This window comes from Schistocerca americana, chromosome 7 (genome assembly GCF_021461395.2).
Source record: "Schistocerca americana isolate TAMUIC-IGC-003095 chromosome 7, iqSchAmer2.1, whole genome shotgun sequence".
NCBI classification, from domain to species: Eukaryota; Metazoa; Arthropoda; class Insecta; order Orthoptera; family Acrididae; genus Schistocerca; species Schistocerca americana.
Window position 1 is genome coordinate 449,040,876 of NC_060125.1, and position 72,089 is coordinate 449,112,964.

The following is a 72,089-nucleotide window of genomic DNA, read 5'->3' on the forward strand; positions in this document are numbered from 1 at the left end:
TTCCAGATGATTGGAGAAGAGCACAGGTAGTCCCAGTCTTCAAGAAGGGTCGTCGAGCAGATGCGCAAAACTATAGACCTATATCTCTGGCATCGATCTGTTGTAGAATTTTAGAACATGTTTTTTGCTCGTGTATCATGTCATTTCTGGAAACCCAGAATCTACTCTGTAGGAATCAACATGGAATCCGGAAACAGCGAACGTGTGAGACCCAACTCGCTTTATTTGTTCATGACACCCAGAAAATATTAGACACAGGCTCCCAGGTAGATGCCATTTTCCTTTACTTCCGGAAGGCGTTCGATACAGTTCCGCACTGTCGCCTGATAAACAAAGTAAGAGCCTACGGAATATCAGACCAGCTGTGTGGCTGGATTGAAGAGTTTTTAGCAAACAGAACACAGCATGTTGTTCTCAATGGAGAGACGTCTACAGACGTTAAGGTAGCCTCTGGCGTGCCACAGGGGAGTGTTATGGGACCATTGCTTTTCACAATATATATAAATGACCTAGTAGATAGTGTCGGAAGTTGCATGCGGCTTTTCGTGGATGATGCTGTAGTATACAGAGAAGTTGCAGCATTAGAAAATTGCAGCGAAATGCAGGAAGATCTGCAGCGGATAGGCACTTGGTGCAGCGAGTGGCAACTGACCCTTAACATAGACAAATGTAATGTATTGCGAATACATAGAAAGAAGGATCCTTTATTGTATGATTGTATGATAGCGGAACAAACATTGGTAGCAGTTATTTCTGTAAAATATCTGGGAGTATGCGTGCGGAACGATTTGAAGTGGAATGATCATATAAAATTAATTGTTGGTAATGCGGGTACCGGGTTGAGATTCATTGGGAGAGTCCTTAGAAAATGTAGTCCATCAACAAGGAAGGTGGCTTACAAAACACCCGTTCGACCTATACTTGAGTATTGCTCATCAGTGTGGGATCCGTACCAGATCGGGTTGACGGAGGAGATAGAGAAGATCCAAAGAAGAGCGGCGCGTTTCGTCACAGGGTTATTTGGTAACCGTGATAGCGTTACGGAGATGTTTAACAAACTCAAGTGGCAGACTCTGCAAGAGAGGCGCTCTGCATCGCGGTGTAGCTTGCTGTCCAGGTTTCGAGAGGGTGCGTTTCGGGATGAGGTATCGAATATATTGCTTCCCCCTAGTTATACCTCCCGAGGAGATCACGAATGTAAAATTAGAGAGATTCGAGCGTGCACGGAGGCTTTCCGGCAGTCGTTCTTCCTGTGAACCATACGCGACTAGAGCAGGAAAGGGAGGTAATGACAGTGGCACTTAAAGTGCCCTACACCACACACCGTTGGGTGGCTTGCGGAGTATAAATTTAGATGTAGATGTAGATATTTTTAAACATATAACCTAATATTTACTGATGTGAAAGAGTCCTACACGCAAATGGTCTAAGAGCCCAAGGCGATGGAGGCATCCTTTGTTGATACATGAGGTAAGGGGAAAGGAGGAGGAAATCATTTTCCTTTAACAGTAATGTGCTGGGGATAGGGGAATCCATTGTCTGTGCCAAGAACTGTGAAAGACAACGGAGATAGTTCTGCTCTCTCTGATTCTCCAGTGACCCTTTGACCTTGAGGACAAAAGGGCTAGGTCCACCATATTAGATAACCAAAGGCCGCCATCTTGTCAAGCTCTGCTGTATCCATTGTGACTCACAAGGGAGTAACAAATTATTCTTTTGTTCAGGATGACAAGGAGGGATAATAAATTATGTAATGCGAGTTGTCTATCTAGCTTGACCCTGGTGCAGAGCATACGCACCTCCCTACTTTTGGATGCGTTCACAGTTGGTCTCCATAGATCAAGCCTTTAAAAACAAAACTTGACATTTATTATTGACTGGCCTGTTTAACGTTCAAGAAAAGGAAGATGAATTTTCATCTGTAAATATTCTATACTTTCTACACTCACCGTTACAATATGCACCGAAAATTCGCCCAACATATGTTCCACTGGCCACTGTATACTGTGTGCTGGATGAAACGTCGTGTATTAGCGTTCTTCTGTTCTACTCCATTGACATACTGAACAAGAGTAAATTACTGTCTATATGACTCTGCTCACGACCCAGTCGCTCTTATATTCTCACTTTCATGATACCTTTGCAAAGTATCTGATGGTATCAGCACTACTGCAATCGCTTCCTTGAAATGAGAAATTTCACAAAATTTGAAACTATAGGACTCTGAGTCAAGTTGTTTTTGCATCTAGAATAATAACCTCTGCTGGCATAAACCGCTTAAATCAGTAAGTAAAGCTACACTCTCAGGAGATATTTGGATTCTGAAAAAACAGAGGAACCAGAGAAGCAATACTAGCTCTAAAATTAGCTATAGATAAACGAGTGAAAAGGAATCTAACTACTTTCATAGTTTTCAGAGACATAGAAAAAGGCTTTGATAATATCACTAGGGCAAAATGTTTAAGATGTTGAAGAAAGCAGGAACAGACTACAAAGACTTCCTAACATTTAAATTTGTATTCGATGCTAACAAATTGCTCTTTTTCAAAATACTTTCCTTGCTGTTGTCAGATTTCGTTTTATATCTTCTGTATTTTGGCAATAGTCAGTTATTATGCTGCCCAAATAAAAAAAACTTGAAAGTTTCTCATCACACGACAACAATCAGCTTTGCTATTTTCTAACTTGTTAGCATATTGTAAACATAATCTTTGCCCATTAATCGATGTCTGAAGTGAGTACAATCTTTGGACAGTCATAAAAAGAAGTCTGGGCCACGTTCTTTGATGAGCAGAATCTTGGAGACTGAGGGCTCAGCATGTTCATGTGCCAGAAAGGCATGGACAGCATTTAAATAGGACAAAGGCAGACGAGCGAGATTTGCTTGAACTTCTTCTTGCACATTGGATGAATGTCTCAGAGTGTGCTGGCCTGTCCTGACAAGTTTTTGGTGGGGACGACTGATGTGTAAACTCGCCATGACAGTGCTTTCTGCATACTCTTGGTATGAGCTATAAGTCAGTATGAGGTAAGTGCTAGGAATACATATCTTAGCGCTTTAATTCAATGCAACGACTTTAGGTTTGCAGAAAACAGTTACGGATGGCAGAATCGAACGTGGTTTATACTGTGAGATACCCAGTCTCGATTCATGTGGGACAGAAATCGATTTCTCAATAGTACAACTGAATCATACGTGAGCTAAGTAGATGATATTCTCATTCACGTAACTATTCTTGAAGAATTTGTAAGGAAATTATTTGTAATATGTTGACATAGAATGCCAAGTGGTTCATTTATGAATAACTCTGTTTTTTCTTATGCCATGAGCTGTGTCTCGAGTTGAAGTAATCATTAACTTGAATACAATCTCTCTTAATTCATCGATATTTTCTTGACATTGTTAAACTGATAGTTGAACCGTAACAATTCCATGTCATACATTATTGCAATTTGCAATTAAACTGTAGTAGATTTTCTGCTAAGGTCATATGTTTTCAGCAAACGTATTTTGTCATAAAAGTTGCTTTCAGACTCCATATCTCAGGCTCCATTCAATTTTTGTTCTAGCACATTATACTCGTAATTTCAGGCTTTATGTGGCAAAGTTGTAGACTGAGCTACGTATGGTCATTGCACGTACCTCTGTCTATAAGACGGTGTGTTTACATGTTACTTAAATCAGGACTTGCTGATAGGAAACTTAATCGTTAAAGTAGTTCATTTAAATGATCATTTATACCTACAGATCAATACATTACGGAATGAAAGCCTTCCCCTTGTGAAGTTATTCTTAAACATAAGCAGACAGTGTTTAATAATAATTTATCAGTCAAAGCTCTCATGTTATAAGAAGGCACTTGAAACAAGGAAACGTTTTGTAGACTTTTTTTCATGTAATCAGACTTTACCAACATGGTGGGAACTAACAAAGTCATCGAGTACTTTGAGCATCACGTCTCCTAATCTAATTATATCACCAGTGCCTAAAAAAAATAGAGATGGGCCCCTCCACGCCCGCACCAACGTGGTGACCAGACCAAAAGTTCTACTGTCACCTCCGTCAACATGTTAGTTATCTAGTAAGTGGATCACATGGATGCTGGGCTGTGATGTTATCCGTGCGTCTGGGTAAGACTACGCATTAACACGGTCCATCAGGTGATAGATAGTGGACAAAACGCGAATGAGGGTAGAAATTTGAAGAGCAGAGGGAAAAAAGTGCCAAGGCTCGTGCCGTGGGAAAAAAAACCTCTGCGACAGTGGGATGTGTAGTAAGAGCAGTAGTGGCTTACTAGCTGCGATAGTTCATGCAAGGTTGGATTTGTTAGTATGGGTATCATGCATCACTACCGTGGCAAGCGATGGCGATGTATCCCAGTTGCTACAGCCGCTGCATTCCTGGAACAGTCAAGATCGTTATAAAGTAGTGGGAGATCGGTCATAGATCATCTCACTGTGTGTGTGGGGGGGGGGGGGGGAAAGGGGGGGGGAGCTTGTCTGCATGCAGTGTACGCTACGGCTTCCCCGCGTGGTGCCAGTTATTCGGCAGTGTGTTCCAGCTGGATATCCAGTAATGGCGTCTGATTAACAGGGGCTCACCTGTATCGTTGTATTTGCGTGTGCTTGGCCATAGATGTTAGGTCCTTACAAGTATGTCTTTTGGTCTTTTGTGTTTCCATCTATGGTTGTGGTCGTAGTTCCCCAGATTCAGAATAAACGGGTTCTGCGAATGTCTGGAGTTTCTGTATAGTCTTGTGGTGAGTTTGAGGATTACCTCCGTGAGAGTCTCAAGTCGGTATTCCTGGTGAAGGTCCGCGATGCGTGTGTATCGTGGAGCATTGCTTATGATTTTGAGTACTTTGTTTTGTATGAGCTGCAGATGGCGCAGGCGTGTGGGCGCAGCGTATCCCTAGACAGGAGCTGCGTACGTCATCAGGGTTCGAGTAAGTGTCATGTACATGGACCTCGACACCCTTCTGTTCAGTGTGCTACGCCTGTTGAGCATCGGGTAGAGCTGTTTGAGCCTCGCGCTTGCTCGGTTGGTCATGTGTTGTATGTGGTCCCCTCCGAGTAATTTCCGGTCCAACCAGACACCGAGGTATTTGACTTTCTCACGGAAATGTATTGGGCGTGCATGTAGAGTTGTTGGTCTGCAGTATCGGTGTTTGCGCAGTTGTTTCGGTCTTCTAGTGAACAGAACGGCTTCGCACTTGTCGACGTTTACTCTAACACGCCGTTTCTCCAACCAAGGCTCAGCCACTCTGAGTGCAGTCTGTAAGCGTGACGTAATGTTTGATGGTTTCAAATCTTGCGAGAGGATGGCAGTGTCATCCGCGTAGATTGCCATAGTTGTGTTGAGTGTGGTTGGGAGATCGTTTATGTAGAGGTTGAACAGTAGGGGCCCTAGGATGATTCCCTGGGGTACACCCGCGTGTATACCGTGTCATGTTGATTGTTTTCCCTGCACATCAGTGTTGAAACTCCTGTCTGTGAGGTATGGGTGTATTAGACGCACCAGCCCGTCGGGGAATCCCGCGTCGCTGAGTTTGTGAATGAGGCCGTTGTGCCATAGACGGTCGAAAGCCTTTTTGATGTCCCGGAACACCGCCCCTGTTGCTTTGTTTGTGTTGAAGCCATGTGTTATATGTTCAACGACCCGTAAGAGTTGTTGTGTTGTGGAGTGGTTATTCCTGAAGCCGAATTGCTCCGGTCTCAGGATGTCATTCGTTATGCAGTGCCTAGTGATGCGTTTGAGAATTATCTTCTCAACAATCTTACTGAGCGAGCTCAGAAGGCTGTTGGGTCGGTAATTTTGTGGGGGGCTTTGGTCTTTCCCCGGCTTCCTGAACATCAGGACCTTGGTCGTCCTCCAAAAGGCGGGGAAGTGTTGGTGTTTTAGTATGGCATTCGTTATGTGTGTTAGGTATTCAGTGGCTTTATCCGTGAACTCCTGGAGGACACGGTTTTGAATGCCATCATGACCAGTGGCTTTCCTAGCAGCGGAATGCATTATAGCTCAGGAGACTTCGGCTGTGCTAGCATGGTTGGGCTAAAATGCGTGTAACCTCCTGGTCAGTAGCAAGTGTGAACACTGGATCTGATGGTACCAGGTTCGGTGTGAATGACGCTGCGAGTGTGTGGGCCATTAGTTCTGCTTTCTCTTCCGCTGAGTATGCAGGTCCGTCAGGCCCTTGAAGCGTTGGGGTGCACATTTTCTCCCTGGTGAAGTGTCAGGCTAGTTGCCACACGCCAGGTCGTGCGGTGTCCAGCCCTTCTAGTTTTTGGTTCCACTGTTATGTTCTATGTGTTTGTATTTTGTCGTGCATGATGCCCTGTACCCGGTTAATGTGCCGTTTGAAGTACTGACGCCTGGTGCGCTGCCATTGTCTCCTGAGGCGATTCCTCATTGAGATTAGGCCCAGGATTTCCTGGGGCAGGGCTGCACTGTGTTGTTGTGAGGTGCGATCAGGTATGGTGCCCGCCATTGCGGCCTGGACGGCGTTAATGAGGATTTCTACTGCCTCGTCAATTTGTGCTGTTTCGTTAATTTCGTGTATGGGTGGGATGTGGCTATCGAGAGTTTCCTTGAACAATGTCCAATTCGCACGCCCGTAGTCCAGCATCCTGCGTTGTTGCATGTGGTGCAGTGTTTCCTCAATGTATAGTACACTCCTGGAAATTGAAATAAGAACACCGTGAACTCATTGTCCCAGGAAGGGGAAACTTTATTGACACATTCCTGGGGTCAGATACATCACATGATCATACTGACAGAACCACAGGCACATAGACACAGGCAACAGAGCATGCACAATGTCGGCACTAGTACAGTGTATATCCACCTTTCACAGCAATGCAGGCTGCTATTCTCTCATGGAGACGATCGTAGAGATGCTGGATGTAGTCCTGTGGAACGGCTTCCCATGCCATTTCCACCTGGCGCCTCAGTTGGACCAGCGTTCGTGCTGAACGTGCAGACCGCGTGAGATGACGCTTCATCCAGTCCCAAACATGCTCAATGGGGGACAGATCCGGAGATCTTGCTGGCCAGGGTAGTTGACTTACACCTTCTACAGCACGTTGGGTGGCACGGGATACATGCGGACGTGCATTGTCCTGTTGGAACAGCGAGTTACCTTGCCGGTCTAGGAATGGTAGAACGATGGGTTCGATGACGGTTTGGATGTACCGTGCACTATTCAGTGTCCCCTCGACGATCACCAGTGGTGTACGGCCAGTGTAGGAGATCGCTCCCCAAACCATGATGCCGGGTGTTGGCCCTGTGTGCCTCGGTCGTATGCAGTCCTGATTGAGGCGCTCACCTGCACGGCGCCAAACACGCATACGACCATCATTGGCACCAAGGCAGAAGCGACTCTCATCGCTGAAGACGACACGTCTCCATTCGTCCCTCCATTCACGCCTGTCGCGACACCACTGGAGGCGGGCTGCACGATGTTGGGGCGTGAGCGGAAGACGGCCTAACGGTGTGCGGGACCGTAGCCCAGCTTCATGGAGACGGTTGCGAATGGTCCTCGCCGATACCCCAGGAGCTACAGTGTCCTTAATTTGCTGGGAAGTGGCAGTGCGGTCCCCTACGGCACTGCGTAGGATCCTACGGTCTTGGCGTGCATCCGTGCGTCGCTGCAGTCCGGCCCCAGGTCGACGGGCACGTGCACCTTCCGCCGACCACTGGCGACAACATCGATGTACTGTGGAGACCTCACGCCCCACGTGTTGAGCAATTCGGCGGTACGTCCACCCGGCCTCCCGCATGCCCACTATACGCCCTCGCTCAAAGTCCGTCAACTGCACATACGGTTCACGTCCACGCTGTCGCGGCATGCTACCAGTGTTAAAGACTGCGATGGAGCTCCGTATGCCACGGCAAACTGGCTGACACTGACGGCGGCGGTGCACAAATGCTGCGCAGCTAGCGCCATTCGACGGCCAACACCGCGGTTCCTGGTGCGTCCGCTGTGCCGTGCGTGTGATCATTGCTTGTACAGCCCTCTCGCAGTGTCCGGAGCAAGTATGGTGGGTCTGACACACCGGTGTCAATGTGTTCTTTTTTCAATTTCCAGGAGTGTATTACAGGTTGGTGGTTTGAGGGCAGATCGTTTTCAACGGCAACGTTGAGTGTCGATGTAATGCCCTTGATGAGGGCCATGTCTATCACGTCTGGCCCGTGTCACCTCTGATAGGGAATGTACGTCGGTTCAGTCGGTGCTAGTATAATGTAGTTTCTGCCTAGTAAATGTTCATACAGTTTTTTACCGTTGGGATTTCGTATGCGTGAATTCCATTCTGGGTGTTTTGCGTTCAGATCTCCAGCGACTATTACTCGCGGTGAGATGTTGACTAGTGTGCTGATATCGCGTGTTGAAATGCCTGCAGCATTGTTGTATACCAATATCAGTGTGGTGTACGCTCCGTTGAACTTGACTCTGACAGCCGTAGCCTCGATTTCTTCCAGTTGAGGTAGCTCTATGTTTGTGTGCTCAATATCTTTGTGTATGACGATTGCAGTCGCCCGGTCGGTCGGTACGATAGACGCAGTAGCCAGGAAAGTTTAATTGTTTCTGCGGTTTAAGCTTAGTCTCGCTCAGTAGCGCGACAAGGATTCCCTTGCGCTCCATGAACGCGGCAAATTCTGCCCTTTTGTTGTGGATCGAGTCTGCATTCCAGAACAGGATCTGTGATGGTGTGTGCGGGTTGCGTTACGGGCCGGGTGTGGTATGTTATTCATGTAAGAGTGTGAAAGAGTCTTGTGATGGCAGTGTGTATGACAGCCCAGTATTGCCCGGGTTCGGCGCTCATGAGCTGAGTGATGAGTGTAGTGACGGCCGTCAACAGCTTAGTAAGGATTTGAACGGCCGCGTGTCGAGGGAATAGTGTTTCCAATATTCCCCCAGGTGATGTGTTGGGTGTGGCAGCCTGAGGTGCTGTTGTAGAGTTAGCGGCCGCTTGTGCTGGTAATGGTGTGTTGTTAGGAGTGGAATTTCTGTTTATGTTTTGTGGCAGAGGTTGTGGCGCCTGTGTTACTTATGTGGTGAGGGGGATGGTAGTGTGGGTTACAGTCTCGATGTCTTGTTGACCGTTTTCCTGTGTGTTATTGGTCTGTTGTTGCTGGGTGGCCTGTTGTGGTGATATGGTGTTCCCCGCCCTGTGTTTACGTGTAAGTCTATTCCTGCTCTGGGCTTGGGGTTCTAGGGGTTCTTGTGTGGGTGTGTTTTCCTGTATAGTGTGCGTTTCTTCGCAGCACGTGACTTCCGGGAGTGGGGTCGTGTTGTTTGGGGGCATAGGTGTGGCACCGATGCTTATTGGTTTTCTGGTGTTGTCTGTGGCTGTTGTGTAGCTGTTGCAGCGGTTGTTCCGCGTGTGTGTGAAGGGCGCTGAGGTTCCGCGGCCTGTGCCGTTCCGCCAGGGCGTGCAACCGTGGCAAACGCTACGCCGTTCCTTACTGGGTTCGGCGCTGGCCTTGGGCGTGGAATGTCGTACTGTGCCCTGTTCTTGTCTTGCTTACGCTTCAGTGCCTGTTTGTATGCAATGCACTGCCTGAAGTTGGCCGCATGGGGCCCACCGCAGTTGGCACAGCGTCGCTGGTGTGGCTGTGTTTGTGTGCAGGTGTTGGATCTGTGACTGCCAGCGCATCCGCGGCAGCGAGTTGCCAGGCCGCAGCGAAGGTCCGAGTGGCCGAACCGCTGGCGGTTGTTGCATTGTTGGCGGACGTTGGGTGGTTCGTAAAGTTATACACGTACGCCCATCCGCAGAAACCTCTTTATTTGCAGGATGGCGCGGGAATCAGCCGTGTCGGCTAACTCAACCATGTAGTGTGGTAGCGGTGCGTGTGTGTGGAACCCCATCATCCGGGAGGCACTTTTTCACTCGAATCCCAGATAACAGAGTTCCGCCTGTACTGTCTCGTTGGGGGTACTGGGATCCACTCCCTTGATCACGTACTGCTGGGCTCTCTCGTCCAGCGTTCTGTACGTGTAGTGTTCGATCTTTGAGGAAGGTCAGAAGATCTTTATATTCGTTGTCTGTGGCAACGTACAGTGAGGCCCTATCCCCCGAGTACTTTGCGTGTAGTGTGCTGTTAATGTTCCTTTCCGCGAATGCAGTGTTAAGGGCACTAAGGTTCCCATAGATTTGTATAATGACTGGGGGGAAAACCACTCTTGTGTTGTGTGGGCACAGCTGCGGCTTTGTGTGCTTTGTTGTTATTCGCCAAAGCCGTGTTTGTGCTTTGTTTCGTGTTATTATTGTTGCTAGCCTGAGATGTGCTAGTAGGTGTGCTTTAATTCAGCTACTCTCCATTACCCCTGTTATACTTTTGTTGATCTTCATCTTATAACCTCTTTTCGACACACTGTCCATTCTATTCAACTGCTCTTTCCAGTCTTTTACAATGTCGAATAAGTTTCGACTACAGTATGTTATGGCACTGTTGCTCACCCTGTTAGTCTTCTTATCAACAGTGTTTTCTTCTAATTTATGTTATGTTGCTGGGTTGACAGTGTGGTGTCACCGCCAGACACCACACTTGCTAGGTGGTAGCTTAAATCGGCCGCGGTCCATTTAGTACATTTCGGACCCGCGTGTCGCCACTGTGTGATCACAGACCGAGCGCCACCACAAGGGAGGTCTCGAGATACGGACGAGCACTCGCCCCAGTTGTAAGGACGACATTGCTAGCGACAATACGGACGAAGCCTTCCTCTCATTTGCCGAGAGACAGTTAGAATAGCCTTCTGCTCAGTCCATGGCTACAACCTAGCAAGGCGCCATTAGCCTTACCTAGTTTGGGGGTTATCGTATAAATGTCTCAAGAAGAACGTTGTAAACCAACAAAGAATAAAGTTAAGTATATTCCAAAGCTACGTATTTTCTTGATAGCAGTCATAACGTATCCTGTTCCAGACTTGACGCCAGTCGGCGTGTGTGTACGCGTGCCTTTCGGCTCCCTTCTCAGTGTGGCGTAACTAGCTTGTTACCCCACAACAGATTGGCGACGAGGATGGGATTAAAGGATCGTGTTCTTTCTACTTGCTTTGCTCTGATTTATTTGTGTCATGGCTTCGCCACATTCTCCAGATGTACTGTCCGAATTTTATCGCTTGCAGAATCAGCAGACGCAGGCGTTATTGGATGCCCTTGGACAGCTCGTCCAGGGCCAACGTGCCATTCAAACCGATGCGGCAGCTGCCGCTTCACCGCTACCGCAGCCACAACTCGCAGTTGCACCGCCTTTTAGGCACTACGATCCAGCGCAAGAATTTGGACTGAGTGGTCCCGACAATTTGGATTTCATCTAGCCGCCTACAGAATTCAAGGTAATGAGCGGCAGCCGTTTTTGCTTTCTTGTGTCGGTGTGTCCACCTACCGTGTGATAATGAAATTGTTTCCCCGACGCGACGTAGCAACTCTGTCCTACGATGAAATTTTGTCTGCTTTAGATGCCTATTTCAAAGAAACAGTTAATGTCGTTGCAAAAAGGTATACGTTCTTTCGTACAAAACATACGGCCGGTCAAACTAATAGCTAGTGGGTAGCAACATTGCAAGGACTTACTAGGGACTGTGCCTTTGAATGTGACTGTGGCCTTTCTTATTCAGATACAATGGTACATGATTCAATAGCACAGAACGTTTCTGATGTTCGCATACGGGAGCAAATTTTGAAACTACTTAATCCCCCCCTTCCACAAGTGATAGACGTATTAGATAGACAAGACACACTTGACTGTGCTCAGGAATCTTTTGAAACTTCGCCAGCCGTGTGTAGCATTGACCGGCCCGCTGTGCGCGCTGCGCGGCCCGGTAACCTGCCCTCGCGCACTTCGACGCAGCTGTCGCCGCGCTCTATACCAGGTGTGTCGCGCCAGCCCACAAATGCAGTAAAATCATGCCCGCGGTGTGCTACTAGACATTCGCGTGAACATTGCCCATCACGCCAAGCTATTTGCTTTTTCTGCAATAGGAAAGGACATGTTCAAAGTGTTTGCCAGAAAAAGCTCAGATCAGACAATCACAACCATTCCAGGCCCTTTGCTTCGCGCCGGAATCGAACCAAGGACACTCAGGCTCGTGGACCTTCGCCCATGGACATTCATGTGGTTACTTCCACCCCATCCAGTGCCACTTTCTCTCACAGTGACTGTGTTCGTCCCACAAAAAGTGTGCGTCGACGTCGCCGGAAATCACGTCACTTAGCAAGTGATTCTGTACCAGTATCAGTTCAAATTGCACAAAACAGTTGCTCTTGTCGTCAGCAGGACAATAAACGTTTTGTAGATTTGGACTTTAATGGCAAGGTCATACCATTCCAGCTCGATACCGGAGCTGCAGTTTCACTGCTCAATCACGACACGTACAAACAACTGGGCAAACCTCCGTTGCGTGCCGCAAATGTTCAGTTAAAAAGTTACTCAGGACAGCTGATCCCTGTGTTAGAACAGTGCACTCTTCTTGCAACATACAAGGGACAAACAAAACTTGTGTCATTTTACGTTCTTCGTTCTTCTACTGCAGTGAACTTGTTTGGTTTAGATTTATTTCAGTTGTTTAACATGTCTATTGTAAATCAGGTCCTATCAGTGAATCAGACTGTGCCTTCCGACAGTGTTTCTCGTCTGTGTGAAAAAAAAAGCAATGGCCTTTGTCCAAGTCTCGGATCGAGGATCCGTTGGTTCGCCGATTTTTTGCTCACAAGGAGAGACTTTTTGTTCGACGTGGTGTTTTGTTGTTGCGTTCTGATAATGATCAGTCCAGAGTCGTGGTCCCACGTTCGTTACAGTCCTCTGTTTTACGGCTTCTTCACCAAGGACATTGGGGTCTAGTGCGCACGAAACAACTTGCTCGTCAGCACTGTACTTGGTTCGGAATCGATGCTGCGATTACGAATATGTGTTCTTTTTGCATGGCGTGTGCCGAGCAACAATCCGCACTGCTGCGGAAAGTCTTTGCATGGCCAAAAGCCACTTCCCCTTGGCAACGCTTGCACATCGATTTTGCTGGTCCATTCTGGAATGCTCGATGGTTGGTTCTGGTAGATGCCTTCAGTAATTTTCCTTTTGTTGTCCGGATGTCTTCCACTACGTCCTCTGCCACCATCCAAGCGTTGTCTGCTATCTTTTGCATTGAAGGTCTTCCGCAGACTATTGTTTCCGACAATGGCCCACAATTCATGTCCGCGGAATTTCAGTCATTCTGCCAGGCCAATGGTATTCAACATCTGACGTCCGCGCCGTTTTCGCCTCAGTCAAACGGTGCCGCTGAACGATTGGTCCGGACTTTCAAGTCACAGATGTTGAAGTTGAAAGAGTCGCATTCTCGGGAGGACGCGTTGTTGCTCTTTTTGTCTTCGTATCGCTCTCAGCCCCGAGATGGTCGCTTGCCGGCTGAGTTGCTCCACGGTCGTCCTCATCGAACCTTGATGTCTTTGCTGCATCCGCCGCATCAGGTTCCTATGCAGCGGCAGACTTCTGCTTTTGCTCCAGGCGACGTTGTCTACTATCGTCACTATCGCGGCTCACGGCGTTGGCTCGCAGGGCGCATTCTTCGCTGCCTCGGCCGCGCGATGTATTTGGTTTTGGGGGCCTCTGGTGAGGTGCGTCGGCATCTCAATCAGCTGCGCCTCTGTCGTCGCACGGGTTCTGCCGCTCCCCGTCTGCTTTCAGCGACGGTGCCGTCCGGTCAGCGCCCTGGGGACCCATCTACTGGCTCGCCTCATCCCCAGGTGTTACCGACGATGCCTTCCATTTTGCCCCATGGCGACGCGCCGCCGCAGCCGCAGCCGCCGCCGCCGCCGCCGCCTGTTCTCCAGCCGGCGCCGCCCGCAGTGGACGCTTCGCTGCAGCCGCCAAGCGCCTCCCTGGGTCACGCGCCGCCGATCGCTGCCCGTGACCAGCTGTCCTCCGCCATGGAACTCTTGCCCGCTCCGGACCACATGGCGTTTTCGCGCGTCGGATGCCCCGACGCAATGGAGGTCGACCCTTCGGCCCCTCCGGTCTCTTTACGGGCGCATACGCCGCATGTTGACGTGCTCCCTGGACTAGGTTTTCAGGCGTTTCCTAGATCCCCTCGGACCGAATGGCCGGGTGCGGGTGGCACAGCCTCGCCTGTTGTTAGGCTCCCCACCTCATCGCATACGTCAACATGGGGTCCTCCCCACGGCGGGCGGAAGCCTTATAACACGACCGTTCGCCGATTTGCGGGGGAGGAATGTGGTGTCACCGCCAGACACGACACTTGCTAGGTGGTAGCTTAAATCGGCCGCGGTCCATTTAGTACATGTCGGACCCGCGTGTCGCCACTGTGTGATAGCAGACCGAGCGCCACCACAGGGCAGGTCTCGAGATACGGACGAGCACTCGCCCCAGTTGTACGGACGACATTGCTAGCGACAATACGGACGAAGCCTTCCTCTCATTTGCCGAGAGACAGTTAGAATAGCCTTCTGCTCAGTCCATGGCTACGACCTAGCAAGGCGCCGTTAGCCAACAAAGAATAAAGGTAAGTATATTCCAAAGCTACGTATTTTCTTGATAGCAGTCATAACGTATCCTGTTCCAGACTTGACGCCAGTCGGCGTGTGTGTACGCGTGCCTCTCGGCTCCCTTCTCAGTGTGGCGTAACTAGCTTGTTACGCCACAACAGACAGAACACCACCAACTGTTCCTGAAACAGGTTGACATAGAAGAGAGCCCTATGAGGAACGCAAGAGCTTCGTGGTAGACACAAGCCACTGCTGATGCTGCTCCGTGATTAGGAGGGGCCCAGAAGATATGTCGATCACTACATGGTTGGTGGCTAACATAAACCATGTTCCACCCTTAGTTGCCTCCTGGCGAAAGAGCAACTTCAGCAGGATGGGGGTCTCTTCCTGCTGGTTACTATCGGTAGCTCTGCTAGATACAAAGCCCCACCCCTGTATTAGGTACGCAGTCCAGAACACAGCCAATATAATGTCAACTATTGCAGCGTAAGCTGAAAGGGGGAGGGGGCAGTGGGAGGCCAACGTCAGGGTATGAGGCACTGTGGGGACAGCACATCCGTTGGTACTCTCGACATACCACATGAATGGCATCTCTGTCTCATGGATGTTAACTATGGGCAGCCCTCCCGATAGCCTTTTAGAGACCCAGAGTGAAAACTGATAATGGAGCCAGAGTGGGGTGGTCTCAGTACCAGATGCAGAATTGGAGCACCATCCAGAGTTGGTGTATGTGAAGTAGTTTGACTTGATTTAATCCACTCACCAGTGTAGAACAGTAAAGAATTAGAAATGGCGTTAAAGTTGACTCTGTGGACATCTCGCCTGTTCGTATTGAACATTTGCTTTTTGAATGCCAAGATCACTCGTCCCGCCCCACTATTATAATGTAATTGGGGAGGCACGACATCGATATGTAGTAGGATTCTGGGAGATATATTGTGTTCTAAAATTACGACATACTTCGAAGAAAACGATCTATTGATACGTAACAAGCACGGAATTAGAATATTTTTTCATCCTACGAACTTTTTACTCACACGAATTCAGTCGACAGGGGATTCATGGTGATTCCATATTTATAGATTTTCAGAAGGCTTCTGGCACCATCCCTCACAAGTAATCTCTGATCAAAATATATACTGTGAGACTGGATTCTTAATTTTCTCTCAAAGTTCACAGTTCGTAGTAATTGACAGGAAGTCATCTAATGACACTGAAGTGATAACCTAGGTTCTTCAAGGAAGTGCCCTAGGCCATCTATTGTTCTTCATTTGTATAACCTATTTAGGAAACCTAGTTAGATTGTTTGCAGATTAGTCTGTCGTTTACAGTCTTGTAGTTTCATCAGTAGGTCCAAAGGAATAACAAAATGATTTAGACAGTGTATCTGTGTGTTGCATAAAGTAGCATTTAACCGGAAATTTAAAAAATGTGTGGGATTTTCCACGAGAATAATAAAAAGAGCATTAGATTTTTGTTACACGATTAATAACATAGATTTAGAAGTTGTAGATTCAACTAAATACCTAGGGATCACTATTACAAACAACTTAAAGACGAGCCATCGCATAGAAAATGATGTGGAGTCTGCGAACAAAAGATGGCTTTATTTGGCAGAACACTTTGAAACTGAAACAAATCTGCTAAAGCACGGCTGTCCCTCGTCTTCTGGAGTACTGCTGAGTACTATGGGCTCCCTACCAGACAGAACCGTCGGATGACGACGAAAACGTTCAAAGAAGGGCACCTCGCTTCACACTATCGAGAAATAGAGAAAGTGTCACAGATTATGATAAACGAGTTAGTGTGGAAATCGTTAAAACAAAGGCATTTTTCGTTGCAGCAAGATTTTTTCACGACGTTTCAATCACTAACTTTCTTCTCCGAATGCGAAAACATTTTATTGACCCTCGCGTATACAGGAAGTAAAGACCATGGTAATAATAGAAATCAGAGCTTGCACGAAACAAATTATTTACCTTAGAATGAAGTTTAGTTCTTGAGTGAAGTGCCCTGCTTTTACACTTGAATGGGCTAGTTACATTTATGTAATGCTAGACATTGAAATACGTCATCTATGACAAAGATTTTAGTAATTTTAGATTTATATAATCTCTAACCGTGATCTAAATTTGTTTGGATTATTATTATGGCAATCGTATTATTGCGAAGAGTTTAGTAGCTACTTAAATGGGTCTTTTTCCTAACCACTTTTGACATACACTGCAGTTCTTGTCTTAGGCGTTGCTGCAATGACTTCTAAACATCCAATAAACCACAGTGCATGTCTTCAGCAGTAGGACCAGGAATAGCATAACCTTATCTTTTGATTTTTCCACCTGAAAAAAAACGTACTATTTGCTAAAGAACATGATCGATAATCCTGAGTGGACAAAAGCTGAGAGCTTTTTCTATATATTCCTTTAAAATCATTAACAAGAATTTTCCTGAAATTTAATTTCTTGGCTTTAATGAAAGAATGAAGCATGAATACACAATTTTGTTTTTCTACTTTTTCCTAAAACTAAAATTAAAGAAACTAAATAATCACTTATCTATAGGCTGAAGGCATTTCCTTTGTCTCTTCTTTTACGTCACATTTATATTGCTGCACAAACTTTTATACTGCCAACAATTAGTTTTTATTTAACAACACGACTCTGGATAATTACATGAAAGGAAGTAACTAATTAGCTTCAAGTTAATATAAACACATGTTATTACAAATCATCTTGACAGGGATATTGTCCATAACTAATTAACATGAACTTTTCCTAACGTATCGGTTCCTCCCCTCACACATGTAACTACAAAACAAAAACGTTTTCGGCTGCTTAAATGAAACATAGACGTGTAAGAAGTGAGCAGTTAACACATTACGGTATCTTAACAAACAATTAAACAATATTTAATTAAGTAGTGTGAGCGTCTCGTGTGAAACATATATCTGCTGCTCGTCGTGTTGCATTGCTTGGCCACTATGCTTGCTGGATTTGTGGTGCAAGCACTTTCGACATAGACCTGGACTCGAAAAAATCGTGCATCGGCGGCAGGTACATATCTGGGACGACTTACTTTTGTGATTGCAACAACTCGGTATTTTACTGCAAAATATTAACTGCTAATCGTGCACACTAGAAGTCAACAGCACTGCACCACTGAAGACTGACTGCTTGTCTCTTCGTGTGCAGAGCGCCACGGCAAGATGAAGGAACGAAAGTAAAGCACGTAGGACATCCCCTTACGAGTGCACCGGCAGTTCAGTTTTATATGCTGCTATCGGTGTGAGTAACGCACAGCCTATTTTGTTGGCTTGACTCGTGATATTTGAGGGGCTGGTGGTGCTCCGTAGTTTTAAAACCAGATCGTGTAACATAGAAATAATTCCTAAACAACTTTTAGTAAATAAAAATGTTAGCGAAAAATGACTGGATAAGTCCTGTAAGATTAGTGATGCTGATGAAGCCAGATTGTTAGGGTTTAAACCAAATAAATGTCTACAATGTACTATTCACAGATGTGTGAATTGTGGTTCACATGAATTGCAGATTCAAAATAAAAACAATTAAACAATATTTAATTATGTATTTTGAGCAGAGCATCAATTAGAGAAACACTAGCGAGCACAGTTCTTTAATCGGCACAGTAAGTCACGATAATTAACAGAATAGATTCAGAGTTAGAAAGTAAAGTATCTCACTATCAGTTATGACAAGAATAGAAGTTCGTTCTGCTGAATAACCACTGCGAAAAAGTACAAGTCCTCAACAAAAGAATACAAATATCAACTGTAACAATCAATTATAATTCATAACTGCTTCATATACCGTACACAGAATTAAATTTCGTATAGTCGCGCAAAATGAGTTACAAAAAACACATTCAAGCGATCTACTTCAAGTAAGAAATTAGACCCTGGAACTCATGCTCACAAAAGTTGTTGCAAGGCCACTGAAGTGTTAAAGTCTATAGCTCGCAGCTGCGCAGCCGCAAAGTCTCCTCATCAGACTCACCAGTACTGACCTATGACAAAAGACTCCGAAAGACAGACAATGACAAAGGCCTTCTGAAGACTCGTCCTTAAATAGTTTCTGTGACATAACACACTACTGAACTCAAAACAGACATTCTAATAATGACCACTATTCAAATTTAAAGCTAAGTACACATATGCATAATATACTATATTACAGTGAAAACTATTGCACTTATTTTGCAACCTCTCATTGAAATATCCAAATAATACTAAACAAGTTATTAACAAAGTTTACGTAGCATACCAACATATAACAATGGGGATTCATAGCACTGCGCATTAACTTTTAAAACTTCTCTGTATAACAAAAAACCACTCCAGAGTTGCAAATTTTTTTTAATTCACTCGACGACTAGTTTCGGGCCGAGACCCATTTTCGAATCATCGTAACACAGTCAAAAATGATATTTCCGAAGATGTGAAAACTATGTCAAAAATATGCCACGGACAGTTACAGCGCATACAGCTGCGAATTTTCTGGTGTATTAATTTTTCTATAACATGTTTGTAGAGTCTGTAACGTAATTTCGTTGAAAACAAATAATGTTTCTATATAATTTCATCCATCTGAACTGCAACTGTATCATCTCCATCCTTCAGATAGCATGCACACTCTGACCCTGTGGTAAAACCCGCATCTGGCACTCAGGCAGCTACATACCTTGCATTCGTCACCCTCTTTGCTCACTTCATCTGCTCGATTGGAAGGCTGGCATAAGCAGTTAATTTAGCATTTCATAAATAAAGTTATGTATTCCTAGAAACCCAAAATTTGCTTGTCAGCAACGGAAAGAGGCATTACCTGTTGTACAGCGTTGTAAGTTTATCACCATTGCACTATGAGCCGAAAGTAATTTCTTGCGTTTTCCTTATCGATGTTTGATCTGACTGCTTGTAGCTCTTTCACAGAAGGGATAAAAACGTTGCATTCAGCGAGACTGGAATCACGAACCAGAACTGCCGCTTTTCTTACAGGTCAGCATATTATCACATAGCTAGCGCAGGTGTATGTGGTTTGGATTCCTATTACATTCCTTCATTACTAACTGGGCAGAGACGGTTTACGTTGGGATATGACATAGGCAGAAGTCATAGTAAACGGAAATACTGTCGCCAGTAACTTACTTACATTAGAAAATTTTATTTTATTCGGTGAACCGATAGCCATTTAAAGGAACAGGGCTCTTATTTTACTTGTACTTGATTGAACTACAGACGTTGAAAAATTTGGTGCTGGCCTGTGATTAGAATTCGTATCTCCTCTCTCGAGGATCTGAATCTCTCGGAACAGTATACTTCAATCATTTCTTTCCTTTTCCCAAGACTGCAATCTTCTGGAGGTCTCCTCCAAAGGTAACTATGTGGGTCTGAAAACTGATCCAGTACAAAAATATTCTTAATTTCATTTCAAGCCCTATCACGTTCACATCAGCCTGCTAGTGAAAATTAACATGCATTTTTAATGTCTGTTCATGTGTTGCCAACATTCGCAATAGGTGCCGTTATATCTGGTCAGACACGCACACATCTTACTGTTGGTGAGTAACCAATCGATACTTAAGCTATATTCGTGGATGATAAAGAAGGACGGTAGGTGTACTGTTCGACTGTCGCTCAGGTAGAAAAATTTGTATCCTTATTTTAGATTCAAACACCTAGCAGCTGGTAATAAAAACCGATACAAACATCTGATTTTACTTAGTTAACAAACCGATTACGTGTTGGGTTCGTATCTTTGTCACAGAACTTTACATCACGCACTTCATCTTTAACTGCATGCACACTTTGTGACTTCTGAATGGAGATATATCACAAATCTTTCGTGGTTAGTGAACAGGGACGAAAGGGTCTACATAGGAGTCCCGGTTTATTACAAAAACTGTGGTCTTTTAATTTCAAGTTTGGATTCGGTTACTGATATTGGCGAAAATTTCGGTAATTCATGTCTCCTCATGGCTAGGCAGCAATATGATTAGATTAGATTACATTAGATTAATATTTGTTCCATAGATCATGAATATGACATTTCGTAATGATGTGGAACATGTCATTTTAATCAAAGATTTCTTTACATACCATGATGCAATTTCTTTACAATTATTTACTCTCTCTCTCATTCTTTTTTATATTTATCTCTATTTCTCTCTCTCTCTCTCTCTCTCTCTCTCTCTCTCTCTCTCTCTTCTCACACACACATACACAAACATTGTTTTTATTTTTATTCCTTTGTTGTGCTCGACTATCGGCCAGGCACGAAAACGTCCATGAATGAGTTTCTTAGTTTTGAGTACACTTACGAAAGAAATATAAAAACAACTATGAGAGTTACTGATTTACTATGCTTAGTTTACAGTCGGTTCTGAGTATTATTAGTAATTACGCTCCAGTCTCTAAACCTAGTTACAGAAATGCTAATCAGAAGCATTACGTATTCCAGGCTGTGCCAGCCGCGTCTTTGAGATGCTTGCTATGATCACTTTCCAGCCCTCTGTAGGAACACATCTGTTCGTCTTCTTCCTGCTGATACTGTAACTGAGATTTGGCAACAAGGCAAGGTATGCTTGGCAACTCTGTGATCGACGAGTTATTTCCTCGTGTGCACAAAGTTCACTTGACTTTCCTGTCATTTCCATTGAATTACTTGAGATATTATCGCTTGAGGTGAAACAAATGATTGTAAATTTACGGTTTTAAGCCCAGGAAACTCGTTGCACGTGTAAATCGCAACTAATCTTGTCCTTTAAATATCGATTTACGAGTTCTAGCCACTATTAGCCTCGTAATAGGAATCCCAGGCACATACCTCTGCGCTATCTATGTGGTAATGTGCTGACCTGTAAGAAAAGCGGCGGTTCTGGTTCGTGATTCCAGTCTCCCTGAATGCAACGTTTTTATCCCTTCTGTGAAAGAGCTACAAGCAGTCAGATCAGACATCGATAAGGAAAACGCAAGAAATTACTTTCGGCTCATAGTGCAATGGTGATAAACTTACAATGCTGTACAACAGGTAATGCCTCTTTCCGTTGCTGACAAGCAAATTTTGGGATTCTAGGAATACATAACTTTATTTATGAAATGCTACATTTGCATACCTCTTGAATATGACACAGCATACCAATTAAACACAGACCCAATCGAAATCTAAGTGAGTAGATTTTACTAATTCGGTCCGAAGGAGGCACGCTTGTGTACAGACACTCAGCTTTATTAAAACAGACTTTCCTCGTAAGGTTATCATTGGTAGTTTTATTTCATTTCTTATAATACAGTGCACAATTTTCGTATGTTTTCTTTTAGTGTTGTTTAAACAATAGTAGACACGAGAAAGAAATTAATCATCAACGATATATGCGAATTCTCTGATGTTATCTATAACAGTCTGACAATGCACATGCACTTTATTGATTACATGTTCTGAGTTAAAGTTGAAGATTTGAAGAAGAATAAAACGACACTACCACACGACATCTAATGTAGAAAATACTTTTCTGACGTATTTTGACATGATGCACTCTCCCCATACATAATACAAAATTTTCGACATGCATCTACTGCCTGACCGTCTATTAAACCTGAAAAGAAAAAAAAAATGTCAGAGTAGTTGGCCGTTTTTCCCACATGCGACTATTTTGGGTTGAGAAGTAAAGGGAATTTTTTCAAAGTTCCATTAGATTGATAACTTCAGTAGACAGCAGGATTGCGTTTTAAAAAACGTAGCATGGAATGTATTTAAACTCGCGACGTTTTGTCTACAGTACACTACACTTACAATTACACTACTAGCTGAATTATAACTACAGCGGCTCCAGAAGTCAACGACAATTCCTCCAGAACTTCCACATTCCACAGTGTTGTGAGATAATGCATAAGGCCGGATGTAGAGTTCTGAGAGACAGACAGTTACAGCTTTTCTTTTGCACTGCACGACGCTTTCAACAAACAGATAGCACAACAGAGTAGCTCAACTGGAAAGGAACCCTTCCTATTTAAATTTCTGCATACTACACTGTTGGCAGTCTGGGTAGGTGGCAATTATGTGACTTTATTTCGGTGATTACAAAATTGAGTCGAATGTATGCACTGGGTAGCCGAGGCAGCTAGTTCATGGCGATTCGGTCAACCAAGTAAATGAATGTACTGAACATGCTGCAAACCACTACAGGGGCCCTGTGTGTCAGAATTCTCATCCAGGGTGGAGCAACGGCGTTACAGTAGAAAAAGGAGCCACAGAGAGGAGGATTTGGTGGTCTGTTGGACTGCTGATAGATTCATATACTCATGGTCTGGGTTCGATTCCAACTTCTGCCGATGATTTTTGATAGGGAGAGACAGATTCTATTTTCTTCTGGCTACGCCAAGTGAAGAAGGTATAATGGCATTGTGGTCTGAAATTCACATTAAGCATGATATTCCTTCTCTACCAAGTAGACATTAGGTTCAACCACAATAAAGTCAGGAGTGGCGACATGTAGAAACTCTATCACCAGTAACCTTTCTTATATTAGCTATTTATTTCTAGTGACGAAACAGACGCCATGTAGGGCCACAGGACACTTATTTCATCTTTTATTTGAGCTTGTCTATGTCGATAAAATTGGTTCTGCACTGGGAACGCAACTCAGACCGCCCTTAACGCAGAATTTGATCCCTTCGCGACAATACAGCTCGACTACAATTTGTTGTTTCTTCAAAACTGCAGATTCCTCAACATCTCCACATATTGTGCGTGAATGGGTTCGAATCCTGGCCCGGCACTAAACTTTCATTATGTATTATCAAACTCTAGCATGAGAACGCCTATCTGCTGGTAGATAATAATTTTGTTTTTTAATGTATTTTCATTCGTTGTCAATACTAACGATAACTGACGTTTTTTACTCCCAGTGAGACACAGAACTATTTGCGAGATCACTGTAAGTTCAAGGATGTTATTCCGAGTTGCTGGTGGAGAAAAATTCGGTAGCTGACGTCTCTTTGTGTGTAGTCAACAACAATTGTGTGGGGTATGATTACCAGTAAGCACTGAGCTCTTCGTCATATTATTTCTAGTTCAGACATGCTCACATGTCGCTGCTGGTGTAACAAACCAATATTTAACGTTCATCTTCTCTACAATGTAACAGCGATAGGTGCCGTGTTGGAGACCTGGGAAGGAGAAAATTAATGTTTCCTCTCGTCATTTCAGTTAAAACATCCAGCTACTGCCGAGAAAATCCGATATATCACAGTTGATTGTGCTTCGATAGCGATCCGATTGGGTTCTGGGTTCGAATCCCTGTCCAACACAAAGCTTTACCTCACGGCATTTCAAGTAAGTTACTTGTGAAGAAGCAATATTTAACATCTCTCGTAGTTCCTTAACAGGCACAATAGATGCTGGGTAGGAATTCGCGTGTTTCCTCTCGTCATTTCAGTTAAAACATCCAGCTACTGCCGAGAAAATCCGATATATCACAGTTGATTGTACTTCGATAGCGATCCGATTGGGTTCTGGGTTCGAATCCCTGTCCAACACAAAGCTTTACCTCACGGCATTTCAAGTAAGTTACTTGTGAAGAAGCAATATTTAACATCTCTCGTAGTTCCTTAACAGGCACAATAGATGCTGGGTAGGAATTCGCGTGCGTTAAAAATGTTTACGTTATGTAATTTAAAGTTGATATTTCCTAACTGATACTGTCTAAAATCGAGGTATATCACTCTCTGCATGCCTAGTTAGGAATGACTGTTAGTTTCAGTCACGAAATCTTTGCTTAGTCTGCCTGGGTTTGAATCCATATGCAGAACGAGACGGTTCGTCGTGTCATTTGAAGTTCATACATATTCTCAACTAGCAGCCCGTGAATAACTTAAATTTTTAATGTCATTTTGTGTTAAATAATAAGTACGGTATCTTTCTTGAATAGAAAATCATGAATACGACGAACTTACTACGCGCATCACCTATCTGACGTAATAATGAGAGTGGTAATATTTCAGGTATGTCATTTATTGTAATAAATGTGAGATTACAAGCCTTAAGGACAGTCTTATCTGTGATGAGGTGTTCCCTGATATTTGTAGTATCGTGGTATTACTTTACATCTTGAGTTATTGCGATATAGAGCAGTGTTTTCTAGTAGTGATTTCTTAGAACCATTTTCAATAGTCAAACGACTGTACCAAGGAGCGATTAGAGGACCTGCTAGATAGCTGCGCTATGAGGGTTGTATGCGAATCAGGCGAAATGCAATTCAGGTCGTTCGGATACTTTTGAGCACGGTTGTACACACATCACAAAAATTATTATCTTTTTAGTTTAAAATAAAGCTTTTAAAATAACGTTCCGATCAATACTCCAACGAGCGAGCCAGGTTTCACTGTCTCTACCGCGAGAGAAGCCAGCAGTCTGGATTTTCTAAGCAACCGCCACCGATCGCATGCGGAAGGAACAAAGGCGACACTACCGTCGGATTGTCGATGTCAACGTGCAATCATATGTCACTTATAAAACGAAACAAGGAATGAAGCTCAGTGTTACAGTCTATCAAATGCTTTGACAGATATGCTCAAGCAAGGACCAAGTTATGCTATGTGGTTGGTGATAGGCTGAAACTTATTTCCATGCAAACTGAGTAAACGTATCCGGATACCCCGAAGTAAGGCGGAGTTGACCACGAGGCGTCACGAGAGACGGGCCTACCAGTATAAAAGGCGATGCGGGTGGGGGTGGCAAGTGTTGTTAGTAGAGAAGCAGAACCACAGTACCAGCAGAACACGTCAGTCAGGACTAGTGATTGGATGCCACCTAGGTAACAAATCCAACAGGGACATGTCAATCCTCCTAAGAGTGCCCAAGCCGATTGTTGGTGGTGTGAAGGAGCAACCAGAGGTAGAACAAGACTAGGCAGACCTCATAGCGGATTGTGGTTGACAACAATCGCTTAAAATGGGGGAAGGAATCACCCATGAGTTCCTAAGTACTCCCAGCAGGCCACCCACCACAGTGACTGTGTATGGGAGGTTAAAAGTAATGGAGAACAGCGGTGGAGCAGCTTCTTATAGGACACATATTTCTGGAGTCGGTGCCAAGTGATGCTTGAGACAGCGTGAAGAGCAACGCCACTGGACACTGGATGACTGAACACGAGTGATTTGGAGACATGATTCGAGCTATGTTTGATTTGGTTAACCAGTAGAACATTACTTGCCATCACGTGTTTCGTCAACAGTGAAGTACCGAGGAGGTGGTATCATGTTCCTCGTGGTCAGGTCTTATTTCACTTACGAAAACACTAAATATGAGGGTATAAGACTACATCTCACAGATTTGTGTCCGCGCGCAGTATCGGAACAGTTCAGAGACGGTGATTGCATCAGTATGACACTGCAGCTTGACATAAAGTTCCAAAGGAGGCGAAGGTTTTCAGACAGTAACACTCCTGAGATGGACTGACCTGCCCAGAGTCCCAATCTCAGCTCAAAGGAACGCCTGTGGGATTAGTTAGAACGTGGACTCCGCTCCAAACCCTAACATCTAATAGCACTTATTTTCTCTAGTTTCGACTCTTGAGGAATAATTTGGTGCCATTCCTCCACAGATATTCAGACACCTTATTCCCAGTAGCGTTCAATCTGTCGTAAAGGTAAAAGTCGAATCATCCCCTATAAATACTCACTAATAAGTGCCCAGATACTTTTGATCAGATAGCATAAATATATGTAGAACATTTTAATGGCACAGTTCTTTTTCGATGTGTGAATAGTTCTGAGAAACGACTTTGATGGTCTGAGATGTAAAAAGTATTGATTGCTTGGAACCATCAGCTTTTCTGTCTGCGAGAAGCATCAAGACCGTACAGCGTAGCGTCAGTACCATGGGAAGAAGACGAGACGATAGAGAGTACTGAACACATTTCCCGTGGCGAAGATTGTTGAGTGAGCGGGTAATATCAGCAGCCTAAAGGACAAATTTATCACAGCAATTTACTTTGCGTGCAAATGCTTGCAGTTCCATGAGGTTAGTAGGATAGATCAGATGGTTAGTTACAATGATATGCTGCTACATAAATGAATTGCTCAATGCATTAAAAATATGCCATCCTTTTCGCTCCAAAAAATTTGCTCTCGCTGAGGTTATACTTTTTGTCCTCCTTGCAAAACGTGAAAACGCAGTTCGCAATTTGTGCTCTCATGAGTGACAATATCGTCAGAATAACCTACGCGTAAAGAAATAGCAGCAACAAGTTGTCCCAAATATTGGAGGCTTGTTGGTGTACTTGGCATTACAAATGGGAGGCATCAAAACAGAATAATGAAAAGCGCGTAACTACCACAATAAAAGTCTAAGTTCTTCATCTAGAGATAATTATAAGCATTATCAGCGAAATCCACATTTGAGATATATTTGCCATTGATACTTTGGATAGGTTTTTTTTCAAAGTGTAGTGTAGTAGGCCACAATGAACTGACCATTATTTGTAAATTCGCAGTCACCACTCAAGCCCAGTGAGCATTTACATTTCTTGATTACTACTAAAAGTGTATCTCAGTTAGTCAAAGCTATAGATCGATTGGCCCTCAAAGTACGGACTCGATCCAGCTCGTATTTCACAGCTGTTTCACGGCAATTGGAGTGAATTGAGTACAACAAAACTCTGGAATTGTTGAGATGTAATCACTGACGCGGACCTCTTCGCCTACTTATCGACAGGATGATTGAACATGTATGTGGGCGTGAGGGAATTGTACTAGAGAGAGTCATATAGGGCAAAATCCTTACATTGCCGTGGTAGAGAGAGTCGTGGCGTGGCACATCAGACGAAAAAGAAAACTTATGAGGAGAAAAATGGCATTTCTCGTTCAGTGTCAACGCTAATCATTAGATCAGTCGTCGAACCCCTGCATTTCGTTACATTTTACACATTACTTCTCATTTTACGTTACTTTTGTTCTCAGTAATAGTGTCTGAAGATGGCTGAAGTATAAACACGTTATGTGGAATAAGAAAGCAACATGTATCCTTAAACAAACGATGCAGAATTATTCATGAACATTAATATGATTGCTGACTTATACCAAGAATTTACTTCTTTCATATCCGAACATACTATTGTACATGACTTGCATTCGTGTTTTAGGTTTCCAAACCTCAGTCGTTATAAATGTAACTCTTAGAGAATCACTTTGTTGACCGTCCGTCTCTGTGCTCGACTGTTATTTCCTGATAAGCATTCTGTGAACTACAAATTTTTAGTCAGTGCCCTGTACACTCTTGACTCGTTCCATGGCACAGTAGTTTTGTTTCAGAAAAACAAAAACATAAACTAAAAGTCAAATATTGCTAACAAACATAACAAGTATAAGTGAAAGACAGTTTCAAAGTTTATCAGAATTGCATTTATTATCAGAATTTCAAATTTACATGCTGCAAAATTATATTCTCATCTCGTCACGGTCACCGTCGCTGACAATAAACGTGTCCACAGTATACCGACCGGCGGATTCAGTTGTATCAGCGACACACGAAGTATCAATGTGGCATGAGTCTGAAACATACAATTATTTCATCGTTATTACAAGATATCAAAGAAATCAATAGCACCAGAAAAAAATAGAGCAGAATTTTATTGTTTTTTTAACGAACGTGTGAATTGTCTTTTTCCTACTAAAGAAGTAGTTGGTGAATTAACACACTGTAATGTACTCAAGGTGAATTTCTTTACACTGAGGGTCATTTTAAATTACTGGAGTAATTATTAAATGTCATTGGCTAGCTACGACGAATTGGAATGTGTAAACCTCAGCACCAGTTTTCTACACCTACATACATATCCCGGGAGCCACGATTCGGTGCATGATGGAAGGTACCTTACCACTCACTGCTAGTCATTCCCTTCCCTGTTCCACTCTCAAATGGAGGAAGGGAAAAGGACTATCTATATGCTTCCGCATGAATACTGAGCCCTCTTATCTCGTGTTCGCAGTCCTTATGTGAGATGTATGTTCATGGCAGTAGGGTCATTCGGCAGTCTGTCGTAAAAACCTGTCTCCCAAATTTTCTCAGTATCGAAAAGAAAGTGTTCCTCCCAGGAGTTCCCATTTGAGTTCACGCAGTATTTCCGCAAAACTCACGTCTCGATCGAATATTATAAATTACCTACAGGTAATAAATCCTGCTGCGTGCCTGTGAATTGATGCGACGTCTTTCTCTAAGCTGGCCGAGTGAGGTGGCGCAACGGTTACCACACTGGACTGGCATTCGCGAGGATGACAGTTCAGATTTGCGTCCGGCCACCCAGTTTTAAGTTACACGTGATTTTCCAAAATCGCTTAAGGCAAATGCTGGGATGTTTTCTTTGAAAGGACACGGCCGACTTCCTTCCTAATCGTTCCTTAATGCTAGCTTGTCGCGCGTCTCTAAGGACCCCTTGTCTACGGGTCGTTAAACACTGCTCCTCCTTCCCGTCTTGTCACGGCTCGAGTGGCTCCCCTCGTCGGAGGTTCGAGTCCTCCCTCTGGCATGGGTGTGTGGGTGTTGTCCTTAGTGTAAGTCAGTTTAAGTTAGATTAAGTAATGTGGAAGCCTAGGGACCGATGACCTAAGCAGTTTGGTCCCACAGTCCTTACCACAAACTTCCAAACTTATGATCACATAATGCTTGAAACATTATTCGGATCTGACACAGCACAGCCAAAAAACAATTGTATATTGAAGTTGAGTGAAATTACAAAATAAAATCGATTGATTTTTAAAAATTGTTTACAAAAAAAGGATGAATGCGGTTCAAGCTCCCAAAAATGCTTTGTGATATTATTGACCATGATGAGGATAGTACAATACGCACAAAACTGGATACAGTGTTTTCTGTCTGGAAATTTTGATGTCAAAGAAGGACCTAAGTCTTCTCAGGAAGTCAAAAGACACATTAATGGAATCACGAGAAAAGTTGGAGAATACCCTCACATTAGCAGCTGTCGTCTGTAACAAATTGAACGTTAATCACGAAACGCTTCTATATTACAAGGGTGTGCTGAAAAGTCGTGCTCCTGTATTTTTTCATTCTGTCCGCAATGTCGGTTGAGGTATTACACGTCATGCATATTACTAGGTCGACTTTCCCGCTTCGGTGACGCAAGCTGCAACCTTCTGCTACTAGAAGACTCCGAATTCTAGCGTGTGTAACATGGCGGTGTGTGACGTAACACAGTCGGTGTGTGAGAAACAGCGTGCTCTGACCGAGTTTGTAACCGAAGAGTTCGTCCACACATGCAGTACCCTGTCCTTCAGCGTAACAATGCCAGACCACACATGAGTGCTGCGACATCTGCGACAGCCCGATGTCTTAAGCTCACTGTCATCTGTCATCCACCACACAGTCCCAACTTGGCCCCATCCGATTTTCGTCTGTTTCCAAAACTTAAAGAACGCTTTGGAGCACTTCACTTTGTTAGTGATGAAGCGGTGCAAGCAGAGGTGAGGTTGTGGCCGCGTCAACGAAGTCAAACATCCTACAGTGACGGTATCAACAAACTGGTCTCTCATTGTGAGAAATGTGTTCTTCACCAGGGTGACTATGTTGATAAACAAATATGCATACGTGGAGAGAAAAGAAACAGAACGGTGATAAAGTTTGTTTTACTTGAAAAGCATTAATGGTTTTCACTTAAGAAATTCAGAGGAATTAATTTTCAGCACTCTCTCATATATAGATATGACTGCATATTAAAAACTTGACTTCACAAGATCTGATGGTTGATTGCAGTTCCACCTGCGATAGATAGATGAAGCAAGAAGAATTTTCACAATTTTTTGAACTGCTAATTATGGGCGGAAAAATTTAGCCACATAAGACATGTATGGAGAAGTTGGTCATCGAAATAAGGTGAATCTCTGCGAACGACGTCTCAGTACATTTTCTCGTTGTGAACGCAAAGTTTTCTTTCTGAACTGTGTTGCCAAAAACCTGGAAAGCTTACACCAATCACTTCTGAGAAATAAAATATTATTCGTGGATAATAATTGTGCCACACCCTCTTCTGTCACGTCAAGCGCTACATGCACATACATCTGGTGACCCCTAACAAATCGAGAGGAATTTTTTTCAAGTCGATACCTCCAGTTGAAATTCTTCATCATCGCAATAGAAATCTCTTACAGGTCCAACGTTGACTTTTAAACAGGCTTTTCAAAATAACATTCACAGTTCCTCCTTCTGAAATAACAGATATAGGCGACCGGATTACGTGATCGCCTGAATAACTGCAAAGTGGCATGTATTTAATTTGATAAGCGTTCTTTCAAATGGAACCTCTCTCACAAAAGTCAGCTTTAAAATATGAGAAAACTGTCTTTAAAATCCGCTCAATATAATGTTTTAAACATAAAGTAGATCTACTATTCTATTAGCTTCCATTTTGTAAGGACAGATAATTTGTATATTAAGCGAAACTTTCGATCTTGAGCCTTGAAAGTTGCAAATGTTAATCTGTAAATCTCGACTGCATCGAGACGAGCAAGCGTTTGTTCACCAATGCAAGTGTCAATGAATATCACAAGAATGAGAACGAAAGTCTTTCTGTTTCAGGGCTCTTCAGCACGTCGCTAAAGATGAGATTAAATGATGAGGACGCGATCGGGAATCGAACCTGGAACCTTAAATGGAAAATCAGCAACGCTAACCCCCTTACTACGAACTGAAAACTTAGTTTCAAATGTTTTAGTTCTATAGAGAACTGTGGAAGATTTAATTATTTAAATTTTCAAGTGCAATTATTTGTATTGGTACGAGCATTCTATACGATGTCTGCGTGTGTGTTGTTCTGTTTCTCTTGCCCTGCTGTCGTCTTTGTGTGGTTTTACTGAAACGGAAAAAATAACTTCGAATTTATTAGGCGCTATTGTGAGAAAATAGTATTTCTTGTGTATCTTCTTCCAGGTATTGTACCTCTTTCATCGGGCAGTTATTCACGCGCATCCAAACGATCACCAGGATCACCCGCACTGTTTTTTTTTTTTACGTAAATTCTTAAAGTAGCACAAAGAGATTTTAACAGCACTCTTTTCCAAAGACACAGACCCTCATGGACCAGACAGTAACTGAAATTTATGACAGCAGACCAAAAGCATAAATGCTTAACACCGTTTACAAATTTTTTGTTTACGAATAAAAAGCCAGGCTTAATGCCCCAATTTTATTCTCGTACCACTACAAAGATGAATGAAATAGACATTAGTGTCAACAGCGTTGAGGAACAGTTGAAATCATTAAAAATGAACAGTTCCAGGGCCTGATGGAATATGGTCCGATTCCATACTGAACTCGTGGCTGAGTTAGCCCCCCCTCTTTTAACCATAAGATACACAAAATTTCTCGCACAAAAAAATGTGTCTTGTTGTTGGAAGAAAGGACGGGCCACAATCAGCTGCAGGAAGGGCAGCGGTAGTGATCCACGTTACTGTCGTCCAGTATCCTTACCATGCATGTATTGTAGAATCTTAGAAGATATTCTGAACTCAAGTGCAATGACGTATCTCGAACAAAATGTCCTCCGCCATGCTAACCAGCATGGATTCCGAAAAAAACGATTATTTGAAGCCGGACTTGCACTTTTCCCACATGACACCCTGAAAGCCATGGGTGAAAACAGTCAGGTAGATGCAGTATTTCTTGACTTCCAGGAGGCATTTGTCTCAGTACCATACCTACGATTATTAGCAAAAGTTTGATCGTATGGGGTATCAAGAGAAATTTTATGACTGGATTGGAGATTTCTTGGTGGGTAGGACTAAGCATTTTACTTTGGATCCTGAATGATCGGCAGATGTTGAAGGAACTTCAGAAGATTTTACACCGCCAAGGGACCCTAGACCATAGTGTGTGACATAAATTTCAACTTGATAGGTTTACTCATTCTTGAGAAAAGAGGGTCTTAACAGACGGACAAAAAGACAGAGCATCAGGTAACAAATGACAAAAAATTTTCCGCGTAATATAATTGTAGATTTGCAGTTTTCGAATTTTTGCTTTGGTTTCATTGTGAAACCTTGCTTTTTTGTCAAATTCTATGATTCTAGGGCAACGGGAAGAAGGATACGTTTTGACGAGCGTCTTTGCGAGTATCAGAAGATGTGACATAAATGGCGATATCTGTCCATTGCATTGACTTTGCAGCGTCAATTTTTTATATCGCCAATGGGCTGTAGACTTTCGAGTGTGTGACATAAATTTGAACTTTGTATGTGTATCTGTTCCTGAGAAAAAAGGGTTTGTAACAGTCGAAAAGAAAGACAGACAGGCTGGCAACGAGGTGGTCCTATAGCAGCTGCGTTTTTACCGATTGAGCTATGGCACCTTAAAAAGGAGAGGAAGTCCCTTCATGACCAGGAAATATGTCACCAATCAGGCAACCAACTGAACCTGACTGTCCCTCAATGGATAATTGAAGATGTAGAAGGATAAAGAGTAATTCCGTAGCCCGACATGCCTGGCCACGTGACTCACCTTTGAAGCAGCAGACTCCCGGCGCAGAGCAGCGGCCGACGCCGCCGGCGCAGCGCATCTCGGGGCTGTCCAGGGGGCAGGGCGGCGTGGAGCGGCAGACGGCGGTGTCCGCGGGGCTGGCCAGCCGGCAGCCCATGCGGGGGCCGCAGCAGATGTGTGGGCCCAGGCACACGCCCTGCCCTCCAGGGCCGCACGGCGCGCACCTCTGCAACACCAGCAGGCCGGGCTGTAGCCGAGCTGCGGCCTGTCTGCCAAGAGTTTACAAGTTCCCTCCTTCCAGCCCGCCTGCCCCTGTCTTCGCTGCAACCACTTAAGCAGCTCAATCTGTCGCGACGAAGACACAAGAGAATCTGTGGACCGCGCAGGGTAGCCGCGCGGTATGGGGCTCCTTGGCACGGTTCCCGCGGCTCCACCTGTCGGAGGTTCGAGTCCTCCCTTGGGCACGGGTGTGTGTTCTCCCTAGCGTAAGTTAGTTTAAGTTAGATTAAGTAGTGTGTAACCCCATGGACCGAGACCTTAGCAGTCCCAATAGGAACTTACCACAAATTTCCACAGTACCTGTGTACTAAAGTACAAGAAGTCAAGTTGGGTTTCCGCAATCCCGAGTTTCACGGACCGCGTTCAGCCTGCCCCAGCTGCCAATAGGTTGCACTATCAATGCAACGTGACTAGCCGGGATATGTTTGCGTAGGTAACTTCACTGCAGCTCATTTATCATAACGGTGGGAGCAGGAAAATGAGCAAACCAAACTTAAAGAAGGCTGAGGAGATAGTAAGTACAGGGAAGTATATGTCAGTCACGAAGCAGGGCCCAAGTCCAGGAGGGGAAAAGTTTTCGTGCGTTTCAGCTAAATCAATATGTGTCTCGCAATGCAGATTGTGCAAAAAGTTACTTAACACGCATTCTGGAACCTCGTTATGTTAAGCGATGTTTGTAAATTTTACCAGCAGTTTCCTCACTCCATAAGTTTTTTGAAAGAGGAAAAGACGCAGTGGCTGACAAGTGCGTAGAAATGTATGCTAAGGTCATGAGGCCCTTTAGTATTATACACGGTGTTACAAAAAGGTACGGCCAAACTTTCAGGAAACATTCCTCACACACAAAGAAAGAAAAAATGTTATGTGTACATGTGTCCGGAAAGGCTTACTTTCCATGTTAGAGCTCATTTTATTACTTCTTTTCAAATCACATTAATCTTGGAATGGAAACACATAGCAACAGAACGTACCAGCGTGACTTCAAACACTTTGTTACAGGAAATGTTCAAAATGTCCTCCGTTAGAGAGGATACATGCATCCACCCTCCGTCGCATGGAATCCCTGATGCGCTGATGCAGCCCTGGAGAATGGCGTATTGTACCACAGCCGTCCACAATACGAGCACGAAGAGTCTCTACATTTGGTACCGGGGTTGCGTAGACAAGAGCTTTCAAATGCCCTAATAAATGAAAGTCAAGAGGGTTGAGGTCAGGAGAGCGTGGAGTCCATGGAATTGGTCCGCCTCTACCAATCCATCGGTCACCGAATCTGTTGTTCAGAAGCGTACGAACACTTCGACTGAAATGTGCGGGAGCTCCATCGTGCATGAACCACATGTTCCAGCAGCACAGGTAGAATATCCCGTATGAAATCATGATAACGTGCTCCATTGAGCGTAGGTGGAAGAACATGGGGCCCAATCAAGACATCACCAACAATGCCTGCCCAAACGTTCACAGAAAATCTGTGTTGATGACGTGATTGCACGATTGCATGAGGATTCTCGTCAGCCCACACATGTTGATTGTGAAAATTTACAATTTGATCACGTTGGAATGAAGCCTCATCCGTAAAGAGAACATTTGCACTGAAATGAGGATTGACACATTGTTGGATGAACCATTCAAATGGCTCTGAGCATTATAGGACTTAACATCTATGGTCATCAGTCCCCTAGAACTTAGAACTACTTAAACCTAACTAACCTAAGGACAGCATACAACACCCAGCCATCACGAGGCAGAGAAAATCCCTGACCCCGCCGGGAATCGAACCCGGGAACCCGGGCGTGGGAAGCGAGAACGCTACCGCACGACCACGAGATGCGGGCATGAACCATTCGCAGAAGTGTATCCGTGGAGGCCAATCAGCTGCTAATAGTGCCTGCACACGCTGTACATGGTACGGAAACAACTGGTTCTCCCGTAGCACTCTCCATACAGTGACATGGTCAACGTTACCTTGTACAGCAGCAACTCCTCTGACGCTGACATTAGGGTTATCGTCAACTGCACGAAGAATTGCCTCGTCCATTGCATGTGTCCTCGTCGTTCTAGGTCTTCCCCAGTCGCGAGTCATAGGCTGGAATGTTCCGTGCTCCCTAAGACGCCGATCAATTGCTTCGAACGTCTTCGTGTCGGGACACCTTCGTTCTGGAAATCTGTCTCGATACAAACGTACCGTGCCACGGCTATTGCCCCGTGCTAATCCATACATCAAATGGGCATCTGCCAACCCCGCATTTGTAAACATTGCATTGACTGCAAAACCACGTTCGTGATGAACACTAACCTGTTGATGCTACGTACTGATGTGCTTGATGCTAGTACTGTAGAGCAATGAGTCGCATGTCAACACAAGCACCGAAGTCAACATTACCTTCCTTCAATTGGGCCAACTGGCGGTGAATCGAGGAAGTACAGTACATACTGACGAAACTAAAATGAGCTCTAACATGGAAAGTAAGCGTTTCCGGACACATGTCCACATAACTTCTTTTCTTTATTTGCGTGTGAGGAATGTTTCCTCAAAGTTTGGCCGTACCTTTTTGTAACACCCTGTATAGGCAAGCATTGATTGAAATATCAAAAAATATCACTCTGTGGATATCAAAAACCACATTCTGGTGGTATGCAACGTAGAGAGAAGGAACCTTAGTATGAAAGAAAAGCTTCTGCTTTCAGATATGTAGCTTTCAAATCAACATAAAATGGAAAACGAACTCCATGTTTGCTAAAATGCATTCGGGGAATTTAGAATGAACCTTTTTTCAGCGAACCCGGAATATACATTCTGGAAAAAGTAATTAAAATTGCTATAACTGGGGTTAGCCAAAGGCCTTGCCGCAGTGGTAGCTCCGGTTCCTTTCAACTCAGTGAAGTTAAGCACTCTCGAACTGGGATAGCACTTGGATGGGTGACCATCCAGTCTACTGAGCGGTGTTGGCAAGCGGGGTGCACTCAGCCCTTGCGGGGCGAACTGAAGGAGCAGCTCCGGTCTCGTAAACTGTTGTACGGCCTGGAGAGCAACCCCTCCATATCCACAGCCAGTGACGCCTGTGCGCTGAGGATGACACAGCAGCCGGTCGGTACCGTTGAGTTTCAAGGCCTGTTTGGGCGGATTTATCTCTTTTTTTTTTTAGCTGGCTGAGGCACACTTAGGTCACAGAAACTAGGCTTCCAAAACTTTACTTCATTTTGCCTACCAGTGTAATAGACATCTTCAGGTTCTTAGGAATCTCAACTTTCAGAAATGGTTCTGCTTACTACAGAAAACATGCATTAGAGATGACCCGATGATGCTTCGAATTGAGAATAGCCAGTAGAACTCGAAAGAAAGTGAAGTTTCACAGATTTGTTCATTTCGAAATAAATAAATAAAGCCGAAATACGCTGAAAAGGAAGAAAAGGACAAATAAAATTCACCATTTTCTGGCTTACAATGACCCACTATGAACATATATTTCATTGAGCTTCATGTTGTGCTAATTGGGTACGAAAAGACTTTTCGTTAATGCCGAAGTCTGCTCATAACACTGTAACGTAGGCGTACAGAATAAACTGCTACATAGCGTAGCACAGTGAGATGATGAGCGGGCAAACTACCCGTTCTGCTGATAATGTGCAGCATCGTGCCTGCCTGGCTAATAGACAAACATGGGCAGGTTAAAAGCGGAATGTGGACACTTTTGGAAGAGTTTGAAGAGTGGGGACCGAATATTCTATCAACTGCCAGTGTGCCGGCCACACTATAAGCGTGGGTCCACGCACGCGCTTTGGCTTTTGGTCTCATATGTCGGCACTTCTGCAAGAAGAGTACCCCACACTATAACCATGTAGCACAAACACTACTGCTTTCTGCTACAGCCATTCTGTGAAGAGAGGTGGTGGGATTATTCTGCCAGTTGCAATGTGCAGGGTACAATAGTTATCTAGGTCCCAGCACAAAAAGCTCACCTCTGAATATATAATTGATCATATTACACTAAAACTAAACTCCACTCGAACAGGCCAAGAAGGCCCAACAGTACCACCGCCCGCCGTGACATTCTCAGCCCACAGACGTCACTGGATGCGGATATGGAGCGGCATGTGGTCAGCACACCGCTCTACAGGTCGTATGTCAGTTTACGAGACCGAAGCCGCTACTTCTCAGTTAAGTAGCTCCTCAGTCTGCCTCACAAGGGCTGAGCACCCCTCCTTGCCAACAGCGCTCGGCAGACCTGATGGTCACCCATCCAAGTCCTAACCCAGCCCCAGCGCTTACATTCGGTGATCTGAGGGGAACCGTGTTGCCACAACGGCAACCTCGTTGGCTGATCATATTCCAATGTCTGACCAAGAAAAATGAGCACCCAGAAGACATGGTCAGTTGTCAGTGTGACTTCATAGATGTACACACTAGAGTGCTGCAACGCTCAATGTTTGACCGGTCACGGCTCGCCTGTTGACGGGGGGACCGAGCAGCTCGTGTCCGGTCGCATACGACTCGGCACGGTCACGTACTCGCCCCATGTCTGTTGTCCGGATTCCGGACACGCGGATAACCGAGCATGACCGGTCACCGCTGACATTTCACCTCGCTTCGCCCCGGCTCGCTGCACTGTACTTTACTGTACAAATCCAACGCCTCTCTTTCTCTCTCTCTCTCTCTCTTTTAATACAAAAGTAACATTTCCAAGAACGGGTACGTGACACAGCTAAATTCATAAAGCACCTGGAAAGTAAAATGATATTTCAATACAATCGCGGATAGAAGACGAGTCTCATTTCCAAACAAAAAAGATATTTTTCCTTTCATTTATAGGAAACATTAAATAAGTGCTTTCCCTGTAATATAGAAGACAACCATCTTCATAAAGAAAGCATACAAAGAACATTAAACATTTACAGACGTAACTTGTCATACGTTCAATTGTTTGCAACATAAACAAAATTATAGTTATTGTTGATCAGCAGGAAATCACTAACGCGTTCCGGATTTAATTGGCTGCGGCAATTTGTTAGTAACATGCCGGCTATACTAAAGCCCGCGGTGGCTCAGGTGGATAGAGCGTCTGCCATGTAAGCAGGAGATCCCGGGTTCGAGTCCCGGTCGGGGCACACATTTTCAACATGTCCCCAATGAAGTGTATCGGAGCCCGCTTGCAGCTAGGGTGTCTATTTGATTATCATTTCTTTACTAAAGCACCTTTCACTAGGTGCGCTTGTTGCTGGGATACATAAAATACGTCTTGCAACTGCAGCCAAACCTGGCAGATCTGTTTCATGTCTGCTCCACCACTTTAAGATGTCATCATCATCTCCGGGGTGCATTAAAATGTACAGATCTACTTCATCTGCTGCGGATGATCTGTTGTTCCTCCATTCCTTGAAACAAGCTCTCTTTCTGGGTGGTGATGACACAGTACTTGAAGGATCTATGATAATAAACAAAAGAGACAAGTAATACAGAACTGATATGGAAATCATCGAAACATTCCCGTAAGAGACCGATGCCCTCGCTGTTTGGTCTCTCCCCTCAAACAACCCGACCCCCATTCCCATAAAAACGAGATGTTTTACGTTAATGAAATATTATACGAGTCACAACATTCCCGTTTCTCTATAATACACATTCCAATAACTATGCAAAAACGATTATGTTAATGATTGAATGTTGTACCTGCGTACGTAGCACACATTTGTCGCACATTGTTAAGAATTTCCTGCTTTTCACTTATTTCAAGCATATTAAGATAACGGAAGGACGGCCAAAGAAACGATCTTTGTGAGGTTTCTTGCAACTGTGTTTCTTTAAATGAGTGGTTCCCGACTGGAAAAACAATAAAGTCGAGCAGTTTATGCACGATACGTACCCAGTAGACGCAATGTTTTCATCTACAACAAACAGAAATGTACTCCATACTTGGCTTCTTAGACCCTCCCGTTTCTTTAATGTGTAAACATTGGTTTCAATCTTACGTCTTACTACACTGGCTTCCTCGCGCTGCATGATTACAGAGAGAGACACACCACAAATAAGAAGCCCGTACTGGCTGCAGTGTCACACGGATAATAACACGTGTAATGTGTTTGAAGTTATGTGCTACGTATTGGGTCACGGCTTCTATGCTCGCTCACAAGAACTAGTGCGGGTAGCCTATCCAGTTAGGGTGTGCTCGCCCCACCTCGTATTTTGTGCTCGCTTACTCGGTCATGCAGGACTCTAGTACACACCATCACCGGATATGTAAATGATTACAGTTCCAATTCTCTCTGACCAGTAGAATCCTCGCCACAGTATATTAGTGTTGTTCGCGTTTAGTGTTGTTGTAGTGTCTGGCAGCGTGTATACCTGACGTGAACGTTTTCAGAGTGATCACGGTGACGGCCACGGAGATGTCGCGTACTCGTATGAGACAGCATTATCAGCACCCAACATGTTTGAAAGGGGCCTCATTGTCGGTCTCCATTTGACTGCCTGTTGCCTTATCTTAATGACAACAATCTAAAATTAGCAGTACACGCATCACATAGTGACGATAGGTAAATGTCTATATATGTATATAATGCTCACTACACAAGTCAGAATCAGACTGAAGTTTGCCATTAAGACTAGAAACCTTCAGTGCGATCTCAGTAGATCAGGCTTGAGGATGAATCAGTCAGTTCGAAATTACTCGACAAAATATATCCGCTGCAACTGTGATAGATTTGTAATCAACTCTTCATTAAAGAAAAAGTTTCCTTTAAGAGGCATTCTGCCATTGTTAGTATGTCTAACTTTTATTGTTGAACTAGCAATCACTTAAACGTTGAAGTTCATATTACATAAATGTCCAAAACCATGATCGTATATAGAAGGATCATTAATCTTCTAAGCAACGTTTCAAACTGGAGCCGCATGGAGTGGCCGTGCTGTTTGAGGCGCCATGTCACGGAGTGCGCGGCACCTCCCGTCAGAGATTCGAGTCCTCCCTCGGTCATGGTGGTGTATGTGTTGTTCTTAGAATAAGTTAGTTTAAGTTAACTTAAGCAATGTGTAAGTCTAGGGACCGTTGACCTTAGCAGTTTGGTCCCTTAGGAATTCACACACATTTGAACATTTCAAACTGGAAATATTCGTGCTTTTACTCAGCATACAGTAATCACACACATGAGACAGTGCAATTTTTGTACACTCGCGACTTCCACAAATTATTATAACATGATATGTATTTTGTGTTGCAGTTGTGGAAGACCATCAGTTGTACAATGGAATGATGCCAATAAAAATTTGTGCCATACTGGGACTCGATCCCGAATTGCCGGATATCTTACTATTGGGGTATCCGAGCATGATTTATAGACAGACCCAAACTTCCCCATCTTGCCAACCCTGTGTCTAGCCATGAGTCGTTCTCGGATAGCCTAATGGTAAGACAATCTCTCCCTATAAGCGAGAAATTCCGATTCAAGTCCCAGTCCGGCACAATTTTTCAGTGTCGTCATTCCATTATACAGCATTATACAGCTTGCCCATATTCGCAACTGCGAATACATTTCATGTATTTCATAACGGCTGCAGTCGCCACAGTGCCTGTTCCATTAGGAACATTGCATCGTACTTCTGAACAACGCAGGCACTGCAATAACGTAATTATTGTAACTTCTGAAATAGTCACTCGTGGACTGAAATACAAACACCCGATGCTCTTTTTTTTTTATTTCATTCCAGACCGCAACCAGCGACACCCTACCACTAACGTCAGTGGTGTATTGCGGTATCTCTCTACTGAGCCCAATGCTAACAATGCAAAGGAACCTCTCACTAGCTCGTACCGCATGTCCAATTCAAGTCTCCCCATTCTACGCAGTTCACCATTGTTGCTGAGTCACAGTCACGAAGTTCGACATAGGCCTCCGATCGCGGTCCTCTGGTTTGGAGCCGAGTGGAAGGCTTAAACCAGAGGCTCAGACGATTCTGCGGAGATCTGGGGTGCAAATTTCTCGACCTCCGCTATCGGGTGGAGAAATGTAGGGTCCCCCTGAATAGGTCAGGCGTGCACTACACGCAGGAAGCGGCTACAAGGGTAGCGGAGTACGTGTGGAGTGCACATTAGGGTTTTTTAGGTTAGTGAATTCCCTCCCTAGGCCCGACAAGACGCCTCCTGAGACGCGGCAAGGTAGGAGTAGGCAAAATGCAACAGGGAATAACAATATTAATCTGCTAATAGTAAACTGCAGGAGCGTCTATAGAAAGGTCCCAGAACTGCTCTCATTAATAAACGGTCACAATGCCCACATAGTACTAGGGACAGAAAGTTGGCTGAAAGCAGATGTAAATAGTAATGAAATTCTAAACTCAGATTGGAATGTATACCGCAGAGACAGGCTGGACAGTGAAGGGGGAGGCGTGTTTATAGCGATAAGAAGTGCAATAGTATCGAAGGAAATTGATGGAGATCCGAAATGTGAAATAATTTGGGTGAAGGTCACGGTTAAAGCAGTCTCAGACATGGTAATTGGATATCTCTATAGGTCCCCTGGCTCAGCAGCTGTTGTGGCTGAGCACATGAAGTATAATTTGGAAAATATTTCGAGTAGATTTCCCCACCATGTTATAGCTCTGGGTGGAGAATTTAATTTGCCCGATATAGACTGGGAGACTCAAACGTTCATAACGGGTGGCAGGGACAAAGAATCCAGTGAAATTTTTTTAAGTGCTTTATTTGAAAACTACCTTGAGCAGTTAAACAGAGAACCGACTCGTGGCTATAACATATTAGACCTTCTGGTGACAAACAGACCCGAACTATTTGAAACAGTTAACGCAGAACAGGGAATCAGCGATCATAAAGCGGTTACTGCATCGATGATTTCAGCCGTAAATAGAAATATTAAAAAAGGTAGGAAGATTTTTCTGTTTAGCAAAAGTGACAAAAAGCAGATTTCAGAGTACGTGACGGCTCAACACAAAAGTTTTGTCTCAAGTATAGACAGAGTTGAGGATCAGTGGACAAAGTTCAAAACCATCGTACAACATGTGTTGGATGAGTATGTGCCAAGCAAGATCGTAGAGATGGAAAAGATCCACCGTGGTACAGCAACCGAGTTAGAAAACTGCTGCGGAAGCAAGGGGAACTTCACAGCATAAACATAGCCAAAGCCTTGCAGACAAACAAAAATTACGCGAAGCGAAATGTAGTAGGAGGAGGGCTATGCGAGAGGCGTTCAATGAATTCGAAAGTAAAGTTCTATGTACTGACTTGGCAGAAAATCCTAACAAATTTTGGTCTTATGTCAAAGCGGTAGGTGGATCAAAACAAAATGTCCAGACACTCTGTGACCAAAATGGTACTGAAACAGAGGATAACAGACTAAAGGCCGAAATACTAAATGTCTTTTTCCAAAGCTGTTTCACAGAGGAAGACTGCACTGTAGTTCCTTCTCTAGATTGTCGCACAGATGACAAAATGGTAGATATCGAAATAGACGACAGAGGGATAGAGAAACAATTAAAATCGCTCAAAAGAGGAAAGGCCACTGGACCTGATGAGATACCAGTTCGATTTTACACAGAGTACGCTAAGGAACTTCCCCCCCTTCTTGCAGCGGTGTACCGCAGGTCTCTAGAAGAGCGTAGCGTTCCAAAGGATTCGAAAAGGGCGGGGGTCATCCCCGTTTCCAAGAAGGGACGTCGAACAGATGTGCAGAACTATAGACCTATAACTCGTCGATCAGTTGTAGAATTTTGGAACACGCATTATGTTCGAGTATAATGACTTTTCTGGAGACTAGAAATCTACTCTGTAGGAATCAGTATGGGTTTCGGAAAAGACGATCGTGTGAAACCCAGCTCGCGCTATTCGCCCATGAGACTCAGAGGGCCATAGACACGGGTTCCCAGGTAGATGCCGTGTTTCTTGACTTCCGCAAGGCGTCCGATACAGTTCCCCACAGTCGTTTAATGAACAAAGTAAGAGCATATGGACTATCAGACCAACTGTGTGATTAGATTGAAGAGTTCCTAGATAACAGAACGCAGCACGTCATTCTAAAATGGAGAGAAGTCTTCCGAAGTAAGAGTGATTTCAGGTGTGCCGCGTGGGAGTGTCGTAGGACCGTTGCTATTCACAATATACATAAATGACCTTGTGGATGATATCGGAAGTTCACTGAGGCTTTTTGCGGATGATGCTGTGGTATATCGAGAGGTTGTAACAATGGAAAATTGTACTGAAATACAGGAGGATCTGCAGCGAATTAACGCATGGTGCAGGGAATGGCAATTGAATCTCAATGTAGACAAGTGTAATGGTTGGTTGGTTGTTTCGGAAAAGGAGACCAGACAGCGAGATCATCGGTCTCATCGGATTAGGGAAGGACGGGGATGGAAGTCGGCCGTGCCCTTTGAAAGGAACCATCCCGGCATTTGCCTGGAGCGATTTAGGGAAATCACGGAAAACCTAAATCAGGATGGCCGGACGCGGGACTGAACCGTCGTCCTCCCGAATGCGAGTCCAATGTCTAACCACTGTGCCACCTCGCTCGGTCACAAGTGTAATGTGCTGCGAATACATAGAAAGAAAGATCCCTTATCATTTAGCTACAATACAACGGGTCAGCAGCTGGAAGCAGTTAATTCCAGAAATTATCTGGGAGTACGCATTAGGAATGATTTAAAATGGAATGATCATATGAAGTTGATCGTCGGTAAAGCAGATGCCAGACTGAGATTCAATGGAAGAATCCTAAGGAAATGCAATCCGAAAACAAAGGAAGTAGGATACAGTACGCTTGTTCGCCCGCTGCTTGAATACTGCTCAGCAGTGTGGGATCCGTACCAGATAGGGTTGATAGAAGAAATAGAGAAGATCCAACGGAGAGCAGCGCGCTTCGTTACAGGATCATTTAGTAATCGCGAAAGCGTTACGGAGATGATAAATAAACTCCAGTGGAAGACTCTGCAGGAGAGACGCTCAGTAGCTCGGTACAGGCTTTTGTTGAAGTTTCGAGAACATACCTTCACCGAGGAGTCAAGCAGTATATTGCTACCTCCCACTTATATCTCGCGAAGAGACCATGAGGATAAAATCAGAGAGATTAGAGTCCACACAGAGGCATACCGACAATCCTCCTTTCCACGAACAATACGAGACTGGAATAGAAGGCAGAACCGATAGAGGTACTCAAGGTACCCTCCGCCACACACCGTCAGGTGGCTTACGGAGTATGGATGTAGATGTAGATGTAGGTAAAAGCAGCAGGCGTTTCTGAGACCTGCCAGAACACCAAGATAGCGTACCTACTGGAGAACTACGCTTGGACCACCCTTAACACGACCTTTCCATACTGCTGAAGAGGACAGACTCACCAAACCCGAACAGAGGGAAATGGCTTAACAGCAAACATAACGCGAAACAATTTGGAGAGAGTTAATAAATTTTTTATTTGTGTAAGTAGCGGGAAGTTTTAAGATGGAAACAGTAGACAGCGCAGCAAGTGAGAACATGGACGCCTTACGTGTTGCAGGCCGGCCCTCTTGCCCCCACGGGGACAGTTGGTGATGAGACAGGCGGCCGCGATGCTGACAGCTACGGTGAGCAGTACTGCTAGCTGGATCCTCATGGCTGCTGTGTGCCGGACGAGTCGCGTCCACCGCTTTTATACCCCCACAGCCGTCCGGGACTGGAATACTAACGATGCCCGCCGTCCAGGCCATCTTGTCCTCGCTGCTTCCAACCCCCTCCCACATCCCCTGTTTCTTTTCACCTCTGGACTGCAATACAACCACTCATCCTCCAACCCTCTACATCCTTTCATCTGTCCCTTAATCTCTTCGCTTCTAAGCATCTTTCTACCACGCACACACACACACACACACACACACATACATACACACACAAACAGACGCACAAGCTATTTTCTTCCGAGAGTAAACAGACGTAAGTTCAGTCTCTAGTCCTGCAAGATCTTTACTACAGCAGTGCAGTTCTCGAGGCGCAAGAAGTGAAAACTAGACGACTCTAACTAACAGTAAATGCTTACGAAAGATCTTAGAGTAACATTCCGTTGTTGGATGATGTCAGTCCTTCATGTATTCGGTTAAGGATTTTTTTCAAGTACTGTTTTTCTCACCGGTGTCATAGTATAAGGGAGGGCAATCTGCGTACAGCCACTTTATTCGTTACTGAATTCTCTCGAATTTGTAGCAGTCAATGTCCGCGATTCCAGTGAACGAAGACTTCTATGAAACAAACTGCAATTCTATCTACATATCTACATACATACTCCGCAGGACACCAAACGGTGCCTGGCGGAGGGTACCCTGTATTATAACAAGTCGTTTCCCTTCCTGTTCCACTCGCAGATGGAGCTAGGTAAGAACGTTTGCTTATATCCAGCCGTATGAGCCCTAACTTGTCGTATTTTACCTTCGTCGTCCTTTCGCTTAAAGTATGTTGGCGGCAGCAGCATCGTTCTGGTGTTAGTTTCAAATGCAGCTTCTCTAAATTTTCTCAGCAGTGTTGCCTGAGAAGAACTCCTTCCCTCCAGAGGTTGTCATTTAAGTTCCCGAAGCATCTCCGTAACACTTGCTTGTTGCTCGAACCTGCCGGTAACAAGTTTAGCAGCCCGCCTCTGAATTGCTTCAGTGTCGTCCTTTAATCTGACCTAGTGTGAATTCCAAATACTCGTGCAGTACTGAAGAATAGGTCGCACTAGCGTACTATATGCGGCCTCCTTTACAGATGAACTGTACTTTCCTAAATTTCTCCCAACAAAACAAAGTTGGCCATTCGCTTTCCCTACCGCAATCACTGTGTGTTTTGGGTATTGTTAGAGGTCACACTCTTCGTGGGAAATTAGAACGAATTTTTGGTGCAGCTGAAGTTTCGGCTTTGATGAGCAGTCATGATAAACGCGACCTTTACAAAACCGAGTCGAAATAATGTCTTCAGTCTTTTTCCGTTGTTTCTCGTTCAGCCTCGCCGAGCTACAGAAAGCAACCTGTCTAACACCTTAGCACACAGATTCCATCGCCAGTTTTCAACACGTAAACACGGCTGTAATATAGGTACGTCATCCGTCCGCAATATCCGTTAAGGACGGCCCTCCCTTTAATGCACAACGGAATCACGATAGTAATTTACCATTTCTCCAGGTGCAAAACAGCAACACATGCAGTCACAGAGCTAGGGATTCGGCATTCCAGTTGGCGCTCTGCACAGTAATGTGATGCACTGGAGACCCGAGGAATATCTTGGTGCAGCCCTAGGCTGCTAAAAGTTGATTCCACCCACGAATTTGAGGAAGGTCTTGAGAGTTTTCGCACATTTATGTAGCTGTAATTTGGTCCTAGAATAGGTTTTACCTATCCGAACGAAGAAATGTAGCTTTCAAATAGATTTCGTTCAGTTTCAGTCGATAGTAAAGAAACAGAATCTACAAAAGTAAACAATAAATCCATTATCTTTGACAGTTCCGAAGTTTTGCAAGCTACACTTTCCATCAGAGTTGAATTAACCTTTTCTAAGTTTATTTCATGTTTCTCCACTTCGAGGGGCGTTAATGTGGCATTTTTGTTCAAAACCAGCAGTATTTTCTCAATCGTTCTCATCTTTTTTAGTATTTTAGATTTTGAATTTTGCTTCACCTTGAATGCAGGCAGAATCAGCTTTCATCGCTGAAAACCATGGAGCGCCATTCCATCTACTAGGTGATCCTTTGACGACACCAGTCGAAGCGAGCACGTTGATACTGTGGTGTGAGTGGAAGAGGGTCTAAAGGTATACGTGGCCGTAATCCCTCTGCTAAAAACTGGATCTCAACAGCTGATGTTGACACGTCTGCGGTCACAAGCCCTTCCATCCGTGCTGGACCTACCACTGCTGCCGTATACGACGATCCTAGCAGGTGTCTACACTGCGTAGACGTCCAGAACCTCCTCTAATGACCACGGACACCAGCATCGTTACAGTACGTCCAGGTTGTGCGGCAGTCCTCCGAAAGAACCATCCCGCCACTCAGAAGCCCACAGTTTGATCCCTTTCAAACTTGCTCAGTTGCAGGAAGCACGAGTTTGTCTCCGTGGCGTGGTTGCCTGCTCGCTTCAAACGTTTCCATTACACTGAGCCTTCTGGCTTTCCCTATTAAAGGCTAGATGCAGATGGTGCTCTGGTAGCTATGCTGCTACACCATCTATTGGCGGATGACGTTGAAACCATTATCTGTACATCCACTGCCCCAAAGTGACATACACCGTCATTGGATCAAAATCGAAGTCGTCTTTCCAAATGTACTAATTTTTTTCCGGCATTGTATTTTGACATTTGAAAGAGGAAGTTGATCATCCTGTAAAAAGATTTCGCCGCAGCGAGAAATGCCTTTCATTTAATGATTGCCACCCCAGCTTGCTTATCATATCCGTGCCTCTCTCTCCTTTATTTCTTGATAATGCAAAACGAGTTGTCCTTCCTCGCTGTCCGTCTCCGTCGCTCAGTGGTCAGTGTGGCTGACTGCTATGGGGAGGTCCTGTCTTCAGTTGGCGGTGCGGCCAGGTAATGTTCCTTGGTGGCAGGACTGGAATGGGTCGCACCCCGCCTCGTGATGCTATTTGAGGAGCTACTTGAGCGACCACTAGCGGCTCCTAGGTCTGGGAAGCCGACTACGGCCGGGACAGAGGTGTGCTGACCCTAAGGCACTCCATATGGCACTATAATGACGTCTTGTGGCGGAGTGTGACACGGCAGTCCGTCAGTACTGAATGAACCAAGAAGACCAATACGTGGAGCTTAAGATTTAAGTGCCGCACTAACTTAAATTTAATACGAAGGGCCTTCAGTAAATGATACAACACTTTTTCTTTTTGAAAGCATGTTGAATTTATTCAGAATTCCATGTACCATATTATTCCCCGCTCTTTTGCCTTTTTTTAAGTCATCAGTCTTCTGACTGGTTTGATCCAGTTCACCACGAATTCCTCACCTATGGCAACCTCTTCATCTCAGAGTAGCACTTGAGACCTACGTCATAAATCATTTGCTCGATGTATACCAATCTCTCTCTTCTTCCACAGTTTGTACCCTCTGCAGGTCCCCCTAGTACCATGGAAATTATTCCCTGTTGTCTTAACAGATGTCCTGTCACCCTGACCGTTCTTATTGTCAGTATTTTCTACATATTCTTTTCTCCTCCGTTTCTGTGCAGAACCTCCTCTTTCCCTACCTTATCCGTCCACCTAATTTTGCAACACCTGTAGCAGTAAGGCGTACTAACGACAATTTACATGAAAGGAGCACTTTGAAAGAGCCGGAAGAAAGAGACTTGGCAGAATTAGGGGAGAGGCTATGCAGGCTAAACAGGACGGGGAATAGAGCAGAAAGTACTAGCAGAGAACAGATGGACAATATGGATAAAGATTGCAGAAAGCATTTCGTGACGGTACAGAACCATACGCACTATCCTGACGCCGATGCTTCGCAACACCCGAAAATGTGGGTGGCTACGTTTCATGATTCTGTATTGACTTCTTGGGGGCACAAGTTAAGAATTAACTTTGGCTCAAATGGTTCAAATGGCTCTGAGCACTATGGGACTCAACTGCTGAGGTCATTAGTCCCCTAGAACTTAGAATTAGTTAAACCTAACTAACCTAAGGACATCACAAACATCCATGCCCGAGGCAGGATTCGAACCAGCGACCGTAGCGGTCTTGCGGTTCCAGACTGCAGCGCCTTTAACCGCACGGCCACTTCGGCCGGCTTCAAATGGTTCAAATGGCTCTGAGCACTATGGGAATTAACATGTGAGGTCATCAGTCCCCTGGGACATAGAACTACCTAAACCTAACTAACCTAAGGACATCTCACACATCCATGCCCGAGGCAGGATTCGAACTTGCGACCGTAGCAAATTATTTACGCGATGACGCCCGTGCTATAATGCAAGAAAAGATAGACAGATGCGTCACTTTCGAGGAATTTTCTAGGCTGTTCCTTGAGGAGCACTGGTGAAGTTGCCGGCCGGAGTGACCGAGCGGTTCTAGGCGCTACAGTCTGGAACAGCGCGACCGCTACTGCCGCAGGTTCGAATCCTGCATCGGGCATGAATGTGTGTGATGTCCTTAGGTTAGTTAGGTTTAAGTAGTTCTAAGTTCTAGGGGCCTGATGACCTCAGAAGTTAAGTCCCATAGTGCTCAGAGCCATTTGAACCATTTTTGAACTGGTCAAGCTCGGTCCAGAGCCAGGCAAACTAAATGTCCTGATGATGCCCCACATCAGTGAGTGCAATGACAAGGATTCGGTGCGCTATTTCAGCGAGATGCTGAAGAGAAACAGATACTTAGATGCTCCAAATGAGGCCCCGGAATTAATTAGAAAATGCTTAACGAAATTGCCTGGGAGACGTAGTAATTACCGGCAGAGGGATGCAGAATTCGACTGAATTCCTGCAATTGCTTAAGGAGCTGAATACTGAAAGTAATTATGGTAACAATCAAGGGGAACAGTTGAAGAATACGCGGAATAGTAATGAGAGAAACGATAGTAATCGGAATGGGTATCGCTGAAGCGATGTGGGGAGGTACCAGAGTAATGGCAGTTGGCATCAAGGAAACAATGGAATTGGACGGTATAGGACATATAATTATGGTGGTGAAAGACGGCAGTACAACGATAGTAGAGGTAATGGTGGTGGAAATGATGGGAGGCCGGCCAGGGAGTAGAAGCGAACAGAGGTAATGAGGACAGGAGAAACAGAATTTGACAACTATGCGACGGGGCTGTCAACGACAGAAATGTGGTATGGAATAGTTTTATAATAGACTACGGTGAAATTAGGGAGACGTTGCTTGAAGAGAATGACGCAAAAGAAAACGCGAAACAGACGATCATTAGCAGAAGAAATTAATAATGTGATAATTCCGTTTGTAGTGGACTCGTGGAGTCAGACGGGCGCAATGAAAGAAGGTATATTTATAGGGTGCAGCGCAACCAAAACGTGGCCATTGTTACCACTACAAAAGACCATAGTGAGAGGGGCTATGGGACACAAGTGTGTAGAGGTAAAAATGCAGGCACAGGTAGAGTTCGAATACGTGGGACAGACGTTCAATGTTGTGGTATTGATAATTCCCACATTATCGCTTGAGGGAATCCTAGGGGTGGATTTTTTTACTAATCATAAGGTGCTCATAGACATCTAAAGGAATAGAGTAACTTTACAACATCAAGACATAGAAGTCCTCTTGTATATATTGAGAAAAACGACAAGAGCATCCGGTTGGTGCTGGATTCACGTAGGGTTAACAAAATCATAGTATCGGAAATAGATCGGCCAGGAACACTTGAGGAGTTGTTACAGCGTTTCCATCGGATAAGCGTGCTAAGCTCTGTCGATTTGCGGAGCAGCATCTGGCAGGTGAAGTTGGACCTCGCACCGCATATCGTAAGTATACAGCGTTTTTATGCTATGGGAGTGCTTCCAATTCCGCAAGCTTCCGTTCATTAGGGCACTAGACACGGTGATTCCGGAACAGATTAGAAACAAAGTAACGTTATACATCGATGATGTACTCATAGCGGAGAAGAATTTGGTCGAACATAATAGAACGCTAGAAATTTTATTAGATGCTTTTGCTAAGTCTGGAGTCACTGTGAGCCTGCGTAAGTCAGAGTTTGGCAAGAAGCAGATAGATTTCTTAGGGCATGTCATATCTCCAGAGGGGACTAGGCCGAACCCGGGTAAATTATACGCGATTAGGGATTTTCCGGTAGCGAAGACAAAGCGACAAATACATGTTTATCTGGGTTTACTCAATTTCTACAAGCGGTTTATTCAAATCAAAGGAATAACTACGCCTCGACTGTACTACTTGAGTGGAAAGAAGGCTTTTTGGTTCTGGGATGCTGTGGCGCAGGACGAATTTGATTAATTAAAAATGGCACTGTTAGAAGCTCCTCTACTAGGACATCCAAATTTGGATAAGGAGTTCTGTTTGGCGACCGATAGCTCACGTTTCTTGCTGGGAGTGACCCTGTTCCAAGAAATCGAGCGAGGAGGAACTATTATACAGCAACCATTTACCTTTGCCAGTCGAGTACCGAGCAAAGCTGAGAAAAACTATTCGGTTACTGCGCTTGAGACTTTGGGGATCGTGTGGCGATCTAGTAAGTTCCGGTACTACTTGTAAGGGCGGCTTACTGTGATCTACACTGATTATAAAACGCTCGTGTTCCTGTCGTCCGCCAAACTGACACACAGACGGTTGATGAGATGGGCACCGTACCTGCAGGATTTCGTAGTCCATATACCTCGTAAGGAAAATGTAGTGGCAGATGCTCTATCTCGCAACCCATTAGGGAACCACAAGACTGAAGATACAGACATTAGGGAAAACAGGATTGATTTAATGTATATGCGTAAAGTGCCATTTGAAAATTGTATTAGAGACGCCACTGGGGCAATAGGAATTTTCCAACTGAGAGACTTTGTTTGGAGGATGGTTACAGATAAACTGTTGTTGTTGTTGTTGTCGTTGTGGTCTTCAGTCCTGAGACTGGTTTGATGCAGCTCTCCATGCTACTCTATCCTGTGCAAGATTCTACATCTCCCAGTAATTACTGCAACCTACATCCTTCTGAATCTGCTTAATGTATTCATCTCTTGGTCTCCCTCTACGATTTTTACCCTCCACGCTGCCCTCCAATGCTAAATTTGTGATACCTTGATGTCTCAGAACATGTCCTACCAACCGGTCCCTTCTCTCCGTCAAGTTGTCCCACAAACTCCTCTTCTCCACAATTTTATTCAATACCTCCTCATTAGTTATGTGATCTACCCATATAATCTTCAGCATTCTTCTGTAGCACCACCTTTCGAAAACTCCTTTTCTCTTCTTCTCCAAACTATTTATCGTCCATGTTTCACTTCCATATATGGCTACACTCCATACACATACTTTCAGAAACGACTTCCTGACACTTAAATCTATACTCGATGTTAACAAATTTCTCTTCTTCAGAAATGCTTTTCTTGCCATTGCCAGTCAACATTTTATATCCTCTCTACTTCGACCATCATCAGTTATTTTGCTCCCCAAATAGCAAAACTCCTTTACTACTTTAAGTATCTCATTTCCTAATCTAATTCCCTCAGCATCATCTCACTTAATTCGACTACATTCCATTATCCTCGTTTTGCTTTTTGTTGATTTTCATCTGATATCCTCCTTTCAAGATACTGTCCATTCCGTTCAACTGCTCTTCCAAGTCCTTTGCTGTCTCTGACAGAATTATAATGTCATCGGCGAACCTTAAAGTTTTTATTTCTTCTCCATGGATTTTAATACCTACTCCGAATTTTTCTTTTGTTTCCTTTACTGCTTGCTCAATATACAGATTGAATAACATCGGGGAGAGCCTACACCCCTGTCTCACTTCCTTCCCAACCACTGCTTCTCTTTCATGTCCCTCGACCCTTATAACTGCCGTTTGGTTTCTGTACAAATGGTAAATAGCCTTTCGCTCCCTGTACTTTACCCTGCCACCTTTAGAATTTGAAACAGAGTATTCCAGTCAACATTGTCAAAAGCTTTCTCTAAGTCTACAAATACTAGAAACGTAGGATTGCCTTTCCTTAATCTTTCTTCTAAGATAAGTTGTAAGGTCAGTATTGCCTCACGTGTTCCAATACTTCTACGGAATCCAAACTGATATTCCCCAAGGATGGCTTCTACTAGTTTTTCCATTCGTCTGTAAAGAATTCGCGTTAGTATTTTGCAGCTGTGGCTGAACTGATTGTTCGGTAATTTTCACATCTGTCAACACCTGCTTTCTTTGGGATTGGAATTATTATATTCTACTTCAAATCTGAGGGTATTTCGTCTGTCTCATACATCTTGCTCACCAGACGGTAGAGTTTTGTCAGGACTGGCTCTCCCAAGGCCGTCAGTAGTTCTAATGGAATGTTGTCTACTCCCGGGGCCTTGTTTCGACTTAGGTCTTTCAGTGCTCAGTAAACTCTTCACGCAGTATCGTATCTCGCATTTCATCTTCATCTACACCCTCTTCCCTTTCCATAATATTGTCCTCAAGTACATCGCCCTTGTATAGACCCTCTATATACTCCTTCCACCTTTCTGCTTTCCCTTCTTTGCTTAGAACTGGGTTTCTATCTGAGCTCTTAATATTCATACAAGTGGTTCTCTTTTCTCCAAAGGTCTCTTTAATTTTCCTGTAGGCAGTATCTATCTTACCCCTAGAGAGATAAGCCTCTACATCCTTACATTTGTCCTCTAGCCATCCCTGCTTAGCCATTTTGCACTTCCTGTCGATCTCATTTTTGAGACGTTTGTATTCCTTTTTGCATGCTTAATTTACTGCATTTTTATATTTTTTCCTTTTAATCAATTAAATTCAATATTTCTTCTGTTACCCAAGGATTTCTATTAGCCCTCGTCTTTTTACCTACTTGATCCTCTGCTGCCTTCACTACTTCATCCCTCAGAGCTAGCCAGTCTTCTTCTACTGTATTTCTTTCCCCCATTTGTGACAATTGTTCCCTTATGATCTCCCTGAAACTCTGTACAAGCTCTGGTTTAATCAGTTTGTCCAGGTCCCAACTCCTTAAATTCCCACCTTTTTGCAGTTTCTTCAGTTTTAATCTCCAGTTCATAACCAATAGACTTTGGTCAGAGTCCACATGTGCCCCTGGAAATGTCTTACAATTTAATACCTGGTTCCTAAATCTCTGTCTTACCATTACATAATCTATCTGAAACCTTCTAGTCTTTCCAGGATTCTTCCATGTGTGCAACCTTCTTTTATGATTCTTGAACCAAGTGTTAGCTATGATTAGGTTATGCCCTGTGCAAAATTTTACCAGACGGCTTCCTCTTTCATTTCTTTCCCCCAATCCATATTCACCTACTATGTTTCCTTCTCTCCCTTTTCCGACTACCGAATTCCAGTCACCCATGACTATTAAATTTTCGTCTCCCTTCTCAATCTGAATAATTTCATTTATTTCGTCATACATTTCTTCAATTTCTTAGTCATCTGCAGAGCTAGTTGGCATATAAACTTGTACTACTGTAGTAGGTGTGCGCTTCGTATCTATCTTGGCCACAATAATGCGTTCACTATGCTGTTTGTAGTAGCTTACCCGCATTCCTATTTTCCTATTCATTATTAAACCTACTCCTGCATTACCCCTATTTGATTTTGTGTTTATAACCCTGTATTCACCTAACCGAAAGTCTTGTTCCTTCTGCCACCGAACTTCACTAATTACCGTTACATCTAACTTTAACCTATCCATTTCCCTTTTTAAATTTTCTAACCTAACTGCCCGATTAGGGGATCTGACATTCCACGCTCCGATCCATAGAACGCCAGTTTTCCTTCTCCTGATAACGACGTCCTCTTGAGTAGTCCCCGCCCGGAGATCCGAATGGGGGCTATTTTACCTCCGGAATATTTTACACAAGAGGACGCCATCATCATTTAATCATACAGTAAAGCTGCACGCCCTCGGGAAAAATTACGGCTGTAGTTTCCCCTTGCTTTCAGCAGTTCGCAGTACCAGAACAGCAAGGCCATTTTGGTTAATGTTATAGGGCCAGATCAGTCAATCATCCAGACTGTTGCCCCTGCAACTACTGAAAATGCTGCTGCCCCTCTTCAGGAACCACACGTTTTTCTGGCCTCTCAACAGATACCCCTCTGTTGTGGTTTCACCTACGGTAGGGCTATCTGTATCGCTGACGCACGCAAGCCTCCTCACCAACGGTCCGTGGTTCATGGGGGGTTGGGGATGCGGGGCGTGCAGCAAAATAACCAAAAGCTCGATCAGTTTTGCAGGATAAAGGATAATATTTTGTTTTTTAGAAGAGAAAAGTCAGAGATTTGCGTCATTCGTGTACCAGATGTACTTGTAAACACGGTAATATGTTACGTGCACTTTTGCTACGGACATTACGGATCTAGAAAATGTATTTTACGTCTTAGGGAATCGGCGTATTTCATGAACATGGAGAGGAGAGTTAGATTGGCTCTTAAGCAATGCGTTACTTGCCAGAAAGCAAAACCGTTAACAGTGTCAACGAAACCTCCCATTCATCCAGTCGTACCGAAAAGATTGAGAGAACTAGCAGCGACGAACATTTTTGGGACACTGCCTATGTCGATAGAAGGGTTTAGGTACGTGCTAGTAACGATTGAGCTAGTGTCAAAGTATGTCACATTGACGCCATTAAAGAGGGCCACGGCAAGAAGTGTAGCTACGGGAGTAGAAAGAGATTTCATCAATAAAGTAGGAGGGGGGGGGAGGTCGAAAAAATGATCTCTGATAATGGACCTCACTATAGATCTATAGTTTAGCAGAGAATGTGCGGAGGCGAAGGATCAAACCAATTTCATATCACGCTATCACCCGGCGAGCAATCCATGTGACGGATTATTAAGGAGTTAGGGCAGTTGTGCTGGATTTACTGTAATTGAAATCACAGGACCTGGAGTGTCTATTTAAGAGACTTTGAGGAGATTTTGAAAGTCATGCCAAGTGGTGTAACAGTGATGGCGCCAGTTACTGTCATGTATAATCAAGCAGCACCAGATACTTTTAGATATATTGTAACGTACCTAGAAGGCACAATTACAAGGCATAGGGAAATAGTTAGACGCGCTATTGAAGGAATTAAAAAAGGGCAAAAAGGGAAAATTAGAGAAATAGAGTTATCGAGGGCAGATAAGGTGTTAATTATAGCGCACAGATTGTCCAAGAAATATCGGTTTCAAACAAACAAATTCTTTAACCTGTTTTGCAGGCCATTTCGAGTAAGGAGAGTTATCCATAAGAATACAGTGGAAGTTGAAACTTTAAGAAGTATACATTCAAGGGGAACACTCCATATATGTAACAGTTAGTGAAATATAGAACTAAGAGAAGAACAGACTGACAATAGTAATTATGGCTGAGGTGAATTAATGTAAAAAAGAAAACGAAGTATCTACGCCAAAGGACGACTAATCGTGAACCAAATGAGCTAAAAATACATGTTGATATGTTGTAGGACTGAAATAATGATATTTTTAATGTGAATTAGTCGTGCTAATTTTATATGTTTTATTTTGATGTCGTGATGACGCGAGTCTTTGAGAATACGTTTTGAGGCCGCGATGAGGCGAGCTTTATTATACTGTGTATGTGCAAGTTGGTGTAAGCTATACTGAGCCCTTAGGTAGTTTTATGGTATTGCTATGAGCATGTGAGATTTTGTTAATAATGAATAGGGCCAAACGGGTCCAAATGGACGGTGAACGAGAGGAATGAAAAGTAATAATGAGGTCTACATAGAACGGGAAATAGAGAACGGAAAAGCGGAGGCAATGAAAGACTAAAATTGAAGAATTATTGAGTCAGTCGTAAAGATGATTAATTAAAAACATTTAGAGAAAGGGGGACAACATGTTGCAAAATTTTGATGGTTGTATTAATTTTTTTTTTTTGTTTCTACACGTATGTTCCAGGAGGTAGTGATGTTTATGTGTAGAGAAACTAGAGGTCTAAGAGTAATAAAGTAGGAAGACATCGAGAAGAGCGAGGCAGACAGGTTGAGTAAAATGAAGATTAGAAGATGCCAAGTTATAAGAGCAACAGGTGGAAATTTTTTTTTTGTTGTTTGTGCAAAGGAGGAAGCAGAAAGGACTAATGCTATGATCTGAGTGAAAAACTGAGTACTACATACGTGAGTGATTTCGAATAGATGCATGATAGCAGAGAATGTGACTGGGAATCTTGGAATTATGAGGCCAAACAAGTAGATAGAAGACTGTATACATGTTGCATAAATGCTGAGTGATGTGTGAAATACGAGATTAGCCTGAATCGCCTAACCTGAACATTAAATCCTTGACCCAACCTAAACGTAAGCGACGGAGTCAAAGTAACAGGAATATTTTCCGTGTGGTATTATGATCTACATTAATGGAGTGACAACAGTGACGACTCACTGAAGATGTTTTTTCGTTTGTCCCATAAAACTTTGTAGTGTTAGAACTTTTGGGGGGCGATGTGTAAGACAGGGAGAAGTCACTGCGGATAATTTTAGTTACATGTAAACTTGTGATTTAAACTGAAGGAAATATTTACTATTTGGTATTACATGAATGTCACTGAAGATGTTTTTTTGTCACATAACAACTTGTAATATTAAAAATTTTGTAGGCTGATGTGCAAGATAGGGGAAAAGTCACTGAGGATAATTTTAGGCCCATGCAAATTTGTGAATTAAACTGAAAGAAATATTCACTATGTGGTATTACATGAATGTTGTGACAACAATGAAAAGTCACTGAAGATTTTTTTGTGATGTAAAAACCTGTGTTATTAAAAATTTTGGGAATTGATGTGTAAGATAAGGAGACGTCGCTGATGATAATTTTCCGTCACGTGTAAATTTCTGATTTAAACTGAAAGAAGTATTTTCTATGTGGTATTGCATCAATGTTATGATAACAGTGACAAGCCACTGTAGATGTTTTTTGTCAAATAAAAAATTTGTAGTATTAGAACTTATGGCGGTTAAGGTGTAAAGTGATAATCATGCGATTCATAGTACGTAAGTAGGATAAGTAAGATTGTAAGATAGGGAGAATACTAAGAATTGTTGGCTTGTGCAAATAATAGAGAAATGTCACAACCGGAAGTACGCATGGGCGTGCCATGGCACAGACAGTGAAAGCGCGCGGCAGTAGAACAGGAGGCATGGGCGAGCGTGGCAGAGCAAGGACAATGGGCGCTTACTGCCATGATACACACGTCAAAGATCAGCAGCATTACAGATACACGGGGCGTATTTAGACGGAACTGTAGTAACTAGTGGATATAGTGTTTTGTGTGGAGATCAAGACTGAGTGCAAAATAAGAAAAATCATAGACGCCAAGGTGGGTCGAAACTTTAGAGAAACAGTAGGATGCACGTGAAAATGTTCAATTGAGAGTGATTATATATAAATATTTGCTAACTGTAGCAATGGACAAACTATGAATTCAGGACTTGAAGCCTGACGATGTCAACGAAATAATTTCTTGTACTTTTTCAGTATTTGATGTTGTTTTGGATTGAGGGTTGTATTTTGGAGTAACAGGTGTATTTTGGATTAAGGGGAATATAAAGAGTGGTAAACTTCTCACTAAAGTCAATCCTGATAAAGTGTTTTGTTTTTCTGAATTTTGTTGAAGTGAGATGTCAAACGAAGTTACTGTGGGCTATACAAAGTGAGAGATGTTGAGTGGAGTGTACATCTATAAATTTTAAGAATTAGGAGTTGTAAGAGTAAATGCAATATGACACTAAAGACACTCAACTAGAGCCAGTGTACATGAAAATAATATTTTTCAATAAGTATTTTGTTTTGTGTTAGAAATTCGTAATAGTAAAAGTAATATGATATTGTAAGGGGCACTCAACTAGTACCAGTGCACATAAAAATAATGCCGTGTAACATATCCTTTTTGTAATTTATCTTCTAATTTGTCATAACTGTTAAGAGCTGTAATTATTTTCTGACATTGTGGAAACTTCCATATGAGTGAAATGGACAGTTAATCTCAGGCAGCAATTAGGTAAACTTCTTATAATACGGGTTGACAGACAAGCTTATAACGTCCTTTAAGTCAACAATCATGTATTCAATTATTATTTTTATATTTTGCTAACAGTTTAAACAAATTGCCTGCTATATGTCTTGGGAAGTGGACCAGTACAGAGATTAGGTCCTCCTCTGTGCTAGGTCACACATAACAAATTTTCACATCATATTTAATAAAATGTGCTAGAATGTTCTTGCATGGCAAGTTCATTCTCTGTCCATTTTTTTAAACGGGATTGGTTGATGATGACAGGCGGCTGTTGTCTTTGGCAATGGCAATTCTTATTTATATTTCTGAAAATCTAACAATACTTAATGCAATTGATCGTCGTCTTCTGAGAACACGAGTTTGATCGAAATAACATCATTTTTAGGTCGTAATAATATCATTTAATTTACTAAGCACAGACTTACTGTCAGTGTCTGCACACCAACAACAAGTTTTAAAAGAAAGACCCGTTGAATCGTACTGTTATTGTTGATTGAATAGTTTAAGAATGCCCACTGTTCCCTATATTTCCTTATCCTATTGAGTCCACAGCAGGAGAGAGATAGAAATGAAAGTCTGAAAATAACTGCAGGAAGGATGTTTGGGGAGATAATAAGGATCAAACGATATTTAGCGATTGTAGGTGTACGATAGGGAACAACTAGTCGATAGGCAGCGATTATAGAAGCTATGAAACTTCAGCCTTTGATTGTAGCATGGTGTAGGTAGGTTAGATAGTCAGATAGTTTCAGTCTTTGGGAGGAAAAGCGCTGGAAATTTCTCATTGTGTAGAAGGGAAGTTTGACCGGCAACCTTAAACTGGGGAAATTCTGAGTCGCTGATTGGCTGGGAGCCGCCCCCACCATGAGAGGTCAGGCGAGCAGAACGGTAGAGTGGGTCCGAGTCGTGGGATGCTGCTAAAGACTTGGACGAGAGAGGACGCTTTTCTGAGATGGGTCGAACCAAGCTTGATTTAAGTGTGGGAAATGTGCCGTATTTATGATTAATCGTTTCACATTAGGTAAACATCCGTCTTTTGCAGCTAGACATAAAGTAATACTAATATTTCGGGGGAACGATATTTACTTAGGTAGATAATGTGCAGTAGTAGGTGATGTAAAATGGTTGCTTTCCTTTGTGATAGTAATTTGCAACTTTGGGGTTTCATAACAATTTCGCGGTGCATAATTTAATCTAATTTGTTTGAGCAAGCAAGTTCATCAGAAAAAATGAAATATTTAAGTGTGTGTGGCAATTTATTTATTTTTACACCTGGCGCTCACCACGTGGGGCTTATCAACAATTTTGTAACTAGTAGATGCACGAGTGCTATGGACCTATAGCATGTAAGTAGGAAGTGTGCTATTACATGAAATATGCGTGTTAAATTGAGTACTGTTACATATTTTCAATTTTCTTACATATCTGCAATCTTGAAAGATTTAGTAACGTAGATCCTTTGTTAACGACACGTGGTACCTCGTGTGAAAGCGTGTGCCGAAATTTAGCAAACCAAGGGAAGATAATGCTTCCTTATTCATGTTTACTTGAATGTAGAGTCACGTGGGGAGATTTTCTGAGTAATTAAAATTGCAAAGCGGGGAAAGAGATTAGTAAACTGATAACGTAGCCATTAATTTTTGCTGCAACAAAGTAAGTAGCTCATCTTGAGTGTGTGTATTTTGTATGTGTAATCTTGGAAGGGTTTTCATATTTCAAAGGGTGAATTTGTGTCGGGAGTAGGCAGCAGTACAATAGTGGTTGTCAAAGTGAATGATCAAATCAAACTATATATAATAATTTTGGTTTTCGATGAAATAATTCTGAGTAGAGATAGTTACTGTATGGTGACATATGTTGGTGCAGTAATTGTATGTGCATATTGATTAATGGATACAGTTGTGGAATATCTTTTTCTTCCGATCCAAAAGTTGGCACTTGTGTTTATGAGCGATACCATTCTGTAGGGGACCATAGTTTTAGTCAAAAGTCAGATACGTTAGCGATAAATAAAGATACAAAGTCAGATGCGCTTAATTTTACACTGTCAATAAGAAAGTCAGATGCGTTTAAATTACATAGGGGAATCTGATGCAAATTTCATGCTGTGTAAAGGCCATCCGCGTTAATATTTCTTTAAAGAAGTGAATTTCTTTGTTCTTATAAATATCTGAAATGCTCAATGAATAAACCAATTTGTTCTATAAAAATTCAAATTTGAGTCGGAACATTCTTTCTATAAGAATAGACAAACCTTTCATTATTTTGTTTTATTATCTGTTGAAAAAGAAATTTTATTTAATAATTTTACTAAATGTTTGAATGTCAATCATTGGGCCAAGCGGAATTGACATAACTTTCAAGTTTGGCCACTTATGCAAAGGTCCCGATAATAAATCCATTGCACATAGTGTTAAACTGAAGCATCAGTAGGTACCTTCCAAATATAATCATACAGTGTTTAATAAGAATTTATGAGTCAAAGCTCTCATGTTATAAGAAGGCACTTGAAACAAGGAAACCTTTTGTAGACTTTCTTTCTTGTAATCAGACTTTACCAACATGGTGGGAGCTAACAATGTCATCGAGGTCTTTTAGCATCACGTCTCCTAATCTAATTATATCAGCAATGCCTGATTTAATTCAGCTACTCTCCGTTACTTTTGTTTTAATTTTGTTGATCTTCATCTTATAACCTCTTTTCGACACACTGTCCATTCTATTAAACTGCTCTTGTGAGTCTTTTACAATGTCGAATACGTTTCGACTACAATATGTTATGGTACTGTTGCCCACCCTGTTTGTCTTCTTATCAACTGTGTTTGCTTCTAATTCATGTTATGTTGCTGTTCCGACAGATCACACAGAACACCATCTCTATCGCTTCATAGCTACTTCTCTGTGGTTTCTTGCAAGATTCATGTGTATGATCTATCGGCGCTAGTCTGACATCTGTTAAAGTCAGTTGTAATATACAAAAACAGAAAGTTGAATGCTGCCGTGACCGTGCTAAGGTCAGCAACAACATACAAGTCAATGATGAAAAGAAAACATTCGAATCCAAGTCTCTAGCAATACATACCATTAAATTGCTCCTTAAACAGGTTGACATAGAAGAGAACCGTATGAGGAACGCAAGAGCTTCGTGGTAGGCACAAGCAACTGCTGACGCTGCTCTGTGATTAGCATTTACAGTACACAGTAAAGGAGGGGCCCAGAAGGTATGTCGATCGCTACATTGTTCTTGGCTAACGTAAACCGTGTTCCAACCTTAGTTGCCCCCTGGCGAAAGAGCAACTTGGGCAAGGGGGAGTGGGCAGTGGGTGGCCAATGCCAGAGTATGAGGCACTGTGAGGACAGTACATTGGTTGGTACTCTCGACATACCACATGAGTGGCAACTCCGTCTCATGGATGTTAACTATGGGCAGGGCTCCCGAAAGCATTTTAGAGACCGAGAGCGAAAACTGATAATAGAGCCAGAGTGGGGTGGCTTCAGTACCCGATGCAGAATTGCAGCACCATCCAGAGTTGGTGCATGTGAAGTACTTTGACTTGATTTCTTCCACTCACCAGTGTAGAACAGTAAAGAATTAGAAACGGCGTTAAAGTTGACTCCGTCGACACCTCGCCTGTTCGTATTGAACACATGATGTTTGAAAGTCAAGATCACTCGCCCCGACTCACTATTATAAATTAAGTGGGGAGGCACGACATCAATTTGTAGTAGGATTATGAGAGATATATTGTGTTCTAAAATTACGACATACCGCGAAGAAAACGATCTATTGTCAAGTATCAAGCACGGATTTAGAATTTTTTTTTTTCATACTACTGACATTTATTCACGCTAATTCAGTCGACAGGGGATTCATGTTGATTCCAGATTTATAGATTTTCAGAAGGCTTCTGGCACCATCCCTCACAAGTAATTTCTAATCAAAAAAAAAATTCTGTGACACTGGATTCTTAATTTTTTCTCAGAAAGTTCACAGTTCGTAGCAATTGACAGGAAGTCATCTAATGACACCGAAGTGATAACTGAGTTTCCTCAAGGAAATGCCCTAGGCCCACAGTTGTTTTTAATTAGTGTAACCTGTTTAGGAAACCTATTTTGATTGTTAGCAGATGAGTTTGTTATTTACACTCTTGCAGATTCCTCAGAAGGTCCAAAGGAATAGCAAAATGATTTAGACAATGTATCTGTGTGTTGCAATAAAGTGGCATTTAACCGGAAACAAAAGAAGATGTTGGATTCTCCACGAGAATAATAAGCATTAGATTTTGCTTAGGTGATGAATAACACACTTTTAGAAGTTGTAGATTCAATAAGTACCTTGGGATCACTATTACAAACAAAATCGAGCCATCATATAGAGAAGGTGAGAACCAAAGGCGGCTTTATTTGGTAGAACACTTACGAACTGAAACAAATCTACTAAAGGCACTGCTTACACAACTCCTCTCCCTCGTTTTCTGGAGTACTGCTTTGTACTATGAGCTCCCTACCAGACAGAACCATCGGACGACAACGAAAAGGTTCAAATAAGGGCAGCTCGTTTCGCACTATCGAGAAATAGCGAAAGTGTCACAGATTATGATAAACGAGTTGGCGCCGGAATCGTTAAAACAAAGGCATTTCTCGTTGCTGGAAGATCTTTTTAGAAGTTTCAATCACTAACTTTCTCCTCCAAATGCGAAAACATTTTACTCCCCTCACGGATACAGGGAAAAGGGTAAGAGAAATCAGTGCTTCCACGAAACAAATTATTTAACTTAGAACGAAGTTCAGCTCTTGAGTGAAGTCCCATGCTTTTACACTTGAGTGAGCTAGTTACATTTATGTAATGCTAGACATTGAAATATGTCATCTATGACAAAGCTTTTAATAATTTTAGAATTGTATAATGTCTAACCGTGACCTAAAATTGTTTGGACTATGATTTAGCAATCGTATTATTTCGAAGCTGCTTAAATGGGTCTTTTTCCTCACCACTTTTGACATACACTGCTGTTCTTGTCTTAGGCATTGCTACAATGACTTCGAAAAATCCAATAAACCACAGTGCGTGTCTTCAGTAGTAGGAGCAGGAATAGTATAACCTTATCTTTTGATTTTATCACCTGAAAAAAACATACTATTTGCTAAAGAACATGATCGATAGTCCCGAGTGACAAAAGCTGAGAGTTATTTCTGTATATTCATCCAAAATCATTAACAAGGATTTTCCTGAAATTTAATTTCTTGGCTTTAATGAAAACATGAAGCAAGCAAACACAGTTTTCTACAACTCAAATTAACCACGAATTATGGCAAAACGATTGTCTCAGTAGATGAACATAACTTAAGAAACTTGAGAAACATTTCTATAGGCTGAAGGCATTTCCTCTGTCTCTTCTTTTACGTCTCATTACTATTGCTGAACAAACATTTATACTGCCAATAATAATTTTTTATTTAACAACACGACTATGCATAATTACTTGAAAGAAAGGAACTAATTAGCTTCAAGTAATACGAACATATGTTATTACAAATCATCTTGACAAGGATGTTGTCCATAACTAATTAACATGAACTTTTCCTAACGTAACCGTTCCTCCCCTCACACATGTAACTATAAAACAAAAACCTTTTCGCCTGCTTAACTGAAACATAGACGTTTAGGCAGTGAGCAGTTAACACATTACGGTGTCTTAACAAACAATTAAACAATAATTAATTAAGTAGTGTTAGCGTCTCGTGTGAAACATGCATTTGCTGCTCGTCGTGTTGCATTTCTTGGCTACAATTCTCGCTGGATTTGTGGTGCAGGCAGTTACGACATAAATCTGGACTACAAATATCAACTGCAACAAACAGTTGTAATCCATTGAAGTGTTAAAGTCTATGGCTCGCAGCTGCTGTAACCATACTATTGTTACTTTGGGAGACAGTAAAATTTTGCTACGGCGAAAATTTTCAACATCGAAAAGAGAATATTTGATTTAAACAAAAAATCTCAAAAATTTGTTGTTATTCTTGTGTTCCATAGACACTCCATTTTATGATATTTAATGTATTACGCGAATTCAGTTATTAGATACCATTGTAATTACGGAACTTTCAGAACAGGAATGTAAAACAAGAAGTTTGTTTTATATCACTGCTCAGCCACAAAGTCTCCTCATCAGACTCACCAGTACTGACCTCTGACAAAAGGCTCCGAAAGTACACATATGCACTATTGCACTTCTCATTGAAATATCCAAATAATATTAAACAAGTTATTAACAAAGTTTACGTAGCATACCTACATCTACCACATGACAATACATACATAAAACTATAGACATTTATATATATAACAGAAAACTGTGAATACTCATGGATAAGGAATATTACGTAACTTTCCAGGGCACTCATGCCGCCTCTAGATTACATATAACTATGGGGGAGTTATAGAACTGCGCATTAACTTTCAAACCTTCTCTGTGTAACAAAAAACCACTCCGGAGCTGCAAATTTTAATTTTTTTATTCACTCGATGACTAGTTTCGGGCCGAGACCCATTTTCGAATCATCGTAGCACAGTCAAAAATGGTATTACCGAAGACGTGAAAAACCACGTCAAAAATATGCCACGGACAGTTACAGCGTATACAGCTGCAAATTTTCTGGTGTATTGATTTTTCTGTACCATCTTTGTATGATCTGTAACGTAATTTCGTTGAAAAGAAATAATATTCCTTTTCATTTCATCCATCTTAGCTGCAATTGAATCATCTCCATCCTTCAGTCAGCGTGCACACTCCGATCCTATGGTAAAACCCCCATCTGGAGCTCAAGCACCTACATACCTCACATTCGTCACCCACCTTGCTCTCTTCGTCTGCTCGGTTGGACGGCTGGCATAAGCCGTTAAATACTCACGACTGCTGTTGCCCCGCAAGCCTGCTTCTCATAATGTCACTTCCTACTTTTGAAGTTAAAGCCCATGTTCAGAAATTTATTAGAAGATAATTCCTTCAGGAAGAAATCAGTTGTTTCCAAACATTAATAACGAAAATAATGTAATGTGAAACATAGTTTCATTGATGTGGACTATATACCTAACTATTTCATAATTACCAGTAGTTAACAGCTTCATAAATAAGGCATTAAAATTGCATTCGATGCAGACTAATCATGTAGATCTAGATATGGTGGAAACTTGTAAGCTGTAAACGTTGGATAGCTGTATGTGACTGAGGCCAGGATCTTAATTAAAGCGTTAACGATTGCTTCTGAGGAGGTAGGTTGCATATTAATAATACAGGGAAAGTTGAACAATGCATCCACCACAATCAATCGGCTGGATTTCACAAAATGGTCAACGAAATCCCAGTGAATACGTTCTCCGGGTTGTTCATGGTGAGAATGTAGCTCTGGTGCTGACATATACCACACACATGACTAGTTGCTACGTACCTACTGGCGTGTATGCGCAGCACACATGTGTCCGGTCTAGGTTCTTCATTTGGGTCTTTCCCCAAAGGCTTACGTACAGCAGCTTAAGAACCTCCAGTTGCAGAGCTTGGTGGATGACCGTATAGTATTGATTATTGTTTGTGCTCGGGAGAGAAAACTCATCCACAGCTGAAAACTAGTGCTATTTTGTGAGAAATGCCGAGAATGGAGTTTCTTATGTTTTTTCTGATTGGATATTTGGACATGTTTGGTGATCAGGATGGTGAGTAGCTTCTGCTGTGGTCCAATCGATGACTGTAGAATTATGGTAACCAACAGATAGTTATCCGGTTGAAAACGCATTATTTCTATTTTGTCGAATTGTGGGTATATTATTATATTTATGAACATAACAAGGCACCTGCAATGGTTTATTTCCCAATGTGCTCAAAACGGAATGGTAAGTGGACTGGTTAGCGATAGCAAAGTTTGCTTAAAGATCATAACTTAATGCACATGGCTGAAGCTTCAGCGCGGGCTGCTCCCTTTCTGCTATTCTTATAAATGCTGAAGTGTTCCAATACAGTAAGAAAGATTGACACATAGAGAGTGGATGCTACAACACCAGTTACAGTCCCGGTAATATCAACCCTATTCAGAAAATTTTTTCAGAGTGCTGTATTGTTCATGCGCTATTCTCGTGGATAATTCGGACTCACTTTCACAGTCAAATAAGCCTATCAAGGGCTTTCTCGAGTGCTGTACCAATTTATTCCTATTGCAACAGCCTCTTAATTAGTTTTAAGTATCACAATGATACGTTCATCGTTAGCGTGTATTATACAGTACGGTATTTTCACAGCCGATTCTAATAATAGAAATGATGATTGGATCAAGACCCTACGCTGTCGCCGGCTGCGGTGGCCGAGCGGTTCTAGGCTCTTCAGTCCGGAACCGTGCGACTGCTACGGTCGCAGGTTCGAATCCTGCCTCGGGCATGGATGTGTGTGATGTCCTTATGTTAGTTAGGTTTAAATAATTCTATGTTCTACGGGACTGATGACCTCAGATGTTAAGTCCCATAGTGCTCAGAGCCATTTGAACCATTTTTGCATTCGAAATATGCCCTCTTTTTTGCTTCAAAAAATTTTCTCTCGTTGAGGTTATGCTTTAGTCCTTCTTGCAAAACGTGAAAACACGGTTCGCAAATTATGCTCTCATGAGTGACAATATCGTCAGGATGATCTACGCGTAAAGAAAAGGCAACAGCAAGTTGTCCCAAATACTTAGCATTGCAAATGGGAGGCATCAAATCAGAATAATCAAAAGGGCATAATTGCCACCATAAATGTCTGAGTTCTTCATCTAGAGGTAATTAATTGAATAGTATTTTTTTCTTTTTGCCCGAAGTGTAGTGTAGTAGGCCACTATAAACTGAGCATTATTTGTAAATTCGCAATCACCATACAAGCCCAGTGATCATTTACATTTCTTGATTACTACCAAAAGTGTATCTCAGTTATTCAAAGTTATGGATCGATTGGTCCTCAAAGTATGGACTCGATCCAGCTCGTATTTCACAGCTGTTTCACGACAAAGGGAATGGATTGAGTACAATAAAACTTTGGAATTGTTGATATATAATCAATGAGGTGGATCTCTTCTCCTACTAATGGACAGGATGATAGAATGTGTATGAGGACATGAGTGAATTTTGCTATGGAGAGTCATATGGGACAAAATCCTTATATTGGCGTGGTAGAGAGAGTCGTGGCGTGGCCCATCAGATGAAACAGAAAACTTATGAGGGAAAAAATGTCATTTCTCGTTCAGTGTCAACGCTAGTCATTAGATCAGTCGTCGAACCCCTGCATTTCGTTACATTTTACACATTACTTCTCATTTTACGTTACTTTTGTTCTCAATAATAGTGTCTGAAGATGGCTGAGGTATAAACACGTTATGTGGAATAAGAAAGGAACATGTATCCTTAAACAAACGATGCAGAATTATTCATGAACATTAATATGATTGCTGACTTATACCAAGAATTTACTTTTTTCATATCCGAACATACTATTGTACATGACTTGCATTCGTGTTTTAGGTTTCCGCACCTCAGTCGTTATAAATGTAACTCTTAGAGAATCACTTTGTTGACCGTCCGTCTCTCTGCTCGACTGTTATTTCCTGATAAGCATTCTGTGAACTACAAATTTTTAGTCAGTGCCCTGTACACTCTTGACTCGTTCCATGGTACAGTAGTTTTGTTTCAGAAAAACAAATAAATAAAATAAAAGTCGAATATTGCTAATAAACATAACAAGTATCAATGAAAGACAGTTTCAATCTTGTGGAGAACTGTATTTATTAGCAGATTTCAACTTTTACATGCTGCAAAATTATATTCTCATCTCGTCGCGGTCACCGTCGCTGACAACAAACGTGTCCACAGGATACCGATCGACGGATTCAGTTGTATCAGCGACACACGAAGTATCAATGTGGCATGAGTCTGAAACATACAATTATTTCATCGTTATTACAAGATATCAAAGAAATCAATAGCACCAGAAAAAAAAGAGCAGAATTTCATTGTTTTTTTTTTTTTTTGACGAACGTGTGAATTGTCTTTTCCTACTAAAGAAGTAGTTGGTGAATTAACACACTGTAATGTACTCAAGGTGGATTTCTTTACGCTGAGGGTCATTTTAAATTACTGGAGTAATTATTAAATGTCATTGGCTAGCTACGACGAATTGGAATGTGTAAACCTCAGCACCAATTTTCTACACCTACATACATATCCCGCAAGCCACCATACGGTACATGATGGAGGGTACCTTACACCACTGCTTGTCCCGTCCCTGTACCACTCTCAAATGGAGGAAGGGAAAAACGACTATCTATATGCTTCCGCACGAATACTGAGCCCTCTTATCTTGTGTTCGCAGTCCTTGTGTGAGATGTATGTTCGTGGCACTAGGATCGTTCTACAGTCTGTCGTAAATGCCTGTCTCCTAAATTTTCTCAGTAGGGAAAAGAAAGTCTTCCTCCCAGGAGTTCCCATTTGGGTTCACGGAGCATTTCCGCTAAACTCACGTCTCGATCGAATATAATAAATTACCTACAGGTAATAAATCCGGCTGCGTGCCTGTGAATTGCTTCGACGTCTTTCTTTAAGCTGACCGAGTGAGGTGCCGCAGCGGTTAGCACACTGGACTCGCATTCGACAGTTCAGATCTGAGTCCGGCCACCCAGATTTAAGATTCACGTGATTTTCCTAAATCGCTTAAGGTAAATGCTGGGATGGTTCGTTTGAAAGGGCGCGGCCGACTTCCTTCCTAATCCTTCCTTAATGCTAGCTTGTCCTCCGGGGCGATAAACACTACTCTTCCGTCCTTTACTTCCTTTCAAACACTGAAACGTTGATGTGAATGTCGAAACCTGCAGTAGCTGACTTTGTGATCACAAAGCCGCGCGGGGTAGCCGTGCGGTCTCAGGCGTCTTGTCACGGCTCGCGTGGCTCCCCTCGTCGGATATTCGAGTCCTCCCTCGGGCATGGTTGTGTGTGTTGTCCTTAGTGTAAATTAGTTTAAGTTAGATTAAGTAGTGTGTAAACCTAGGGACCGATGACCTCAGCAGATTGGTCCCATAATCCTTACCACAAACTTCCAAACTTATGATCACATAATTCTGGAAACATTATTCGGATGTGACACAGCACAGCAAAAAAAACGATTGTATATTGAACATGAGTGAAAATATAAGAGAAAATGGACAGTTTTTAAAAATTGTTTACAAAAAAAGGTTGAATGCGTTTCAAGCTGCCAAAAATGCTTTTTCATGTTACTGACCATGATGAGGATCAGTACAATAAGCACAAAACTAATTACAGTGTTTTCTGTCTGAAAATTTTGATGTCAAAGAAGGGCCTCAGTATTCTCAAGAAGACCCAAGATACATTAATGGAATCATGAGATAAGTTGAACAATACCGGCACATTAGCAGCTGTGACGTCTGTAACAAACTGAACGTTAATCACGAAACGCTTCTATATTACAAGGGTGTGCTGAAAAATAATGTCAATGAATTTTTTTATTCTGTCCGCAATATCGGTTGAGTTATTATATGTCATGCATATCACTAGGTCGACTTTGCTGCTTTACTGACGTCCACTGGACTCGCATTCGGGAGGACGACGGTTCAATCCCGCGTCCGGCCATCCTGATTTAGGTTTTCCGTGATTTCCCTAAATCGCTCCAGGCAAATGCCGGGATGGTTCCTTTCAAAGGGCACGGCCGACTTCCTTCCCCGTCCTTCCCTAATCCGATGAGACCGATGACCTCGCTGTCTGGTCTCCTTCCCCAAACCAACCAACGTTTACTGAAGCAAGTTGCAACGTTCTGTTACTAGAAGACTCCGAACTGTAGCATGTGTAACATGGCGGTGTGTGACGTGACACTGCTGTGACCGTGTTTGTAACCGAAGAGCTCGTCTACACATGGAGTAACCTCTCCTTCAGCCTGACAGTGCCGGACCACATACGAGGTGCTGCGACATCTGCAACAATCCGACGTCTTAGGCTCACTGTCATCTGTCATCCTCCAAACAGTCCCATCTTGGCCCCATCCGATTTTCGTCTGTTTCGAAAACTTAAAGAACACTTTGGAGCACTTCACTTTGCTAGTAATGAAGCGGTGCAACCATAGGTGAGGTTGTGGCCCCGTCAACAAAGTCAAAGCATTAAGGGTTTTCATATAAGAAATTCGGAGGAAGTAATTTTCAGCAAGCTCTCATATTTAGATACGACTGCGTATTGAAAACTTAACTTCACAAGATCTGGTGGTTGATCGCAGTTCCATCTGCGATAGATAGATGAAGCAGGAAGAGTTTCCACCATTTTTTGAACTGCTAATTATGGGCGGTAAAGTTTAGCCACGTATGACATGTGAGGAGAAGATGGTCATCGAAGTAATGTGAATCTCTGCGAACGACGTCTCAGAACATTTGTTCATTGTGAACGCAAAGTTTTCTTTCTAAACTGTGTTGCCAAAAACCTGGAAAGCTTACACCAATCAATTCTGAGAAATAAAATGTTATTGATGGATAATAAATGTGCCATAACCTCTTCCGTCTCGTCAAGCGCTACACGCACATCTATCTGGTGACCCCTCAGAAATCGAGAGGAATTTTTTGTCAAGTCTTTACCTCCAGTTGAAATTCTTTACCATCACAATAGAAACCTCTTAGCGGTGCAAAGTTGACTTTAAAAGAGGCTTGTCAAAATTACATTCACAGTTTCTCCTTCTGAAATCATAGATCTTAAAGACAGGATTACGTGATCGCCTGAATAACGGCAAAGTGGCACGTATTTCATTTGATAAGCGTTCTTTCAGATGGAACCTCTCTCACAAAAGTCAACTTTAAAACATGAGGAAACTATCTTTAAAAGTCGCTCAATGGAATGTTTTAAACATAAAGTAGATCTACTATACTATTTGTTACATTTTGTAAGGACAGATAATTTGTATAGTAAGCGGAACTTTCGAGCTTGGGCCTTGAAAGTTGCAAATGTTAATCTGTAAATCTCGACTGCATCGAGATGAGCAAGCGTTTGTTCACAAATGCAAGTGTCAATGAATATCACAAGAATGAGAACGAAGGTCTTTCTGTTTGAGGGCTCTTCAGCGCGTCGATAAAGATGAGATTAAATGATGAGGATCCGATCGGGAATCGAACCTGGAATCCCAAATCGAAAATCAGCAACGCTAACCA

The 72,089-nt window shown here is 43.0% G+C and overlaps 2 protein-coding genes and 1 non-coding gene across 3 annotated transcripts in view; 1 reads left to right on the top strand and 2 right to left on the bottom strand.

The window, feature by feature from the left end:
- Positions 1-27,952: 27,952 nt before the first annotated feature.
- On the bottom strand, positions 27,953-44,870 carry LOC124622993 (oxytocin-neurophysin 1-like). Its single transcript, XM_047148783.1, has 3 exons — positions 44,766-44,870; positions 33,021-33,225; positions 27,953-28,065 (listed from the first exon to the last, which is right to left on the bottom strand). Exons 1-3 carry the CDS (start codon positions 44,868-44,870, stop codon positions 27,953-27,955), a joined length of 423 nt encoding a protein of 140 aa, XP_047004739.1.
- Trnat-ugu lies at positions 38,307-38,381 on the top strand. Its single transcript has one exon. It is a non-coding gene; the product is annotated as a tRNA-Thr (tRNA).
- A 23,822-nt stretch (positions 44,871-68,692) lies between the features above and the next one.
- The window catches only part of LOC124622994 (oxytocin-neurophysin 1-like), a 12,255-nt gene continuing 8,858 nt past the window's right edge, over positions 68,693-72,089 (bottom strand). The window contains exon 3 of the mRNA XM_047148784.1: positions 68,693-68,826. Coding sequence (XP_047004740.1) covers positions 68,714-68,826 — 113 coding nt within the window. The 3' untranslated portion in view covers positions 68,693-68,713. The remainder of the gene's footprint in view (positions 68,827-72,089) is intronic.

What these genes read in the sequence shown, in the direction of transcription:
- LOC124622993 (XM_047148783.1), bottom strand. Translation starts at nt 44,870, where the DNA reads ATGAGGATCCAGCTAGCAGTACTGCTCACCGTAGCTGTCAGCATCGCG. An exon ending in AGAGGGCCGGCCTGCAACAC is followed by an intron (nt 33,226 to 44,765) that starts GTAAGGCGTCCA and finishes CTGGTGTTGCAG; the next exon opens with AGGTGCGCGCCGTGCGGCCC. An exon ending in GGGAGTCTGCTGCTTCAAAG is followed by an intron (nt 28,066 to 33,020) that starts GTGAGTCACGTG and finishes TGTATGTTTCAG; the next exon opens with ACTCATGCCACATTGATACT.